General features: G+C 35.0%; 1 protein-coding gene across 4 annotated transcripts; it reads left to right on the plus strand.

The window, feature by feature from the left end:
- The first annotated feature begins 25081 nt into the window (after positions 1 to 25081).
- Positions 25082 to 60431, plus strand: LOC113522428 (peroxiredoxin 1). 4 transcript variants are annotated; one of them, XM_052894143.1, is made up of 6 exons: positions 25082 to 25206; positions 25712 to 25878; positions 50685 to 50825; positions 53991 to 54130; positions 56372 to 56540; positions 60198 to 60431. In XM_052894143.1, the coding sequence occupies exons 2-6, from the start codon at positions 25823 to 25825 to the stop codon at positions 60343 to 60345; spliced, it is 654 nt and encodes a 217-aa protein (XP_052750103.1). In that variant the 5' UTR covers positions 25082 to 25206; positions 25712 to 25822; the 3' UTR covers positions 60346 to 60431. The 4 variants fall into 4 exon arrangements, with proteins under 4 accessions (XP_052750103.1, XP_052750104.1, XP_052750102.1 ...); XM_052894142.1 differs by lacking the exons at positions 25082 to 25206; positions 25712 to 25878 and adding exons at positions 33527 to 33642; positions 36579 to 36671; XM_052894144.1 differs by lacking the exons at positions 25082 to 25206; positions 25712 to 25878 and adding an exon at positions 33485 to 33642.
- The last annotated feature ends 517 nt before the right edge of the window (positions 60432 to 60948 follow it).

Raw genomic sequence — 60948 nt, forward strand, 5'->3', positions numbered from 1 at the left:
TTCTATCAAAATAGTCTGTAAAACGCCATTATGTCTAAGTGTAAAATATGGATGCTAGCAATAAAGACATGATTCACGCGGTGACAACCTTTGTGACGTGAAGATATTACGTCACTATAGATACTAATCCGATATAAATGATGATATAGTCCCGTGTGGTCCCGGCATAGAATAGGCCACCCCTTCCTTTCCCGTGGATATCGTAAGATGTGACTAGATAGATAGATAATTTATTTGCATTACTTACTTACAGCACACAAATTACAACATACATATACAAAAAAGAAAGCGAGATAACATAAATGATAAAAAAAAAATACACAAAGCTAAATACAATTTTCGTTTGTGAGTGTGCCATAGCAATACAAAATGGCCACAACTCAGTTTATTGCTTCACCCTCAAAAGAGAGAAGCACTGATAACTAAGAGAACCTAATGGCCGAGGGATTAGGGGGGAAAGGGATTGTTAGTAATGAAGATTAAAAATCCCATTGCTAGCAATATACCCAACCAAGTCGACCTCCTCGCGGTTCTCCCTGGAAACTATCATAGTTAATTCCTGATAAATTCATCATGACGGACTAACTGGCCTGTTTTCATTGTCATCTATCACCCTTCACTGGTGCTCCGCCAGTGTATCCCGTTAGCGTAGGCGAGGTTACCGTACCATTTTCACCCATCAAAAAAAAAAATGGCCGAGGGATGGCCAGCAGCGTCCCTCTTAAAACATCACCAAAAGCCTAACTACAGTTGCCAACCCGCCTGCTAATCGTGGCAACTACCGGCAATACCCGCATTTATCGTAAGACAATAGTTTATGTGGTTCCTAAGATGACCGGCAAATAATATTTCACATTGGGCGGGTAAAATGTAATCATTAATGTAACCACATTTGACAACAAAATTAAATGCACCAAAAGTAAATTGAACATTGCAAATGAGTGTATTTATGTTTTAGATTGTACCGTCTTATGTTAAGTCAAAGGATGTTTTTAACTAACCACTGAGATACAGGCTCAGCCTAGCTCAGGCTAGTAGATGTAACTAGGTGTGAATTGTTATTCAATAAAGAATTATCATTATCGTTATCATTTATGGGAGAGGCCTATTTTCAGCAGTGGACAGTTAATGACTCATATAATAATAAATTTTCATTTTATCATTGTTAAAGCATTAACAATATGCCAAGAGTATTATTTGCTCCTGCGTATAATGAAGCAGTTTCAGCGGTAAAGCCAATGGACGACTGCTAAGTTATTAATAGACGATCACACACAACATCAACCAGTCACAAGAGCCGCTCATCACGACATCGCGAGAACGCCAATCATAACGCAGTAGAAAATTACATAACCTTTCAAGTTTCAAATTGTAACTAACTTGCAAAACAAACTTCAGCGCATTACATCAAATTTATATTACATCAACGCTTCAAAATTGTTAATTTTTATTTACCCTAGTTATATCGCTTCAAATACTAGGTGTATTTATTCATCATCATCATCATCATCATCATCCGTTCATCATCAAAACGCAAACGCACATCATTAACAATCATAATCAAAGTTACTATTTGTAGACGAAACCATGTTTTTTTTAACTATATAAGTCCTTTTTACATCTAAATACCTGGTTGTTTTGCTCCTTTTGAGTTATTTACCCTACACTGGCACTAAATAAAGTATAAAAAGACCCGGCAATCGGCGCTTTCAACAACTCAGCTTGCAGACCGGTTCACTGGAGCGTAGATTAAAGTTTGAACATTTGTCACAATGCCGAGCGAAGTCTCGAGAAGGTTTACTATTTTTAGTAAGTATTTCTTTTTATGCAATTTGAAATGGCTAACAGGATAGATAGATACTCTTTATTGTTGCCTCCAAAAGATTATTAAATCTTATTATAGATACAAACAATTACAAGAAATAATCACAGTGAGAAAACAATGGGCGACCTTATCGCTGAAAGCGATCTCTTCCAGACAACCTTTGGATGGAGAGGAGTAATTATAAACAGTTTGATCGGAGATACGATGAAAATTCTATTATTTCTAAATATGGAGATGTGATACATGTAATAATGTAAATATACTCATTATTATATATACACACATACATATACATAAATACATATACATAAACACCGTGGCGTGAATTTACAGGGTACAGAGGAATAACACCTGAGTCCTCAGGAATGGCAACGCATGGGGAGTATCATGGTCGAAACAGTATACTCTGTTATGTCCATGGTACTGCTCATGTCTATAGGCGACGGTTACCAATTTCCATCAGGTGGGCCGTCAGCTTGTATGCCATTCTAAGTTGTATAAAAAAAAACCTACACAAATACATAAAAATATATAAATACTACTCACATGTATAAGTAAAACACAAAGTTATATAATTTTTAAATATCTGAAGAAGCCAGCATGGGATTCTTCAAAAAAAGGGGTAAAGAGGTTTCTTCAGAGTCGGCAACGTGCGCGTAATGCCTCTGGTATTGCAGGCGTTCGTAGGCTACGGTAACCGCTTACCATCTAGCGAGTAATATGTTTGTTTACCACCTCAGGGATATAAAAATAAGCTGATAGAAGATGGTAAACGTTGCCTATAGACGTAAAAAGTACTATGGGCTTCACCTAATATACTGTATACGGGGTAGAAGAGATTATTAGTAATACGGACTTCCAGTCTCATTGCTGGCAATATACCCTGTCAGGTCGACTTCCACATGGTCTCCCATGGAAACCATCGTGCTGAATTCCAAGCAAATTCATCACGATGGGCTAACTGACCTGTCTTTTTCATTCTCATTTATCGTCTCTCACTGCCCCGGCAGCGTATACCGTTAACGCAAGTGGGGTTACAATTCCATTTTCACCCATTAAAAAAGATATACTGTATACCATTTCTGAAATTACAGAGTTACGCCTCCGTACTCTGTACTTTTACCGCCATATCGTACCCATAAAACTAACTAACACAACCATGCAAGTACAGCATCCCTATGCCAAAAAAGACGAGTGGGACGCAAGTACCCACGCAAACGACTTTTGTACAAAGTTTCGCTCTATGGGTGTAACGAATAACATAACTTTTGCAATTTAACTTATGTCGCCATGAAACTTAACAAGAAGATGTTAAATGGTAACCCTCGCCTTTATATATATATATATATATATATATATATATATATATATATATATATATATATATATAAAATAGAGAGAGACTTTGTACAAATGTCGTCTGATTGGGTACCTCTGTCCCATTCGTCGTCAGTCGTGAAGCTGCATGGCTATGTTTCGGTTTGAAGGGTGGGATATGGGAATGAAATTACAAAGTACAGAGGAATAACACCTGAGTCCTCAGAAATGGCAACGCATGGGGGTATCATGGGCGAAACAGTATGCTCTGTTATGTCCATGGTACTGCTCACGTCTATAGGCGACGGTTACCACTTTCCATCAAGTGGGCCGTCAGCTTGTTTGCTATTCTAAGTTGCATTTAAAATATATTTTACCTCGATAAGTCATCTAGAAGTAATCGTGTATTACTTCCAAAATCGGAAAAAACTAGTTAAGATATAAACAAAAAACATGATTATAGCTGTACTTCATCAATAATACAAATACTCAGAGGTTATGGAATAGCTGAATCCAGCGGTTCGGTTAATAAAAGAACGGTTATTATTTCCTCGCGGTCACGCAAAATAACTCCACTCGATTGTTATTGCCTGAAGTTTCCTTTCCTGGTTATAAAGGAGCCTTATAAATATATAAATTTCTCCATAGAAGACGACTAGGAGACAGGCGTGACAAATATGTGCATCTTTGTGCCTATTACCACCAGAGGGAGACTTTGTACAAAAGTCGATTGCTTGGGTACCTCTGTCCCATTCGTGTTTCAACCGTGAAGCAGTTGTGTTTGCATGGCTGTGTTTCGGTTTGAAGGGTGGGATATGGCGTGAATTTACTGGGTATAGAGGAATAACACCTGAGTCCTCAGAAATGGCATCGCATGGGGAGTATCATGGGCAAAACATTTGTTTGCCATTCTAGGTTGTATAAAAAAAAATTAAATCCTTGCAGCACGTTTATGATAGTCACTCCATCTTAAGGGTTATTTTTTTTTAATGAATGAAACTGGAATGCTAACTTCGCTTGCGCTATCTGTATACACTGTAACGAAAGGAAAAAAATACTATCAAAATGAACATCCTTCTTTTTGAAGGTCGGTTACAAAATAGCGATCGAAAAATAAAATTAGACTTAAATTCCAACTCTTTCCCCTGTGTGTGGATGGAGCGCTTTGTAAAATGGGAATCCCTGTCGCTTCCGTTTCAATGTCGTTTAAAGACTTCCAACTTGGTGGCAGTTACATTTGGAAAATGGATTTTTCTTGTCAATGAACAATAAATGCCTATGGTGTATAAGCGGGCATTATCACACTTAAATTTGAGTTAAATAAAGACATGCAGATATGTCTATATGTCATATACTATATACATATCTACATATACCAATGTGTCATATACTAAGATAGATAGATAGATAGATAACCTTTATTACCAGTATTAAGAAAATAAAAAATTAAAACAAGAAAAAGAAAAAAAAAACGATTAATGTTGCTGGTAATAGGAGCCGCCTCAGCTGTTGCTATATACATATGTACAGCTCCAGCGAGAAGTACCAATATAGCGCTGATTTTCAGGCGGCCCCTTAACTCCTTTACCTTTAGCATGCGTGCGGGTCGCCAATACCTATTTCTCGGATGGGAGACTCGACACGCTTAACAACAAATACATAAAACATTACAACAAATACATCGTCACCTCTATGGTAAACTTACGAAACTGAAAAAGATACATTTTGCAGGGGAACGTTTTGAAACATTAGAATGCAAATAACTTTTGATAGAAGACTACTGTAAAAGATCATGCTAACATTTTAGTTTTAAAATCCTGTTTTTTATCGAATGCGCTTAATTAATTATTATTATATTACAAGTATCAGAAATAAATGCACATTCGTTACATTGTACCTTCATACATGAGAGTTCCTAGGTATTGAGTTATACAACAGCAAATCTACGAAAGTGGCAGTTTCGTAAGTTGCCAAAGAAAATCATTTATTTTAATATCTGGCAAACTAACGAAAATGCCACTTTCGTAAATATACCAAGGTATATATCACGTGTTTTGGAGAGAATTTCAGTTTAAATAACAACGTTATAGCAATCATTCATGTAAAATAACTAAATTAGGATTGAAAAATTGATAAATTAATTATTGAAATTTTCAAATTAAAGTGTTTATTATAGAAAATACTATAAAAATATGCTAAGTAAGTTTACTTTGGGTGTATCACAAAAATATGGAGATTCGAGCTACTCGATTTCTTTAACCGTTAGAGATAGAAATTTGAAAATAAGCCACAATAAGTAGTATGACGCTAAATGTTGATTTTTTAAAATAATGTCAAATTAGAAAAACTGCAGATTCGTAAATTTGCCATAGAGGTGACGGTATAAAACATTACAACCAAAACTGAAAAGAACAAACTCTGAATAAATTGTCGCACCTCACAATGGCAGCATCATAAAGAAATAAAAAAGGATTCTAACTAAGGAGGTACTACTGTATTCATCATCATCATATCAGACGTTAACCGTCCATTGCTGGACATAAGCCATCCCATAGGGGTGAGGGGGGGTCTACTAGAAATGCTTGGCAGGCGGGATTTTTTTTTTTAATGGATGATAATAGAATAGCAAATCCGCCCGCGCCACTGATTCTAAATAATTGTTATTAATTAGTATTATTGTTAGTAATCTATACTTATAATAAATCTGTAGAGAGGTCAATTCTGTACATGAAATATATTTCCAAAATAACTATCAGCGGGTGATTAGTGATCGATACTGATGCCAAAAATGCAATCAGTAAAATTTTTGTCTGTCTGTCTGTATGTTCGTTATAGAAACAAAAAGTACTCGACGGATTTTAACGAAACTTGGTACAATTATTCTTCATACTACTGGACAGGTTGTAGTGTACTTTTCATCACGCTACGTTCAATAGGAGCAGAGCAGTGAAGGGAAATGTGTCCGTTACATCAAAACCGCTGAACCGTGAGCAAGGACATAGGCTACTTATTTTACGAAAAACGACGGAAACGCGGACGAAGTCGCGGGCAGCAGCTAGATCTACATAAAAACTAAAATCTTCTGCAAATTTATTTTAACTGAAGCAAAACGATATAACAATTTGCCACTTTCTTTCAGATTGGAAATTTAAATAAATAATGATAGAGAAAACAGTTGAATAGTTAAAATACAATTATGAGAGATTTGGCATTTTTACAATTTTTTTTTTTATTAATTTTAAAACTAAATATTAATATACACAGCAGTTTTTTTTTTTATACAACTTAGAATGGCAAACAAGTTGACGGCCCACCTGATGGAAAGTGGTAACCGTCGCCTATAGACATGAGCAGTACCATGGACAAAACAGAGTATACTGTTTCACCCATCATACCTCCCATGGGTTGCCATTCCTGAGGACTCAGATGTTATTCCTCTGTACTCAGTAAATTCACGCCATATCCCACCCTTCAAACCGAAACACAGCCATGCAAACACAGCTGCTTCACGGTTGAAACACGAATGGGACAGAGGTACCCAAGCAATCGACTTATGTACAGTCTCCCTCTGGAAAAAAAAGTAAAAGTAAGTACTTATATACACAGCAGATGCATCCCGAGTAAAGCACTAAAGCATTTATTTGAAATAAAATAACTGTTTTCTCTAACTTAATAAATAAATTAAATTCCATTGGTAGTAAAATATGACCGTTCAAACGAATTCACCTACTCAAAATCTCTAATTATTTTAACAATATTTGAAACTAAATAATTCAGTAAATCCATCTACAAATCAACTTAATTCATTTAAATAATTCATTTAAAAATACACCAGAAGGAGACTTTGTACAAAAGTCGATTGCTAGGGTACCTCTGTCCTATTCGTGTTTCTACCGTGAAGCAGTTGTGTTTGCATGACAGTGTTTCGGTATATGGCGTGAATTTACAGGCTACAGAGGAATAACACCTGAGTCCTCAGGAATGGCAACGCATGGTGGGTATCATGGGCTAAACAGTATACTCTGTACTGTACTGCTTATGTCTATAGGTAACGGTTACCACTTTCCGTCAGGTGGGCCGTCAGCTTGTTTGCCATTTTAAGTTGCATAAAAAAAAAATATTAGCAAAGATATTTTTCATATCCAATTAAATAAGTTCTTCTGAGAACTTCTATAAACGCCTAGTATAAAACAAAATCGCTGATTCTGAATTTAAAGTCTGAGAGTACAATCATCTTCATCATGATCATCACATCAGCCTTTAACTGTCCACTGGTGAACATAAACCACCCCCTTGGAGGGTTTTGTCAGTAATTGTCACAAGAATTGGCAATCGCAGTTAGGCTTTACAGATGCTTCCCTTAGTCTCCTCTTACGACACCCACGTGAAAAGAAGGGGTGGTCTATTCTCTGCACACGACTGGCAAGGGACCCCATTGCTGGCAATATACCCAATCAGGTCGACCTACATTTAGTCTCCCCTGGAAACCATCGTGCTAAACTCTAGGTCTATTCGTCACTACTGGACTAACTGAGCAGCTTTCATCCTCACATATAATGCCTCGCTAGAGTTACCATTCTATTGTCATTAATTAAGAAAAAAAATACCTTTATTTTATTCGCTGGCCATTGTACCAAATCTTTCATTCATTCATAAGCTAAAACATAGTATCCCCATCCATAAGACACTGTATTTTACACTTGTATTTTAGTTCCCTCTATATATTAGTACAGTGATTCTCAACCACTGTGCCGCGGCACTTTTGTGTGCCGCCAAATTTTAAATGTGTGCCGCCAAATTTTGCAAGTATTTAAATTTTTTGTCATAAACTATTTATGCAGTGTATTGTAGTAAGTTAATAATTTTTATATTTTCCTTTGTGTGCCGCCAAATTTTGAAATCGTTAAATATGTGCCGCAACAAAAAAAAAAAAAAAGGTTGAGAATCACTGTATTAGTAGACATTCACAGGAGCAATCGAATGAAAATCGTATTAACGCCAGCGCTCGACTGTAATGTCTTTAATCGATTAATTCCTTTGAGTTTGAGCTCGCGTAGTGAATTCTTTGTGCCGTGACGACGTATCGAATAATCTTCTCCGCTTCCGCCAGGAAATATTTCCACTGTGCATGAGTTCGGAACACTAATTCGTAATGTCTGTTGTTTTGTTGTGCATAAAGCATATGGACGACTATCTGAAAGTATTCAAATAAAAAAATAGTTCCCAAATTTTTTTATGCAACTTAGAATGGCAAACAAACTAACAGCCCAGTTGTTGGAAAATGGTAACCGTCGCCTATAGACATGAGCAGTACTTTGGTTTAACTTAGCAATGCTTAGCTTACATACTGTAACTTGACCGGCAAAACTATTGTGTTGCGGTTTGTAGAAGCTAGAAGCAAGTTAAACTGGGCTGTTTACATAGTATAATGGATACAGAATCTATATTACATATGTAGTATTATGTACTTATACAATTGTATCGTTACATTTATTAATTGTCTTGCTTATTCCCTATATTGTATAATGCAAATAAAGTATACTCATTCATTCATTCTATATTAATATATACAGGTAAACGTTACTTTGCTCCCTACCGCCACCTATCGAGTCTATTTTTCAACCGACTTAAAGAAAGTAGGGTCTCAATTCGTTTGCATTTTTTTTTATCTTTGTTACCTTATAACTCCGTCATTTATAAATAGATTTGAAAAATTCTCTTTCTTTCAAAGATTGACCACCACTATTACTAGCAGAAGTTCCACGACCTTTCATATTAGCCATCAATCTCCGACCGCCATTTTGTTCACGCACGTTTTGCGACACATGTTTCATCTCTAAACGAGGTATTTTAAAACAAATTAGATCGCTGCTCGAAGTCTAGTGTTAACTTAAACTTACTTAACTTTCTTCGTTATTTTACTAATATTTACTATAAATTATCAGGAATGGCAAAAAAAAACTATTTTTTTTGTTATAGGCGACGGATACCACTTTCCATCAGGTGGGCCGTCAGCTTGTTTGCCATTCTAAGTACTATTATTTTTTTTTATTTATGGTTTATAAAGGAATGGTAACCTCGCCTACGCGAACGGTATACCCCGGCAGTGCACCAGTGAGTGATGAGTACACCTGAAATTCAGCACGATAATTTCCAGGATAACCACGTTGAGGTCGACCTGGCAGTGTATATTGTTAACAACCCTTCCCAACCAAAAAAATACTACTATCTCGTAGAACCGTACGGACGTGTGGTCCTGCCATAGAATAGGCAACCCCTACCTTCCCCGTGGATGTCGTAATAGGCGACTAAGGGAGAGCCAGGGATAGGCAGCAGCGTCCCTTTCAAAACATCTCTAAAGCCTGACTACGGTTGCCAATTGCCAATCGGCCTGTCAAACGTGGCAACTACCGGCAAAACTCCCCTTATGAGGAAAGCTTATGGCTTTAAGCAGTGGCTAGTTAACGGCTGAAATAATAATAAAAAAATAAAATCACTAACAATCCCTTTCCTCCCCAAAAAAAAAAAAACTATTATCCCTTAGAATCCACACAATAAATACGGAGAGACAGCGACAATGCCAATTTAGGTATCTCAGCTGACAAGTTCAAAAGTGGGCAGTAAGCGAAACGGTTGGCAGATTTTCACATATTAAGCTTTGTTGTGAACATTCGCCAGACTGTAGTGAACGACAGTATGAGTGGGAAAAATACCAAGTAAGCGCGAATTATTAGCGTGCGCCGACGAGTCTGCACAAAACTACAACAATATACGGGTGTGTGGTGTAAGCGATGAACTCTCACGGCGTTAATCTATTATATTTTTTTTTTATACAACTTATAATGGCAAACGAGCTGACGGCCCTACTGATGGAAAGTGGTAACCGTCGCCTATAAACGTGAGCAGTATCATGGACATAACAGAGTGTACTATTTCGCCCAATGATACCCCCCATGCGTTGCCATTCCTGTGGACTCAGGTGTTATTCCTCTGTACCCAGTAAATTCACGCCATATCCCACCCTTCAAATCGAAACACAGCCATTCAAATACAACTGATTTACGCTTGAAACATGTATAACTAATATATATAATAATTAATAATTAATTAAAAGTATATTATTTATGCATCATTTATATAAGTACGTATCTATATAATACAATTTTATCTTTGGCTGTTACACAGGTTACACTCTGGGTTTGTTGTACGCGTCCGTGTAGCCTAACTTCAGGCTGCAGCCGAAAATCAGTGCTTTGCTTTTAAGCAAAACCATCACTGAGCTGTAGCCTATTTGGGTCACTGCGACACACATGGCGCAATCATATTTTCATATTTTATCTTTTGTTGTATATTTAGAAATGTATAAATAATTTGATTGTATAAACTCATTTGTAAATTTACGTGTGTCATAAATGGCTGAAATAAAAAGTTTATCTATCTATCTATCTATAACAATTAACTTGATAATAAACTTTTGAAATAAACTTAAAGTTACATTGTAAAATTTTTGTAATGAAATATTCATTTTGTTCATATACATATTGTTAATCTTTATAATACGTATCATTTCTTGAAGTTTTCACTTATTCAAATAAATTTTATCATCTTTCGATTTCACAATAGTATAATGGCAAAACTAAACCGCTGTAAGCTTATTACTCGTGCCGGATCCTCGAGAGCGGCTGCTAGAGGCATATGAAGAAAGTTTGTGAACATTCCGAAGTTAGTCCAAAGCGGAGAATGGATCTTTTACACGGGATTCTTTGCTAACATTGTTGTACCTAGCCGATTATGTTGTATCTTATACTACTCGTATCTTGACCTCGAAGAATTCGCCATTGTCGGCGGTTGTAGGGCAAATAATTGGGGCAGGTCTCGTGAATTCGAAATCTGGAATTGACGACGATGTCTATCGCTCATCAGAAGTAGACTAGTAACCCTTAAATACCTGAAATTTCAAATTTGATGCCGGGGTTTGTATTGTTACTTTGTTTAATAAATTTAAATAATTTGATTACCGTAATGCCTAAAGTATCAAAAATAATACCGATATTTTTTTTTTTAAATAAATATATAAAAATATCGTTTTGGTTTTTTTTTTTACTATTTTTCCCTATTAGTAAACACAGTAAAGGGTACACTTATATTTTTTTTTGTTTGATTTAAAACATCAGGATTTTATGGGTTAAAGTTATATGCATGGGTGCTTTCGTCCCACTTGTTTTTGTTTGCATGGCTGTGTTTCGATTTTAAGATTGGGATATGGCAAATTACAGGTTATAGAGAAACATTATTACATTACACTGCGCATGGGGGGAAAGGGATTATTAGTAATGGGGTCTAACAGCTCCATTGATAGCAATATATCCTGTCAGGTCGACCTCCACGCGTTTCAATTGGAAGTAATCGTGATTAATTATTAATGAATTCGTCACAATAAATACTGTGAGCGCAGGCGGAGTTTGCTATTTTAGCTTCACCCACTGAAAAAGGACACTACGCACAATGGGCGACACAGTATACTCGTACTCAGCTATATTCATAGTGCTATTCATATCTATAGGCGACGGTTACCAGTTTCCATTAGAGCTGTCAGCTTGTTACCAATCTAAATTGCATAAAAAAATTACAAAGCCAATGAAATCCGCATTCAAATCCGTCAACTAATTTAGAAGAAATAAACAAAGAAACAGACGGCGGTTTTACTTTAATTTTATTTAAAGATACACACATTAAGAAATAAAAGTATGAGAAGGACACAAATCGAACTAATATATAAGATATCTTGAGAAAACTCCAACAGATCACCGTCCAACCCATTAAACACGCCGCGAACTTCTGTGGCCCTAACAAAATGCGGATAGAGCGCGGAGTTTTTTATGAAAAAAAAAAAAAAAAACACCGTTGATTTTTAAATCCCGTGTACGTGATGTAAGCAAATTGGACTTATCGCAGCTCGCTACATCCCTCATTCCGTAAGACATCCGCATACCTATTAAAAAGGGCCGCGGGCACTCGAGAGTCGAGTGGGGCTCCCAATAACATTTTCGAGACTCGCAAAATGTCGACACTAATTTCGAGACTACAACTGCAACGACCTCTGACGACGGGGATTCGAACTGATGAATTGCGAATGTAGTGTAGTGGCGTTTTATTTGGAATCATATCCTTTGAACATTTATTTGGATAGCTTTTTAAAATCACTAATACTCGCAGAGGTAAATCATCAGAGGGAGACTTTGTACAAAAGTCGATTGCTTGGGTACTTCTGTCCCATTCGTGTTTCTACCGTGAAGCAGTTGTGTTTGCATGGCTGTGTTTCGGTTTGAAGGGTGGGATATGGCGTGAATTTACAGGGTACAAAGGAATAACATCTGAGTCCTCAGGAATGGCAACGCATGGGGAGTATCATGGGCGAAACAGTACACTCTGTTATCTTCATGGTACTGCTCATGTCTATAGGCGACGGTTACTACTTTCCACCAGATGGGCCGTCAGCTTGTTTGTTGCCATTCTAAGTTGTATAAAAAAATAAAAAACTTCGTACAAAAGTCGTCTGCTTGGGTACTTTTTTTTTTCTAATTCGTGTTTCTGATATGAAACACTTGTGTTGCATGGCTGTGTATAAATTTAAAAAGTGGGATATGACAGTGAAATTATAGGGTACAAAAACAACATCTAGTTCTCAAAAATGGCCACGCATGAAGATTATGGACGGCTTATGACTACAGCAATGGATAGGACATTATGGATAGGACCATGCGGTGGGCCGTCAGCTTGTTTGCCATTGTAAGTTCCATAAAAAATATGGTAAACAAAAAAAGCAAAGGAGGCGCGTATAAAAAAAAAAAACCTATTTAGAGATTACCTACAAGAAAGATTTTCCTTTTGAACCCCCAATCCCCGTGTGCGTTGTCTAAAACATCATACATTGGAATTACCTATTCATAACTCCCACACCTACATCAAATCCTTTACAGTATAATAATAATAATAATAATAATTTTTATTTCAGACTTTTTGGTCCATTAAATATTTATTAGTAACAATATTCTTAAAAACTAATGTTAGTAAATTTACATACACAATACACATACACACACATACACACATACAATATATTAAGTAGTATACAGATAATCACCGCTGCACAATTCCATTAAAAATTGCGCAACAGCGATTAACGTACACACAGTCCAGCCTGCTCGCTATCATACTCAAGCTACTAGTATCTGGAATTCCCTCCCAAATAATACCAAAATGGCGCAGACGAAATTGAGACGAAATTAAACGAATCGAGAAGCTTGTTCTTTTTGAAGTCGGTTGATATATAACCTACTTCATTCATATCTTATTCAATGTTAGCTACTTTTTTCATTAGTAGGTATATAAAATATGAATCTTGGACTTTTTTGTAAAATCAGCAACAATTTTATTTCATACTAGCGGCCAGTCCCGGCGTCGCACGGGTAGACATTTTTACATTTTAAAAAATGGCCATTAAGGCTGCACACGCGACGGAAGCTTAAAAATGGAGAAACTTCTCCCGTTTCCCCAACATTTCCTCTGCTCTGCTCCTATTGATCGTAGCGTGATGAAAAGTATACTATAGCCTGTCCAGGAGTATGAAGAATGATTGTACCAAGTTTCGTTATAATCCGTCGAGTACTTATTGTTTCTATAACGAACATACAGACAGACAGACAAAAATTTTACTGATTGCATTTTAGGCATCAATATCGATCACTAATCACCCGCTGATAGTTATTTTGGAAATATATTTCATGTACAGAATTGACCTCTCTACAGATTTATTATAAGTATAGATTTTCATAACACATTTCATATTTATTTAATCGCATTCCTCAATGTGTCTACTGACATAGTATTATTAATTAACGCGCACGTAATTCCGCAAATTGCAGGCGGTCATAGGCTACGGTAACCTACCATCAGGCGGGCCGTATGCTTGATTACCACCTCAGTGGTATAAAAAAAGAAATTTGAGCACTATAGACCCCATTGTGAACAAGTCAAGTAAACTTCTTTCACAGTTCAAAATTATCTGATACCTTAGCTCCGCAAATATTTCCGAGAGCTTTCTTTCAGGATCAAGTCTGAATTGGAGTAAGAACACGTGTCACGTGATAATCAACATGATTTACCGTTCTAATAAAACAGCTTCAATCGAAGAATTGCTGAGCGTGTTTGTAACACTCTGTGTGGGTTAAGGTGGAACATACCTACCCGTTTTTATTAAACTAGACGTCATTTTGCGAAAGTCGATATCACTAATAATAAAATATTAATTAATTTAATCTAGTAGAAGTCTCATTTGAATAGTAAATGAAACGTATAGGTAAGAAAATTTACGCAAAAAAATTGGATAAATCGTCAGTGATGTCCTTAGAATACACAAGTAAAAATTTGGCATTTTACAATTGAGCAAAAAATACTTCATAAAATAATACCTATTTCATTTTTTATTGTAATATTTTTTTCATCTGACTTTAAAAAGAAAGAGATTTTCAATTTGGTTTTTTTTTTTATATTTGTTACATTTATATTTGTTTACAACTCCGTCAGTTCTAAGCTGATTTGGACTTTTTTTTATCTAAAAGAACATACTTACAGATTGATTCCATACAAATTTTATCAAAATCGGTTTAATTGTTTAGTATTTAAATCAAAATAAATGGTTTTATCACAATTAATGTTGGTTTTTTTGTGGGACAAAATCTTCAATTATTTTAATAATAAGCTTTAATACCCTATACCAAAATTTCTTGTTCAAGAAAATTGTTTATAAACGAGATTTCTGATCAGTTCAGGCGATCTGTACTGTTATTAACAATCAAATCAAATCAGAATCGATGAAAACTGCAAGAAAAATACTTTCGCACGGTTATAATTTTACTAACAAGATGAATTGTTTATTTATTCTTAGATAGATAGATAGGTAGATACTCTTTATTGTTTCCTCCAAAAGATTACAATAGTAAACTTATGATAATTATAAACAATTACAACATTCTTTTATTATTTTATTTTTTATTATTTAATTCTTGTAACAATATCTTGAAAATTCAGTAAGTAATTTTTATTTGCATCCACAGTTTTGCAGGTCATTGACCTAATAAGCCCTCCGTGGGCGTACCACCTCGATGCACACAGGACATAACGAACGATACCTATTTGTCGCGGCCTTCAGCCTTCAGATTATTGGCGACGAATAATGTCAGGTACTAACGCTGGCTTTCTCTATCCACTCTTTATTGATGATGGTTTTAACTCAGACGTTACCCACTTTGATACAGATATAACCAAATATAGGCCTTTTGTTTGTTTTTGCTTTCAATTGAAATTAATTCACAATTAGCTTTGGCTCGGGGGAAAAGGAATCGTTAGCAATGGAGATTGACACCCCTATTGTTAGCAATATACCCTATTAGGTCGACCTCCACGTGGTTCCCCCCGGGAAACCATCGTGAACAATTCTTATTGAATTCATCACGATGGGCTAACTGACTTGCTTCATCCTCATCTATCATCCTTCACTGGTACCCCGCCGGTGTATACCGATAGCGCGGGTGGGGCTACCATTCCATTATCACCCATTAAAAAAATATAACTTCGGCTCATTTTGAATTGTACATTTTTATTTGTTGAATCTAAAATGTTATCCTTTTGGCTTTATATCTATCATCATCATCATGTCAGCTGTTCTTTGTCCACTGCTGAACATAGGCTTCCCTTAAAAACTACTGTAAAAACAGTCCTGAGCCGCCTGCATCTATTGACTCCCTGTAATGCATTTGAGGTCGTTACTTCATTTAACACAAAGGGGGGAGGGGGGTTTGTCCTATACTGTATTCCTGTACTATGTGAGTAGTCGATTGCCATTTTAGCTTGCTTATCCTTCGGGCTATAACCGAATACTATCTTAACATAAAATAAGTTTTATATGTGGCTAGACTATGGAGCTCTCTTCCACTGCACATTCGTGAAAGTCAATCGATGAATAATAATAATCTCGACCTGACTCACGAGGTGACCGAAATGTGGGGGGAAGCGTTCACTGAAATCATTCTAATCGTTTTGTCGGTGAACGATCTTATCCCAACCAGTCTGGAACAACATCTCAGACGGTTGGAATTCCGAGGCGGCTCACTCCCGGCAAAGATGCAGAAAGCGGTGCTCTTAGATTCTGCCCGCATTGTAAGCCGGTTTCTCTCTCCGACTGACCCCCGGCCGACTGTGCTTCTGCCGGGGGTTAGTTGCTATCTCCTCTCCTTAAGAGGGGAGATGAGAATTATAGTAAAATTTAAAAAATAATAATATTTTACATATATAATATGTATTATTATATACATGTATTTTGAATATAATTACATAATTTACTTTGTATTTAGGTAAGCATATTTATTATTTCTTAATAGAAACAACCATACTGTTTCCCCCTCTTATTGCACGCACACTGCCCGCTGGTAATTAATGCTCCTTTCCACTCAGGGTTTGTTGCAAGAGAACTCTTACAGAGTTAAGCTCGCCTGTTGTATATCTTCCTTTAATATAAATTATAACATAATAATTTTTTGTGTACAATAAAATATAAATAAATAAATAAATCAAGCGGATTATTATTCGACTAAGTTAAACTCTGCGTACTGTAATAGTATTTCATGAAATCTAATTCCAGCCATTCTATTGACATACCGACACCAATTCTAAACAAATGCTTATCTAATCCTTTCCAAACATGACCCAAAATGTTTACTGTAACTAAGTTGAGTTACGAACTAGCGTTAAGTGAATATATATCCGCTGATATTTGTAACTGAGTTTTACAAAGTTGTAATAGGTACTAACTGTAACAGTAATGCCTAATACCTACATCGGAGGAGCGAAGGAGGGAAGGTATTATTGGTAACAGAGTTTGAAATCCCCATTGTCAGCAATATACTCTTTTTTAAAAAAAAAACACAGGGCGCAAACGAGCATGCAGCTGATTTGATATTAAATGACTACCGCCGCCCATGATCACACACAACACCAGAGGCATTGCAGATATGCTGCCGGCCTTTTAAAAAAGAATGTATTCTGAAATACCGCTGCTGGATTTAATTCCAAAGAGTGGTTGTGCGTGGTAAAAAGTGCCTTGAAAACCGCCACTCATCCAAACGGTTGGGATGGAACTTTTGTTTGTATCGGGTTGTACGTTGGTGGAAATCAACAGCAGGTATCAATCCGAACAATTCTTCAGTCTTCATGATTAACTCTATCAGGTTCACCTCCACGCAGCTCCGTATATGCCGACATACCGTCTCGAAGGAGTCTATATTATTGGATTTCCTACCTCTAAAATCTACACGTATGAACTAGCGAGTAGAAAGCTGGTTGTAAATAGAGTCCAACTTTAAACTCCAATATGTTCTTGCTGAACAAGTGAGTAGAAAGCTAGTTGTAAAAAGAGTCCAACGTTAGACTCTAATGTTTTTGCTGAACTATCGGATAGAAAGAAAGTTGTAAATAAAGTCTAACCTTAGACTCCAACATGTTCATGGTAACCTACAGGGCAAAGGGGGTATTGTTAGTAATGGGTAATACCAGTCCCATTGTTAACAATATACCTTAATAGTCAGGTCGACCTCCACGTGGTCCTCCCTGGAAACCATCGTGCTGAATTCCAGGTGTATTCAACACGATGGGCTAACTGACCTGCCTTTTCATACTCATCTATGACCCCTCACTGGTGATCCGCCAGCGTACACGAATAGCGCAAGCGGAATTACCATTCCATTATCATCCATTAAAAAAAAAACCTACCGGGCAGAAAGCTAGTTGTATATAAAGTTCATCTTAAACTCCAAGATATTTTTGCTGAACTACCGGGTAAAAAAGTGGTTGTAAATAGAGTCCAAACATAGCCTCTAACATGTTCTTGCTGAACAAGCAGGTAGAAAGCTAGGAGCAAAAAGCTAGTTGTAAGTAGAGTCCAACCTTAGGCTCCAACATATTCTTGATATATCAATTTTCCTTAAGAACATCAGACACGTGTTCCAGCACTTGTGCTAACTGGGCCGTAAAGTGGCCTCGGGTAATAGAAACGTGGGACAAGTTTGATAGTTTCATATTTAGTTTGAGTGTTGTTCGCAGCGCATAGTTATGGACTTGAGATTGACATACCTAGTTGGAATTATGTTTTTACTTGTCTTCTACATCTACACTAATATTATAAAGAGGAAAGATTTGTATTTTTGTGTGTATGTTTGTAATGAATAAACTCAAAAACTACTTTGCCGATTATAAAAATTCTTTTACCATTAGAAAGCTACATTCATCCTGAGTAACATAGGCTATATTTTTTGCTAGAAAAGATTAGGGGTCCTTGCTAAAACTTTAGTAACATAACTCAAGGTGTAAAAAAAAGCTATAAAATATCTTTCGTCGCGTGCGCTGCGGAAACTATTGGTGATAGAACAAAAGTATGTTCTACAATATTGAAGAAAATATCAATAACTATAAAAAACTTCTCGATACTATATGCCCAACTATTATCGTTATGTCACAATAACCACTTTTTAAAATGTTGTAAAAATGTCCACCCGTACGAAGTCGTGACGGGCCGCTAGTCATTGATAAGTTAGAACTTGGAAATTTATTGTTTTTTTAATGGGTGAAAATGGAATGGTAACCCCGCCCGCGCTGTCGGCATACACCGACGGAGCACCAGTGAGAGATGATAGATGAGAATGAACTGGCCAGTTGGCCAGCCATGATGAATTCGACGAAAATTAATCATGATGGTTTCCAGGGGGATCGCGTGGAGGTGGACATGAGAGGGTATATTGCTAGCAATGGGGCTATTAGACCTCGTTACTAACAATCCCTTTCCCCCCTCGAAGTTGTGAATGGTTGGTGATAATTACAGTTATCATTACCATCATATCAGCATTTATCCGTATACTTTTTTTAATACAACTTAGAATGGCAAACAAGCTGACGGCCCACCTGATGGAAAGTGGTAACCGTCGCCTATAGACATGAGCAGTACCGTGGACATAACAGAGTATACTGTTTCGCCCATGATACCGCCCATGCGTTGCCATTCCTGAGGACTCAGGTGTTATTCCTCTGTACCCTGTAAATTCACGCCATATCCCACCCTTCAAACCGAAACACAGCCATGCAAACACAGCTGCTTCATGGTAGAAACACGAATGGGACAGTGGTACCTAAGCAATCGACTTTTGTACAAAGTCTCCCTCTGGTAAATAATAATAAATAAATAAATATACCGGCATACCTGGGTACCAGATAAATATTCTCGATTCATAATCGCATTCCTGTACAGTCGGATTGCGTCCCCGTCCTTCGTTTTCCGCATAAACGCCCTCATCCGTTTGAACTGTTTGAAGTGGTTTGAAATCTGCCACCCCTACGCGATTAGGGCTGGTGTATCTTGATTCTTAATTAATATATATATATATATATATATATATATATATATATATATATATATATATATATATATATATATATATATATATATATATATATATATATGTAAGGGATTTCATTTAAACACTGGATTGTTCAATTATAAATGTATTTAAAAAAATTGGTTTCTATATCAAAAAAAGTATAAAGTACGTTGTTAATGCATTTATAAATATTGTGAACAAGAGTGAATTTATCTTTTTTTTTTTTTATACAACTTAGAATGGCAAACAAGCTGACGGCCCACCTGATGGAAAGTGGTAACCGTCGCCTATACACATCTAACAGAGATATTTGCTATTACATTTTTCACCTGTTAAACATCATTGTTAACAACTGATACCTTCCTATAAAACCAGATCAAATATTTTTTTAGACTTTATTGCACCAAATAAAAACAAAAATAACAAATACAGTGAATATTAATGAGAAATGATGCAAAAAGTGGCCTTATCGCTAAGCAATCTCTTCCAGACAACCTTTGACAGTTAGCCCATCGTGACGACTTAAACAAGATCAACCATAGTGGTTGGGGGAAAGGGATTGTTAGTAATGGAGACTGAGAATCCCATTGCTAGCAATATACCCAACCAGGTCGACCTCCACGCGGTTCCCCCTGGAAACTATCATGGTTAATTCCTGATGAATTTATCATGATGGGCTAACTGGCCTGTTTTCACTCTCATCTATGACCCTTCACTGGTGCTCCGCCAGCGTATCCCGTTAGCGCAGGCGGGGTTACCATACCATTTTCACCCATCAAAAAAAAACCATAGTGGTTTCCGGGGAGAACCCCGTGAGGGTTGACCTCATAGGGTGTACTATTAGAAATGACACAGTTAAACCCCACTACTAACAATCTCTTTCCCCCGATAAATATGAATTGTGGCAAAAATTTTCCTATATAAATGATATATATAAATAATAACTAAGAAAGGATTTCCGTGAGATGGGGGGAATAACGGCTTAGCGTTGTCGAGGCTGCGGGAATCATACTACTCATAGTTTCCATAGTATAAATCATACAGTAGTTTAATCCCTTTGATATAGGTGTCACGCCTCTAGGAGTATTATGTAGGGTTGTCACAACACATAGTAAATATTTATTTATTCTTTATTGCACAATAAAATTTTATACAAATGATGAGCTTAATGCCATATGGCATTCTCTACCAGCTAACCATTGGGTGAAAACAGAAAGCGTATGAAGGGCAGATGTGGTGAAAAATATGTGACAATTATAGTAACACATTAAGGCAATACACAATATACATATAATATACACATAAGAAATGCACATATAATACATACAAATATTGTTTTTTTTTTTCTATCATTTAGAATATGACAGTGAAATTATATAATTCCATGAATCGCAAAGCGTCCAGAATTCCAAGGGCGTCACAGTATAATCTGTAGTAACCTTGGATGGTAATGGTGCCGTTCATGTGTACAGATAACGGTCACTGTCAATGAAATATTATAAATTTATTGCTCGCCATTACATTATATTTATTATAAATAAATATAATATAATGGCGAAGTACATTAACATTTTAATTTAGCCATGAACACAGAGTGACAATCATTATGAATATCAAGTTCAGGCTTGGTTTTTACAATCTCGTTATACAGACGCCTTATACGGACGATAGGTGATTCGCGGCCCAAGTTTGTTCCGCAAACTGCATTTTTAAATAGATTGCAAGGATGCCGTGACACGATAGGATATATTGCTAGCAATGTGACTGTTAGTTATTAATCATCCCTTCCCTCGCATCCTGGGGTCGACACTAGACAATTCTGGTGTCTGCCCCCTCCCCTTTAATACGCCTATGTATATAGCTTAGTCAGCAGGGTGATTTCTGCAATCGAATCGTAATCAAATCGACTTATATTTGATTTGATGTAATTCGATATTATTCCGATTTCATTCCAATTCGATTTGGTCATAATTCGCTCTGCAGGATATGCCTTCCTGCTAGATTTTAATTGTCAAAATAATCAATTCCTTACAGAAAATTCAAATTCCTGCCATTCAAATTATTTGACTATTATACTTATATATATACTTAATACTTATTTCTCAAACATGCTTGACAGATACATGCGGGCAGCGGCCGGCAAAGTTGTATGAAAATCCATATCTGTCGTGTTTTGTGGCCAGATAAATTACTATGTAAACTCATATCTGTCCTATAATTTAAAAATGGAATGACTACTAATGGCGAATACTTCGAACTTTACTAAGGAGGTAACTAATAAAAGGTTTCATTTAAATTTCGAACTGGCTTGCAAATAGAAAGCTGTTTATTAAAAAAAAACAAAGGAACATTATGGCGCGTGAAAAATCATTATTGTTCGTTATTCGTCATTGAACTTAAAAAGTAAAATTGTGTGTTTGATTTCCGCGCATTGTTTGAGAAAAGTACTATACAAGCCTTGGCCACAACTAGGCATTGATGGACTCACGTATGTGTGCCTCGTTCACGCCTCGGCCCACATTTGTACGTTCGTCCATCAATGCCTCAGTTGCTGGCCGCTGCAGTAATGTACTAATAATTGTCTTGATTTCCCCCTATATCGTATAATACAAATAAAGTATACTCATTCATTCATACATTCAAATTCTTACTAATATAATAAATGTGGAAGTGAGTTTGTTTGTTGCCTTTTAGCATCTTAATGGCGGTTTCTGACTGAACCAATCACTATGAAATTTGGTATACACGTATTATGTATGATAGAGAAGAAGAAATATATTTTTTATTCGAATCAGTAAACATATCCCGGTCACACAGATGAAATAGCGTGTAAAAACTAGTATTGTACGGGTTTAATTGTTAGACCCAGCTTATCCTATATTGACAAGTGACAACCCTAATAAATTAATACCTACCTATGCTTGATACAACGGTTTGATGGATTCCGATAAGGTTCATTGATCTGAATTGGTTACGAACGATCCAATATAGTTTTAAATAGGCAATGCGTTATGTGGTTAATTTAATTAAGTGCCATAGCTACCTACTGCATCATATCCTATATTATACATAAACATAACTTCTACGTACTACCAGAGGGAGACTTTGTACAAAAGTCGATTGCTTGGGTACCTCTGTCCCATTCGTATTTCAACCGTGAAGCAGTTGTGCTTGCATGGCTGTGTTTCGGTTTGAAGGGTGGGATATAGCGTGATGTTACTGGGTACAGAGGAATAACACCTGAGTCCTCAGGAATGGCAACGCATGGAGGGTATCATGGGCAAAACAGTATACTCTGTTATGTCCATGGTACTGCTCATATCTATAGGCGACGGTTACCACTTTCCGTCAGGTGGGCTGTCAGCATGCTTGCCATTCTAAGTCGTATAAAAAAAATTGTTATTTATATATATATATATATATATATATATATATATATACATTAGCATAGTGATAAGTAATGATTTCTTATTTCCCTAACGGTCTAAATCGCTGAATCAAGATCTAACGAATCAAGGTAGATACGAATATGTATGAAGAGTTCCCAAGAATAATAAGAACTCGATTGAATCGTAAATCGATCGACTGGCCCGGTGGTGCGGTGCCTAGCCCGGCCACGGGCCATTGTCTGCGGAGCGGAAGTGGCGTAATCGCGCGCCCCACAACGGAAGTTGCGCGTTCGTTCTATGCTTTATTGTGCGAGCTGTTTGTTATTGATGCCAGGAACCCGGGACTACGGGATTATTTTTATTGCTACTATTTGAAAATAGAAATTTTAAGCCGACATTTTTTTTTTATACCACTGAGGTGGCAAACAAGCATACGGCCCACTTAATGGTAAGCGGTTACCGTAGCCTATGGAGCATGGTACATGGTACGACATGGTATTTATACGTACATATTTCATTTCAGTCACTATCCGTCCACTACTGGACATAAGCCTCCCCCATAGACTGCTATAAAGAACGGTCCTGAACCACCTGCATTCACTAACTCTCTGCAATGCATTTGAGGTCATCACTCTATCTAGTGGGGGGGTCGCCCTACACTGCGTTTGCTCGTACGCGGTCGCCGCTCAAGAACTTTTCTTCCCCATCGGTTGTCGGTTCATCGAGCTATGTGACCAGCCCATTGCCACTTCAGCTTGTTTAATAGCCTTCCTTAGGAAGATAATAAAAGGGGAATAAAAATACATAGTGATATAATTACCTATATATATCGCAAACAAAACTCTTACCCAGTCAGAAATTCTATCGACTAGCAAAATCAGTCAAAAGTACAACGCGGTTTCATAGATGTTTTCTCCCACGAACACTCAGGTTATGGAATGAGCTCCCTGCCGAGGTTTTCCCAACAGACTACAGCATGGGGTTCTTCAAAAGGGGGGTAAAGAGGTTTCTTCAGGGTCAGCAACGCGCGCGTAATACCTCTGGTATTGCAGGCGTTCATAGGCTACGGTAACCGCTTACCGTCAGGGGGGCGTATGCTTCTTTGCCACCTCAGTGGTATAATATATATATATATATATATATATATATATATATATATATATATATATATATATATATATATATATATATATATATATAGATTATCACGCCTCTATTTCGTCATTGAAATTGTTAATCAACCTCTTGAAAATAAAGACGTGATGATCTGCATGAATATATAGGTACTTACACTATCAGATTGTGACGAATACGCTATTGTGATAAGATATTTGATAAAACAAATTGTACATAATACCTACCTAGTTGTATTGGCTTAGTTATCTGGAGGTCTACCATGAAATTCAATTCCGAATTTTCGGGCACAATTTCGTGTTTACGTTCAAACCGAAATCCGTCCAGCAAATGGTTCGAATAAAGTGCAATGGATCGATATTTTATAATTTTTAATATTTTCCAACAGTATATGTATACATATTATGTAATTGTAACATTAACATTAATCATGGTACAGAGGAATTAACAGGAATAGCAACGCATGGGGGTATCATGGGCGAAACATCTGTTATATCCATGATACTGCTCATGTCTATAGGTGACGGTTACCACTTTCCATCAGGTGAGCCATCAGCTTGCTTGCCATTCTAAGTTGTATAAAAAAAGAAAACAAATTTGTTTTTTTTTACAACATGTGGCAAACGAGCATGCGGCTCACCTGATGGTAAGTGACTACCGCCGCCCGTGGTCACCCACAACACCTACGGCATTGCATGTGTGCTGCCGGCCTTTTAAAAAGGAATATACTCTTTTATTGAAGGTTATGTTGTCGTATCGGTTCGGAAATACTGCTGCTGGAAGTTGATTCCAAAGAGTGGTTGTGCGTGGGAGAAAATGCCTTGAAAAACGCCGTATTCCGTTCGGCCTCGAACTTTCTGAAAATATTTTATGGTAGCGCCTCTGCTTTAGATTCCGGTTATCTGATTGAAATGTGACTTATTCATGTACTAGCGTTAGAGAAGACAAATGTTGCATTACAAGTGTTAGAAATAAATTACTTGACGATTCAAATCATCAATAGTCATTGAGATACACCGAGATTCTCTTTTATTGATTTATTTCGCACTTAATACAAGTAAGTACCTACCGTATGGTCATATCTATGTCCAATACAAAACTGTCCATCCTATTTGAAAGCTGCGCTCTTGTCGGTGGAGCTCTTGCCACTCACTACGATTTTCAGCGAGTCTCTTCACCTGTTGATACGACACGACACCGACTCCTTCCTCGATCTGCCTGATGTAACTATGCCTCGGTCTCCCTCTTCCCCTCCTTCCTTCTATATTACCTTCTATTATATTTTTTTTTATACAATTTAGAATGGCAATCAAGCTGACGGACCACCTGATGGAAAGTGGTAACCGTCGCCTATAGACATGAGCAGTACCATGGACATAACAGAGTATACTGTTTCGTCCATGATATTCCCCATGCGTTGCCATTCCCAAGGACTCAGGTGTTATTCCTCTGTACCCAGTAAAATCAATAACTATATATTACAACACCTAATAAGAGCTAAATAAACAGCTATCTGTTTTAAAACCAGAATGCACAATACAGGAGGTTATTATGCGTTTTAGAAACCACGGACTCCAGTACCTGATTACACAAAGCGACATGACTTGCAGCTGCACCAAGAAGGAATTATAAAAAAGTATTACATTATATATTAAAGTCATCAGTGGAAGGCGATGTACCATATTTTCAAGATTTTTACTAACACCTTGGTGCCCATTTCTGATAACAGGTAAGTATATATTTTGAAAATTTCTATTAAATATTGTTTAAAAAAGCCGGCTTCAATCGTAACACAATCAGTTACTTTGATCTAAAAGCTAAACTATTGAATTGATTTTAAGGAAGTTTTTAATTATTTTTTATTTATTTATTTTTTATTTTATTTATTTTCTCCAGAAATTTTACAGAAAAATACAGTAACATGAAAAAATACAACTATAAATGTATGTATAACTACAATGATCTGTAAAACTTGTGGGAGACTGTACCCTAAACTAGATCAGAGATCTGTATCTCAGGAATCCAGTTTTATGGAACCAATCTGTAAATATAATATATTTTTTCAGATAACAAAAGAATTTTCCAAATCGGTTTAGAACTGATGCAATTATTTATTTATTTTGTGATACATAGGTAACAATGAATAGTAAAACAAGATAAGTCCTCTATGATCAACCCCATCTATCGAGCTATACAAAATCGCAATTGTATAAGGAAAAAACTATATATTGTATAAGAAAATCAATAATGTCACATTTACAAAAGAAAAAAATACAAATATTATGGAAATTTATTGCAAATTATGAGGTAACAAAGATAAAAAATTCTACCGTGAAGCAGTTGTGTTTGCATGGCTGAGTTTCGGTTTGAAGGGTCAGATATGGCAGTGAATTTACAGAGTACAGAGGAATAACACCTGAGTCCTCAGGAATGGCAACGCATGGGGGGGGGGGGTTATCATGGGCAAAACAGTATACTCTGTTATGTCCATGGCACTACTCATGTCTATAGGCGACGGTTACCACTTTCCGTCAGGTGGGCCGTCAGCTTGTTTGCCATTCTAAGTTGTATAACAAAAAATATACAATTGAATTGGAAACCTCCCTTTTTAAAGTCAGTAGACATATCGTAACGTGATACATTGTACCATTTTTTAAATGATCATATAAAATTAATTTTATTATCCAACCCATAACACGATGGCTACTACTTTCCGCATCCCTTTTTCACTGTTCATCAAATTTTCAAAGCTTGACCGTTGTTAAGTTGATAAGGGTGTTGTTTTGGTTATTTGCATTATTAAACGTAATATGAATATGTAGGTACCTTGTACCAACATTGTTAATGAGTTGGTACACTGTGGCTGCACGTAACAACATTTTGGCTTAAAATTTCTAATCACATACGGCTGGCGAAGCACCTACGTACGTACTCACATTACGCACTTTTCTGAGTGGACACATTTTAATTAGTTACCTACTATATGAATATATGATATCATAGTGGAAGGGTACAGTTAATTGGGTTATTTCTACTAAAAATAACGAAATTGTTTGTAGTTAGGTAGAATGGATTGGTAGTTAGGTCTTTTCTAATTGTATAATTGTTAGTTAGTGTACGTTGACGCTTAGCTGTGAGAGCTGTATACACCTTTAATTGATGTGTTCATATGGCGTTAAGCTTGGTAGTGGGGAATAAGATTTTTTTGTTCAAACTTAGATTTAAGCATTTTTTAATAGTAGTTTTTCTCCTTTACTTACTAATAACATTGTATATTGTCTGCTTAATTATTGTGAGCATATTGTTGGTGTGTCTTTTATAAATAAATAAATAAATTGCTAAGTGCTCTTTGTAATATGATTTTCACTGTGACTTGTCCATCAATTCATCATCATTTTCATTAAATCAGCCGTAATCTGAACATTGCTAAACATAGGCCTCTCCTTAAAGCCTTTTCGCCAATAGTTGCCACGTTTGACGACCGTCGTTAGGCTTCGATGATATTTAAGGGACGCTGTTGCCTATCCTTTGACCGTAAGTTCCTTTAGTCCCCTCTTATGGCACACATGGGAAATGGAAGGGTTTTCCATTCTATGCCAGGGCTGCAAGCTCATTTTTATTAGCTCAACGAAAAGCGAAAATGAATTTGTGACGTAGGTATTACTGGCCATTATATTTTTCTATACTTCTTTTGTTTTTGGTATCTACCATTGTCTTTCTGTTTGCTACAGAAGAGATGTGATAAAAGAGAACTACACTATCAATTATTTTATTTATTTACCCGTTTCTGTTAAAGTAATAATAATAATAATTTAATCTTAAGTATTGGTTTTTCAATACAAGCACTGAGCACTCAGATGTTATTCTTCTGTACCCTGTAAATTCATACCATGTCCCACCCTTCAAACCGATGCAAACCTAACTGCTTTACGGTAGAAACACGAATGGGACAAAGGTACACAAGCAAACGACTTTTGTACAAAGTCTCCCTCTGATTAGTTACTTCTGTAACGTTAACTTTAACGTTCTGTAACGTTATTCCAAAACCGTTAAACGTTATTTTTTAAATAAGTATTGTTATTAAACTGGTTGTACCACCATAAACTCTATAGGTACTTCATCGCTAGATAGAACCTAAGTGCATATGCAGGTACAAGACCGAGCATCTATTGTGCGTAATTGCATGCCACTGTTAACACGGCTGAGTATCTCAGAGGACTTTGGGAACACGACTCACTGCTAGGGTTTAAATAAAGTTATTATGTACGTAAACAAAACGAATACTGTTTCGTACAGGACAGGCTCAGCCTAGTGTAGAAATCGATGATAAATTCTGTGCTTATTCTAACATACTTTGTTAAATAAATATATCTTTAGGTATAAATAAGGATTAATCTATTAGTGCAATTATTAACCGACTTCAAAAAAAGAAGGTTCCCGATTCGGTTCCTTTTTTGTTAGTTACCTCATAACTGTAAACCGATTTGAAAAGGGGAGAGAAAGGGGTTGTTAGTAATGGGGTCTAATAGCCCCATTACTGGCAATATACCCTCTCAGGTCGACCTCCACGCGATTCCCCCTGAAAACCATCATGTTTAATTGTTGTCGAATTCATCATGGCGGGCCAACTAACCTGCATTCATTCTCACCTATCATCTTCCACTGGTGCCTCGTCGGTGTATACCAATAGCGCGGGCGGGGTTACCAATCCATTTTCACCCATTAAAAAAAACTGATTTTTTTTTTTATTTGAAAGGATATACTTGCAAATTGGTATAAAGTAAATTTTATCAAAATCCGTTCACTAGTTTAGTTTTTAAACCAAAAGAACTGATTTTTTTATAATAAAAGTTGATTTTTTTGTGGGGCATAAGCATTATTTATTAATCATGCTATTTTTATTCTATTAATCCATATTGAATGGGGGAAATTGAATTGTCAACAATGGAGTTTGACAGCTCTATTGCTAGCAATATGCCTTTTTAGGGTTAACCTCCACGTGGTTCCCTCTGGGAATCATCGTGAACAATTCTTGTGGAATTCGTCACGATTCGAATTAGCCCATAACTGACCTGCTTCATCCTCACCTATCATCCTTCACTGGTGCCCCGCCGGTGTATACCGATAGCGCGGGTGAGGTTACCATTCCATTATCACCCATTAAAAAAAAATCCATATTATATAGTATTATATAATCCATATAATAAAGTATTTAAATAATAAAGTTAAATAACTAATCTATTGCAATTCATAAGTTCATAGGTTAAATTGTATAATAAATTAACCATTGCATTAAAAACTATTAAAGATTGGAGAATTTTGTAAATAAAACTTTATACACTTTTGTTGGAAAGGTGCATCTATCTACTCAATTGATGAATTTTATAATACTCTTTGTAACACCGAAAAGTATATATATTACGCACGCATAGTAAGTACCTACGCCGTGAGACCCATCTAAACGTACAGCGCAGGCGCGACCGACCAATAGGAGCGCGCCTCTCGCGCTTCGAGAAAGTTCGCGACTAACGAACGAGAGAGTAGTTAGGCGATGAGTGTCCTGTGATATCATATAATACTGTTTTGTTGTTAAATATTGTAATATATTGTAATACAATTTTCAATAAATAACGTGTTCACCCGTTACATCTTTTAATATTTTATGCCTTACTAATGACATTTGTAAATTGATTGTAATGTTATTTTTGACAATTATTATTGGTTATTTTGTTTTGCTTCATATTTTTGTTGTTTTGTTATATTTTATGATATCTTCTTGTCACTTGTAAAAATATTCAACACAACGCTGTATTGTAGCGAATAAAAATAAATTGTAATTGAAAATTGAATAAGCAGCCTGTGGAGGAAATTCGTCTTTAAATATTCATCTAATTATATTTAAAGTCGAATATATAACTCAAATACATTTGAAATTATATTAAATTTATTTAATTTGCATAAATGTGGATGAATTTTAAACGATTTAATCAAATTCTGTGAAAGCATATTATAATATTAAATAGTCACTTTCAGTTGAGATAACATGATATGCTTTTAAAAACTTAGCTCCTCGCCGAGAAGGAATTATCTTAGAGCCTAGTTAGTCGTGAACAGTGCGTTTTCAAAAATGTTTCATCCCTCGAACGCGCAACTTATGGAATGAGCTCCCTATCGAGACAAGCATGGGGTTTCCGAAAAAAGAGGTAAAGATGTTTTTTCAAAATCGTTTTGCAGGTTTCAAAATCGTGCCCTAGGTTTTGCAGGAGTTCATAGGCTACGGTAACCTCTTAGCATCAGATGGGCCGTATTCTTGTTTGCAGCTTGTTATGAAACGTATTATATGCTCGCTATATAGTCTATAGCGGTGTTTCCCAACGTGGTGCCCACGCCCCACAGGGGGGCAATTTGATAGTTAAGAGGGGGGGGGGGGGGGGGGAAGGGGCAAATAAAAAATGGACTCGAAGCGATTTTAACCCTCTTGCTCCGAGCCATTTAAATGCAATGCTACGAGTAGATATCGATGCCAAACTTAATAAAAAAAGTAAATAAAAAAAAAGTACTGTAAATATTTATTAGGTATAATTTTGTTTGACGTTATCAAAATATCAACTGGGCGATTAGAGTCGTCAAGTGAACTTTGTCGGGGAAAATTATGTATGGGGGCATAAACATTTTAGAAATGTTCAAGTGGGCATGGCACAAAAAAGGTTGGGAAACACTGATCTATAGCATTTATCTCGTCGTCGTATGTCACGTCGAAATATCCAAGGTCACAGATAATATAATACTATACTAGGCCACAGTAACACAAATTGGTCACAATTCAGTTTATTGCTTTGCCCTCAAAAGAGCAAAACACTGATAAACCTTACAAACTTCAAATTTAAGAATAATAAAAGACTAAGAAACGTTCCAGCCAGTCCGGAATCCAAAATGGGAATTTTAAAGCGAGTCCCTGTTATAGAACTATTTTAATATTATAACAAAATTCCTGGCATCATAAAAAGAGAAAAAAGTATTAAATTAAAAAAAAAATCTAAAATATATTAATAATTAACAAAAGAATTCCTAATAAATAAATAAACTTTTATCTGTGGGGTACTAAAATATAAAAACAAACTGAGGCATCTAGCAATCTCGTACAACCGCTTGAAATCTATATAACTTTATTGTAAATACTTTATAATGGGGGGAAAGGCACTGTTAGTAATAGAGACTGAGAATCCCATTGCTAGCAATATACCCAAACAGGTATCCTCCACGCGATTTACACTGGAAACTATCATGGTTAATTCCAGATGAATTCATCATGATAAGCTAATGGCCTGTTTTCATTCTCGTCGATCACCTTTCACTGGTGCCTCGCCAGCGTATACAGCGTATAGCACAACCGGGGTTACCATTCCATTTTCATCCATAAAAAAAATACTTTATAATTTATTTATTACATCCACTGGGTGAGCCTTACAGTCTTCCAATACGCTCACCCAGGAAAGCATGAGTACAATAACATATAAAAAGGAATATTAAACAAAAATAACAAAAATAATATAAAAAGATTTAACTGAAACAAAAAACGTCTGAACACAAATACTCTGTGGTCACCCGGCGAAACTCCAGCAAGTTGGAGGCAAACACATCCAATTGGGGATACTGGCTCAAAATATCATTGAGTAGCTTCAATGCAAGAGACAGGGGAGCCTGGTTAGCGAACTCTGTTCTTAATAATGGAAACAATTAAAATAGTAACAAACTGTCATCTATCAACATTGCTTCACCTAAAAATTTAGTACCTGTAATATTTTATTAAATAAATAAAAATATATTGAATGTTAATTCGATTTGTTTTAGTTTCATAAAACAGAAATCTTGATAAATTTAAATAATATAACGTAGGTACCCTAATAAAGCGTTCTGGTTCGAATCAGTTAGCGGTCAAGTGGTCACATTAGGCGCAGATTTACGGCGACCTTCCCGCTGGGCTCCGGCAGGAAACTCGCCATTTTTGCTTCAATGATTTCGCCTTTGTTACTTTTCATAGAAATGTTTTTACATCAACATAAAGGAATTTCACTTCCCTGCCTGTAGGAAATAAACTCTTGTCTATACCTATTTTCCAAGATTAGATATCTTATAAAAAATCTATCGAGTTATAAATATTATTCTTTACGCAATACTTTTCGTTTTTTTTTTTTCTTTTTTTTTCTATTACTCTATAATTGTTTTTTTTTTTATTTAGTGTAGCTTATATTACTAAAAGATTCAATAATAGGTATAGGTAGTATTTTTACTAGTCAGTAAAAAAGAATGTTTATTATTCAAAAAGTTAAACAAACTTAAATAAAATTACTTTTAAAAAAAAACTATTAATTCTAGGGTCAATCGCGAGACCGATAACTGTGAAGTTAGCATATTATTAAATATTTAATTATAATTAAATATTATGATCGACTTATAATTAAGATTGTATCAAGTAGAATTTAAGAATAAAATAAAATTAACTGTAACAATAATCAAAAAATCTATTTCCCATTTCTCAGGTTTACACAAAATAATCTCCCTGTTGGTCTGATTATAATTTTTATCATTAAAAGACAAAACAAAGGTTTATGTTACATAATTATTATTATTTACATAAGCATTTTATCTTAATTCAATGGATATATAATTATTTTTTTATTCAGCGAAATAAATATTTAATTACACTTTAAAATCACAAAAAGATGATTATTAAATAAATGTAGGAATTTAATAAATGTAAATTTAATGTATAACGTATAATAAAATTCTAATAAATTAAAAGTAATTAATTAATGAAATCGGATAAACTATTTTTAGTGACGTTCATTTATCCCTGTTACTTATTACTTTTCAGAGCCCTCTATTAGTTTTGATTAGAAACACAAGTTGTTCTAGTTTGCTTGTATCCCTAGCGTCCTGTTGAAGCGTAAGGTTTTAGTACTCAATTTGCTTTTTATTAAAACAAACTAAGCATTAGAATAAATAGTATATCCCACTTATAACAGTTTTTGCTTATTGGAAATAATAATACCCTGATACTTGTATTTTTAACAGATTTAATGCGTAATATTCATTACTTTGTTTTTTTAAACAACAACCAAATTAGATTTTGAACACACTATAATCGGCAGTATTTTACATGCTATGTATTTAGATTAATTAAAATATTAAGTTTATTATTCTTCGTGTGGTAAAATAGAATATGCAATTTAACGTAACGAAATACGTTAAATTGCATACATATATACATACTTAATTGTATTGAAAATTAGACATAGTTTTTAAACGATCATTATTTTGATGTCATTGTCGCTGTCAGCCAACTGCCAGTCAAAGACGATCGCCATATTGCCGCGTTCACGTACCATGCCCGGCCGGCTTGTCAAATAAAACGAAAACGTCATTTTTACATTATCCTTTGCGGTGTGTAATTGTTTTCCGTTTTCGAATATTCTGTAAATTGCATTTTTAAGTAAGTACTTAATTCATTATACTTTATATTTACTTATTAAGTTTCTTTTACGATTTTTAAATATGAACCGATGTTTTATTTATGTTTAAACAAATTATTGCACGTTTAGACTCGTCTAGAAAACTTCCTACGTAATAACCGCAAAGCCGTGATGTGATACGCGTTTTACGTTCTAGATGTTCTCACCGTTACCAGATGTTCTCACCGTTACCAGATGTTCTCTCAAGTGGTTTTTTTTTTTTTTATAAAGGAAATATACTAACTAGAAAATAGAAATATATATTTTTTTTAAAGCCTATAGGAAACTCAATAAGTCTACCTTCCGACAAAAATAAAAAATAACCTAACTGGGTTACTCGGCTTCAACAGTTTAATATTTCTTTGAATTTAAGAGTTTATAATTCATGAAGTATCGACACATTTATTTGTTTTAACTATTTCTAAATGCCGAAAACTCATATTACGTATGTATTTAATAATACATATCTCTATGTTGAGCATAAGACTAGGAAATCTAGATGAGGGTATTATGCGAACGCCGGTGAACATTGCAAAATGCCTTTTGAATAATACTTGAAAACATATTTTAAGATTAAATTTCTTATCTTTTTGATGTTATTAAAATAGATTCTCAAATAATGTAGCATTTCTAAGGGTGTTAATGTTCAAACTTTAACAAAATTTGCCACCAAATAAGTAGTTTTTAATGGATGACAATGGAATAGTAACCCTGCCAGCGCTAACGATATACACTGGTAGGGTACCAGTGAATTATGATAGGTGAAAATGAAAAGGCAGGTCAGTGAGCCCATTGTGATGAATACTCCCGGAATTCAGCACAATGGTTTCCAGGGGGGACCATGTGGAGGTCGACCTGACAGGGTATATTGCTAGCAATGGGATTGTTAGTTCACATTACTAAGAATGCTTTCCCTGCTACCAAATAAGTAGTACTTTCATGGTGCAATGAAGAATATATCCGACCCTGATCACAGGGATAACCATTGATCATAGGAAAGTATCAGGTCAAATTCATATAAGTATTAGTATATTTTTATAGTATATTTATATAATAGTGCACCACCTACCCTTTGTCTTTTTCTCAATGTCCTCTACTCAAAGGTTGTCTGGCAGAGATTGCTTAGCGATAAGGCCGCCTTTTGTATCACTTCTCATTAATATTTACTGTATTTGTTATTTCTCTTTTTACTCTGTGCAATAAAGTGTAAAATAAATATTTTGGTAGTGATTATAGTATAGGTTCCGAACAGTAGCCCTAATTGAGTGAAGTGTAGGTATTGTTGAATGTTGCAGTTGCGGTAAACATTCTTGTATTATTTAAAATAATTTAAAAATGTATATAGAATATAGACTATTATAATAAATTATTCAGTTAAGGGACTAAATTAATTTGATACTTTTCTGATTATAAATTAATTTATCTACCTACTCTGTATCCATTTGTTAGTTCCATAGTACTTTGACTACCTTCTATGTTAATTGATTTAGTAATAGGAGGTAGTTATGTATAAAATTAACTGTGTATAACTACCCTCCTATTACTGTAACCTATCTATAAAAGATGGCCATCTGTATTTAGCTTGATTTAGATATTTGTATTTGTATTTAGATTTGTATCTGTATTTAGATATTTGAATTTTTAATAATCTTTTGAAAAATAGACAATTTACTTATTTATTAATATATATATATATATATATATATATATATATATATATATATATATATATATATATATATATATATATATATATATATATATATATATATATATATATAGCAATATATTTCTTTTAAAAAATTACTTTATTATTTAATTTTATTTTAAATTGAAATAAATGAAATTTTTCAAGTTGTTAGACAATATGAACCTATGGTTCGGATTCCAATTTGAATGTTTCTTTTTTTATTAAATATTTTTTTTATTATCTACTTTTATTTTTATACTAGCTTTGCACGGGGTTGATACTAAATAGAGCTGCCGGCCCGTAGAAGCTTTTAAAATTATCAACATCTCTACTATATTATGCATATGCATGTATTATATATATGTTTTATATGTATTCCTCTTGAATCACACTATCTATTAAAGAAAAAAACTGCATTAAAATCTGTTGTGTAGTTTTTAAGATCTAAGCATACATAGGAATAGACGGATGGGAAGTGACTTTGTTTTATGTAGTGATTGGTATGTTATTGCATAACTTAATAACTTTAGTATGTAGGTAATGCTAATTTTATATTATATATACATAGTGTAGGTAGATAATAGAATATTACAAAACGAGGATATCAAAGACAATCTAATCATAGGTCAAAAGGCGTAATTAATATAATAATGTTATTATCTATTTACTAATAAGATTTTTAAACAAAACTTAAATTGGCAAAATGTTTATTTACCTTTATTTTTATATTAAATACCTAATCAGAAGTTTGCTATATGAAATATTTTAATTGTTACAAAACTATTATTTAACAAATATCAGAGTAGAAAATAGAAAAATCCCTTTCATTTTTAGTTATAAATTGTATCTTATATAGATTTATTACACAATAATTATCTGCCTTGATAATAATATTACCTTTTCATGTATCTGTCTTTGTCTTATATATGATGTTTTAGAAACAATGACTGTTTAAAAAAAAAAAAAAATTGCATCTTATAATACTAAATTCCTGCTAGCTTAGTCCAGAAATCATTGTTAAAATATGAATAAAAACTGTCAGTTTTCTCATATTGGGTTTACTGGAATCTCTATCGGAGATAAGCTCGCCTTTGTGCACAATTATGTTTGTTTTTACATTTCAACAACCTTTTGTATACAATAAAGAATCAAATATATCTCTTAAGCAAGTAGGTAACAGTATTTAAATAAATAAATTTGATTGTAATAAGTTTCTTATTACCATAGATAGATGATGCCGGTGACAAATGATAGGAAAAGGCTCCGTGAGTCAGATGGAGAGATCAATGGGAATGTACCAAAGAGACTTCTTATGGAGAGGTATTAATTACAAAATACTCTTGCTATGACTGCACGGCAGCTTATCTATGGTACAGGGTTCTGCATGCGATAAAGATATAAAAAAAATATGTATAAGTACTTATTTATACTTGCTTGAATATATTTAAAAAAAAAAATTAAGTACTCATTAATATTTATGTCTATTGTTGTTAAGTGTTACCTATTATTAAAAGAGTAAACTAATCAATTTATTTAAGTTTTAAATAGTGCTTAGAATCTATTTTTTTTTTTTTTTTGCTTTTACACTAGTTATGTAGTTGTTTGTTTTTTTTTTTTTTTGTTAATTTCATTTTATTATATTTCTATTTGTATATTGTAACATTTCCAATTACAGTCTTATGGGATTCACATTATGACCTTCTTTCAGATTTGTCTAGATTAATACTGTTTTTTTTTTTTTTATTATTATTTTTGTCTACCAATTTAAAAAAAAAGTTGGAGGTTCTCCATTCCCTGGAATTTCTTACCTCATAACTGAGTCAGTTGTATAACGATTAGGAGAATTAATTCTTTTCTGAAAAGGCGTACTTACAGATTGGTCTCGTAGAAATTTTATCAAAATCAGTTTAATAGTTTAGTTTTTTAATAGAAATAATTAGATGTTTTAATTAAAAATAATTGATTGTGCTACAATTGAACTAAATTGTTTTTTGTGAAACATTCTTATTCGATTTTTAATTTATTAATATATATTTTTTTATTTGTTTATATATTAATATAATTACCCAAACCCAACATGAGTTATATCTGACGAAAATATCGCGACTTTTTTATTTATACATTTTTTTTAAATATAATACGGACTATAATATGCACTAATTTAGTACAAATAAATATATAAATAATAAAATCAATGCTCATATTTTCCCTTTCTATTTATTATAACAAAATTCGGCGTGCCTCCTGGCATAGGCCTCCTCCAGCTCTCTCCACTGAACTCTATCCTCCGCCACTTTACTCCAGTAAGGCCCTAAGGTTAGACGGATGTCGTCTATCCATCTTGTTTTCGGGCGCCCCTTTCTTCTAGTTTCTTCTCTTGGATACCATAAAGTTACTTATTTACTCCATTTTGCAACGTAGCATATGTCCTGTCCAACCCCATTTTAATATGGTATAATTAAATAGTACATATTAATCTACCAAACAATTATCTATCTACATAATAACGTACATCCATACGTTGCATTCTTTGAATGATTGCAAAAAAGGCCATGTGCATGATTTCTTAATCAATAGTCGTAGAAAATTGATTGCAATTATGCAAGTAACCTTTATAGTTCAGTGGTGGTACTGCAAACTACTTATAGGTGTTCCTATATACGCCTTTATAATTTTACTAGCTTTTTACTCACGACTTTGTCTGCGTGACTGGAATGTTCTTACTGATCGGGATGAAATAGTATATCTCTTATTATATCAAAAAATTAAAGTAAAAATGTATGATTAGGGTACTAAAATTGTAAACGGGTGGTAACCGCAGTTAGACTTTTAAAGATGTTTTTAAAAAAGAGACGTTACTGCTTATCCCTCTACGACTAAGTTCTCTTAGTCGCCTCTTACGACATCCACGGGAAAGGAAGGGGTGGCCTACTCTATGCCGGGACCACATATTTATTTATTTATTCTTTATTACACAAGAAAACTTTGTACAAGTAGCGAACTTAATGCCTTCTCTACCAGTCTAATCAGTGGGGGAAGAGATTGTTAGTAACGCAGACTACCAGTTCTATTGCTAGCAATAAACCTTGTCAGGTCGACCTCCACGTGGTCCCCTCTGGAAACTATCGTACTGAATTCCAGGTGTATCCATTACGATGGGCTAACTGACCTGTCTTTTCTTTCCCACCTATCATATCTATATATGTACTATTTGTCAGATCCGTCAGTATTCTACGACTATGACGATATGTCGCTGGTGCCCCGCCAGCGTATACCGTTAGCGCGGGTGGGATTACCGTTCCATTATCATCTTAAAAACGATCACATGACCATTTTTTTTATACAACTTAGAATGGCAAACAAGCTGGCAGCCCACCTGATGGAAAGTGGTAACCGTCGCCTATAGACATGAGCAGTACCATGGACATAACAGAGTATACTGTTTCGCCCATGATACCCCCATACATTGCCATTCCTAAGGACTCAGGTGTTGTTCTTCTGTACCCAGTAAATTCACGCCATATCCCACCTTTCAAACCGAAACACAGCCATGCAAACACAACTGCTTCACGGTTGAAACACGAATGGGACAGAGGTACCCAAGCAATCGACTTTTTTGTAGTCTCCCATTAGATAGAAACAGTATTCTCGTAAAGTTATATCAAGTGGTTGTTTATATTTCATTGTTGATAGGCAAACCAAATTCCGATGTATGCCTAACGACATCCGCCTCATACATACAGCACGCATAATGTGTTGTTTTACCATATTGTTATTTTTAAATTGTTATTCACTTATAAAAATTAAAACACGAATAATGACTTCTAAAAGTTTGTCAATTCGCGTACTTTTTTTATTATATGAACAAATGTACAAATTTTAATAATTCTTGTTTCATTGATTTAATCAATTGAAATACAATCGAAAGTTTATATAATATATTAGTATTCCGTGTCGGTCAATTTTTTTTTTGTTTTATGCGTGAAAATAGCATACACTGGTATACACTAGCGGGGTACCAGTGAGCGGTGTTAGGTGAGGATGAAAAGGTAGGTCAGTTAGCCGACTGTGACGAATTCAATGATCAATTGGTCACGATAGTTTCCAGAGGGAACCGCGTGCAGGTCGACCTGATAGGGTATATTGATAGCAATGGGGACTCCTCCCCATTACTAACAATCCTTTCCCCCCAAAGTCTACTATTTTGTTATGGTTGAAATTTTTTTAACAGACATCAAGAAGAAGTAGGTTTTTAATTCTATTATAGTTTCTTTTTTTTTTTTTTTGTTTCCTCGTAAATCTATTAATATAGAGGATATACGTATAGTTTGGCCACATAGAAATTTTATCAAAATCCGTTCAGCTGTTTAGTTTGAAAACAAAATAATTAGTTTTGCCACAATTGTTGATCTTAATTTGTAGAACCACAGTCTTAATTTGTTAAGAAAAGTCCAAAAAAAAAGACTTGTAACAAGTTACATCACTTCCTTCTATAGCTAAAATAGGTTAATAAATTTTCAGACGTTTTTATGAGTAAGGAAATAAAATAATCTTTCGACGTATTAACCTCGTCACAATGACATCATACTTTTTTAATAAACCGAACGTAGTAAAAGTATATCCTTAAATCAATATGTTTAGGTTTACATTGATAAAGCGATTCAAACAAAATCCATTTTTTTTATGCAACTTTGAATGGCAAACAGGCTGACGGCCCACCTGATGGAAAACATAGCCATGCAAACAACTGCTTCACGGTAGAAACACGAATGGGATAGAGGTGCCCAAGCAAACGACTTTTGTACAATATCTGCCATTGGTAAACCTTTGCGATTCATTTGCGCAAATCAGAAATTAGACTCGTCTGAATGTGTACAGACGTGAATTTAATTTATTTGTGAATTTTATTTATTCAATTATTTACCACCTTGTACGATGCTTCTTGCTTCCCATTTAGCGTGATTTACTATTGTGCAATCGATATTGACTTGTTGACGTCATCAGTCTGGAGTATATTTCCAATTGTTAGCTTAGTGTGTAGGTAAGGTAATAAGTAAACGGAATGTGAATCATTAAAAAAAGCCGGTCAAGTGCGAGCCGGACTCGCGCAACAAGTGTTCCGTACAAAATCACCATTTTTTTTTGTAATATAACTACAAATTTACGGGTTTGGGAGTTTTTTCTTTATTTATTCTACATGACATTACTTCTTGCCAAATTTCATGGTTCTAGGTCAATGAAAAGTACCCTAGTAGTTTTGATTCCCTTTGCGAATGTCAAAATATGCTATATAAATAGAACATAAACGGCCGTAATATTTTGATTGCGTCGATTTAGAAGCTTGACTTTTTCACTGCTTTAAGAGATTGCAGATTGCTGAGTATACTATCATGGTTAATTCCTGATGAATTCATCATGATGGGCTAACTGGCCTGTTTTCATTCTCATCTATCACCCTTCACTGGTGCTACGCCAGCGTATCCCGTTAGCGCAGGCGGGGTTACCATACCCATTTCACCCAAAAAAAAAACCTGTACTAATAACGCAAGCGGAATTACCATTCCATTATCACCCTTTAAAAACTCTTCTAAAAGAAAGTATTGGTTCTCTTTTATTATGATTCTTATTAATTTTGTAATCACAGCCTTCAAATTGCCAAGTGTCAGCTACAATAATGACGATGGAGCACAAGTGTTACTGTCGAGGCGATGAAGTCTCGAACTTGGATCTAGACAAGCCTGAACATCTGTTGCCTATGATGAGACCCTTCTCAATGAGGTTTCCTCTCAGTTTGACTTAATAGATTTACCAATAGAAGTTATAGATTTTGATTCATTTAGTAATGCTATATTAATTAGATCATGTAACCAAACAGACGGTAATACGAACATATTTATAAATGGATGAGCTTTACAATCTCCCAATACGCTCACCTTGGAAAGCATCAGTACAATAACACGTGTTTTACAATTAAATGTAACAATATTAATATGATTTAACAATAATAGAAGTAATATTAGATTTTAAATCTCTGAACACAAACACTCTGTGGTCATCCAACGAAACTTCAGCAAGTTGGAGGCAAATACGTCTAATTGCGGATGTCGGCTCAAAATATCATTGAGTAGTTTCAAGAGATAGGAGAGCTTGCTTGGCCAACTCTCTTCTTTACGGAACATCAAATAAGTGTCGTCTACGTGCTCGCACGTAGTTACTAGGTAAAGTCAGAAGTAGTATAAAGGGGATTGTAAGGCTTGCAGAATTGGTGATTCTGATTAGATCCTTTTACCTGTTCACGCCATTATTTGTGTAGCGATATTTTATGTTTTGACTTGGAAATGAGACGTAGCAGTAAAACGTAACTGTAATACCGACCTAGATACTTATCATTCTTTAAAGAATGTATTTTCATATAGAAATTTTAATCTTTAAATCTGATACTAGATGCCGCTGTTAATAATGTACAAGTCGCTATTAAGATTTTCTTGTATTTGATGACCCGCCTGCCCTATGAGACTATTTATTAAGCTTCCATACCATTCATACTTTAGTGGTTGTTAGATTTTAACTCACGGTACCTATTTGTTCAATCATAGTACAGAAAGCTCGTAATAGAGTCTAGTAACTTTAGGAAAGTCAATGTATATTAGTTTCTTTAGTAATTTAGAAACCATCACCTAAAGAAAAAATACGAGGATCATTGGAAGTATAAAACACCTGAGTCCTCAGGAATGGCAACGCATGGGGGGTATCATGGGCGAAACAGTATACTCTGTTATGTCCATGGTACTCTGCTCATGTCTATAGGCGACGGTTACCACTTTCCATCAGCTTGTTTACCATTCTAAGTTGTATAAAAAAAAAGTATTAATTTATTAAGTAGTTTTTTGGCACAAATATATTTACTAATTCTAAATTCAATTAAGGTGTCACATAAGAATCACTTATTCTACAAACTTACAGAATTTCATCCGGTTTGAACAGTTTAAACATGCGACATTCCCTCTTGTGTATAATTTTGATTAATATAAAAATTCAATAGAACTAGCGAACCGTGTTATCTCCCATTCAATTTATTCGCTGTCAAATCACCGCACAAATTGTCAGATAAGCAACGGATTGCTGTCGAATTTACGTAATAACTCGATCAGACAGTGTATACCTATTTGTTCTTCGTAAATACGTGTAGATAATTTTGGCTCCAGTTTACAACTATAGATTAATAACTTACTATTTTAAATTAAATAATATTATATTGGTAGTAATAATAGTAACCTGTAACATACATATGTATATATTGCGTATTTATTTCGATAGTATGTATTTTTTTTTAGTAACTCATTTTTTTATACAATTTAGAATGGCAAACAAGCTGACGGCCCACCCGATGGAAAGTGGTAACCGTCGCCTATAGACATGAGCAGTACCATGTACATAACAGAGTATACTGTTTCGCCCATGATACCCCCCATGCGTTGCCATTCCTGAGGACTCAAATGTTATTCCTCTGTATCCAGTAAATTCACGCCATATCCCACCCTTCAAACCGAAACACAACTGCTTCACGGTTGTAACACGAATGGGACTGAGGTACCCAAGCAATCCACTTTTGTACAAAGTCTCCCTCTGGTAACTCATATAGTGCTAGTTCTCATTTTGAACAGATTAAAAAAAAAAGAGCTTTTAAATTTTTTGTATTTTTTTTTTTATATTTATTACCTCATAACTCCAGTTATAAACCGATTTGGACTTTTTTTTACCTGAAAGGAATTTTATCAAAACACATGCAAGATTCACTAGTTTAGTTTTTAAAGCAAAATAACTGATTCTGTTACAATTAAAGTCGGTTTTTTTTTTTTTTTTGTAGAACGCAAATTATTAAGACTGACCATTTTTACCCATCAAAAAAAAAACACTGAATTACAATTGATTTACCTGCACGACATTTTTTTTTATACTATATTACAATAATTATAATCTTTAATGGTGATTTATCAAGATGGATCAATAAATAAGAATCCATAAGTGTGAATTTATGGGATTTTTTATTCTTATCGGATACTAGATCTTTTATCTATACTATATCTTTAACGGACCGGTTTTTTTTTAATGGATGATAGTGGAATGGTGACTCCGCAAGCGTTAACGGTATACGCTGGCGGAACACCAGTGAGAGATGACAGATGAGAATGAAAAGGCAGGTCAGTTAATTCGTCGTGATGAGTACACCTGGAATTCAGCACAATGGTTACCAGAGGGGGCCACGTGGAGGTCTACCTGACAGGGTATATTGTAATGGGACTCATATTACTAACAATCCCTTCTCCCCCCCCCCCCCCTCCCTCCCTTAGCTTATATATATATATATATAGTAATTATATATAGTATAGTATAGTAATTATGAGTCATATTTTTTTGTATATAACTTAGAATGGCAAACAAGCTGACGGCCCACCTGATGGAAAGTGGTAACCGTCGCCTATAGACATGAGCAGTTACCATGGACATAACAGTATACATACATACCGTTTCGTCCATGACACCCCTCATGCGTTGCCATTCCTGAGGACTCAGGTGTTATTCCTCTGTACCCAGTAAATTCACGCCATATCCCACCCTTCAAACCGAAACACAGCCATGCAAACAACTGCTTCACGGTAGAAACACGAATGGGACAGAGGTACCCAAGTAATCGACTTTTGTACAAAGTCTCCCTCTGGTAACATCTCTGCTAATTGTCAAATTTCAAAGGACATCTGCAACATATACTATTAATTTAAATATAAAATAAAGGTTATTTCGTATTGATTTCCGATACCTACATTAAAATTATTGATCCAACTTCTTATCGGATAACATGAATTAATATGATAATACAATAGAATGTAATTAAGTGATTGAATTAATTTATCAGAAAATCTGAACGTACTCACTCACGGCCCACCTGGTAGAAAGTCCGTCTTTGAATTTGTACTACGTAGTAAAGATTAAATACACCTGGATATGAACAGTACTACATTATTTATTTATTTATTACATTACATTACATTACTGTCATATGAACTCATATTACATCTATATATAAAAAAAATAATGCCACTTTTCGTTGTAATTTTATAACTCAAGAACGGGCTCACCTATTCAAACCAAATATTGAGGCTTTGTTCGGACTATTTAGTAGATGGTTTATGTGAAGCTTGCACAAAATCGGTCGAGCGGTACTTCATTTATCACATTTTTTGTAACAAATGAATTCAATAAATGGCGGATCATTTTGTTAATGGGGATTGTACTGTCAAATTGAAACTTTTTTCAGTGTTGACCGTACAAGCGTGTTGTTATGTCATTCATGCGGTCATTTCATTTTGGCCGTGCTTCGATTAAAGCAAATTGTCAGCGATGATTATTACTTTGTGTTTATGTTTTTAAACATATTGTTGAGTGCATTCATACAAACGGTGAATTTTGAATTGTTCAAATGTATACTATGTATATGTGTGCGTATAGTTTTCTCAGTTTTTAATGACTCGTCGGTGTTTCATATCGTTTACGGACTATTTGAAAAATATTTTGTTGTTTGAATAAATTAATTTGATGTTTTTTTATTATTTCACTTTTTACGTAGCGAAGCACGTACCGGGCCGCTAGTATAACATACAACGGATTGACACATGTACCTTTTAGGAATTGTAATAGGAGCGAATGAGACAGATATTAAAATGAATGAGACAGTAGTAAAGGTTCTAGGGGGTATTTCAAAATGCAGTGATGTTTCCACTTTTTGTAAAAAATAACTATTATAATCTAATGAAATTGCTATCATGATAAGAGTGTCTGTTATCCATTATTTTGTCTACAATATATACTAACAATGAAGTAATAATTTTTAATATAATTACGGTTCAATTATTATATTTATTGATAAGATTGGTATGTTACCTAAAGCTAAAAGTAACTAATACAAGCTAATTAAAGAAAACTATATTATATAGAGCCCGGTATAACTAGAATAGGCCGCTCCTTTCTTTCCCGTGGTACACCCACGATGACCCAGAGACAACTAAGGGAGTTTGATGGTCGAGATATGGGGTTTTTTTTTAATGGATGATAATGGAATGGTTACCCTGTCTGCGCTAACGGCCTTCATTGGCATGGACACCAGTGAGGTTTGTTCAAAATGAACCTTTTTGGATACATTAATAATTGGATTTTTTTTGTTATAAAAAATTTTAAAATAAATGAGTTATAACAAATTCTATATTACATCAAGTCAACAGACGGCATTTTTATTTACAATTAATAAATAATAATATATAATAACAAGTACCCGCATATTTTATAAACATATGTATATAACAGATAATCGGTACACTGACTTAACCTTTCCAACAGCGATTGATAAAGTATTGTCTCTCGGTAACTTTCTTGAGATATTTTAACTTTCACATTTATGTATATAGCCATATTATTTTCACAAAACAAACGGCTATCTACCAAGTAATGAGCTATACAACATGGGATCTCACGAGTTTAATAAACTGTTTGTTTCTTTGTAATAAATTTCCCAGCTCTTTACAGTTTCAAGTCAAGGTTGTTACTGAATTAATTAACTCTAAGGAAAATTAATTGACCTTGTAATGTATATTGCTAGCAATGGAGAGCTGTTAGTCCCCATTATTAGCAATCCCATTTCCCAATTTCCCTCGCAACAATGTTAAATGCTGTTATCATGCGTCAATTAAAAAAAATTGTAGGAATTAGCATTTATAACATTGCAGCATTTATTTAATGTTTTTAAGTGTTTTTTGGCGGAATTTAACACCAGGAAAAAAACTAATATAATAAATACTATTTTATTTTTCCATATGATAGTACAAAATTCACATAATATTAATTCAAATTATCTTTATTTAAATATATTTGTTTACTTAACACTTTTAAAACATCATTTTTTTATAAATTCAGGCTTCAAAAATTGAGTGTCGAGAAGAGCCCAAAAGAAACTCAACAGTTACTCTTTTAAATCTCTGCTAACATTAAATAATAAATGTACTATGTCTAAAGTTACATGGTCATTAAAAGCTCGTGCATGGTCGACTAACACCATGCACATTTATCATTCAAGTGATCATTTTGGCGGGAATAATTTGTGACAAGACTTATTTAATATTACAACGACAAGTAATCCAAAATATATTTAATTACCTGTTACTAAGAAACCTGTTGGTCCCTCAAACGCATTGTAATACATTCCCAGGGTCAACAACCTCGAAGTGATACTGACCAATATGCTAACATGCAACATACTCTCCGACCATTTGTTCCATGGCAATGGTAAACTATTAGTCCGGTTATGGAGAACTACTGAAAGATTATCACATTCTGTCCACATTTTGGCCTCGAGACATTTGCCCGGATGCCTTCAGGTGGATAGGTCTGATTGTAGTTAGCAAAGTCTATTATTAGCTAGTTCTGATTGTAGTTAGCTAGGTCTGATTGTAATTAGCAAAGTCTCAAATTGTAGTTAGAAAAGTCTGATTGTAGTTAGCTAAGTCTGATCATTGTTAGCTGGGTCTGATTGTTAGCCACGGGACGATTGCTCGCGCACACCCACGTCTCGAAGAAAGCGCTGAAAAGTAGCACCGGGGGGGTTTTAGCCGGTAAGAGTCCGGCAGTACCCACATATCTCCTCCGGGGTATGCGGGTTTGGATGAGCATTTCATCTCGACAAAAAAAGGTCCGATTGTTAGCTAGTTCTAATTGTAGTTAGCAAAGTCTGATCGTTGTTAGCTAGGTCTGATCCTTAGCTAGTTCTGATTGTAGTTAGCTAGGTCTGTGGAGTTACTCTTGAAATAAATTCCAGTATTTACTCGAATTGCAATACTAGCTGATAGATGCATTGTAATTTGTCAATGGAAATTATTGTAAACTGATCCCAATTATAATCTAATTCCTAATTGTTGTTTCATGAATGCAGTATAAAATTATCATTGGCAATAGAATTGATTGGTAATTATATGATTATATTGGATTCAAGAGTAGACCTGATAACTCTTTTTAGCTATGTCTGATTGTAATTAGCTAGGTCTAATTGTTATTAGTTGAGTCTGATTGTATTTAGCTATTTACCATTGATTATAATATTTAAATAATAGTACTTTTAATCTACTGTATAAATTTTAATTTATAAATAATATACATATGTTTCCGTCTATTATTGTACGCACACTGCCCGCTAATAATTAATGCTCCTTTCCACTCAGGGTTTGCTGGAAGAGAATTCTTACAGAGTTAAGCTCGCCTGTTGTACATCTTTATTTTATATATATATATATATATATATATATATATATATATATATATATATATATATTATAATTTTTTCTGTGTAAAATAAAGAGTAAATAAATAAATAAAAATATATTCTTGTAACAAGTAAAACAGTGCGAAGTCAAAATAACTGATTTATCTGCAATTAAAGTTTTTTTTTTTTTTAACACAATCTTAAACTCTATAAGATTATGTACAATGCCATCCACGTACAATGATAAAATTGATATACGACAACTTTATCACTCCATATGATTGTAATCTGGACGAGGTCATACGTTAGTATCATACCTGCCAATGTGTACCAATATCTTTGCTGCATTTCACAATGATTAGAATTTTAGGGGTTATTTACAGCTTATAAAAATTTACCAGAGGGAGACTTTATACAAAAGTCGTTCAAATTCAAATTCAAAAATCATTTATTCATGTAGGACATTTTAGCCGCTTATGAACGTCAAATTTTTACATTATAATTTTATTTTTTTCCCTACCGTCCAGTTCGGTATATAGATCCAATTGAGAAGAACTGGCAAGAAACTCAATTGAATTACTTTTTTTTTTTTAAAGCCAGTTTATTTACAATGTATATTTATATAGGTGTCTATGTCTAACATTAAATGAAAATTCAGTGCATGAACAACTATTGCCATGCACACTCGTCATTCAAGTAATCGTTTAGTGGGTAATAGGCTTTGCTCAGTAAATATGATTTAACAGATGTTTTGAATTTATTTAAGGGTAATTCCAACATATCCTTTGGTATCTTATTGTAAATTTTTATACCTATTCCCATAAAAGACCTATTAACTTTTTCTAAACGATACTTGGGGACAGCAAGTTTGTCTTTAAATCTAGTATTAATATTATGAATATTGCTGTTTTTTGGAAATAAGTCAAGATTTTTATGAACATATAGGATATTTGAATATATAAATTGAGAAGCAACGGTGAGAATATTTGCCTCTTTGAATTTCTCTCCTAATGAGTCACGACTCTTCATACAGTAGATCGCTCGAACGGCACGTTTTTGTAATATGAATATATTCTTAATATCTGCCGCTTTTCCCCATAGTAATATTCCATAAGAGAGTAAACTATGAAAATAACTAAAATAGACTAATCTAGCAGTATCAGTATCAGTGTACTGTCTAACCTTACGCACGGCACGTTTGCTTTGACACCCCTGTCTCATTCGTGTTTCTACCGTGAAGCAGTTGTGTTTGCATGACTGTCTTTCGGTTTGGAGGGTGGGATATAGCGTGAATTTACTGAATGAATAACACCTGAGTTCTCAGGAATGGCAACGCATGGAGGTATCATGGACGAAATAGTATACTCTGTTATATCCATGCTATTGCTCATGTCTATAAGCGATGGTTACCACTTTCCAAAAGGTGGACCGTCAGCTTGTTTGCCATTCTAAGTTGTATAAAATAAAAATTATAAAAATTAAAACCTGTAAACTTATATTAACTATTACACTGTTTTGGCACTTTCTTACAAACTGAGAATTTAGTACAAAAGAAAGAGATAAAAAATAAAATTTATGAGATGTATATGACGTTTTAATGAATAAGGGGATAATCTTTGTTTTTTTTTTTTTCAATTATTTATTATTTCATTTTACCATGCGAGTTGTCAATTTCATTAAAATGAACATGTTCCAAAATTGTATAGAGGCTGAAGCAAATCAATTTAAAGCTAATTCAAAACAAATTTAAATTTACCCAATCTTTTCGTACAGTTTATTTTGTTTTCTGGCACAAAATAAATTCGAAATTGTGAATCTAAACTCTGAATGACGTTGTTTGAGGTAAATATGATTATTTTTTAATAATCGTTAAACATTTCCGATTGAAATATTTCAATTTGAAATCAATATTATTTTAAATAAATTTCCCTTTCTTTTTGCAATTTCAATGATAAATAAAAATTACTTTCACTGTTTATTTATTTAAAAAATAACTTTATTGACCAGAAGAAAAAAAAAATTGTACAAAAGGCGTATTATTAAGTTTTGCTTTGATACCGTTTTTTAATGTATGATATGTAACGCAAATGCAGTAACAACCGTAAAAAAAATCCAAAAATAATAACTTACTAAGTATTATGTGGCAATAAACTACTTTGTTAATATTTATTATTTTTTTCCATAATTCTCATAATTTGTTTTTTTTTTTTATTTTTTTATTTACATAACTGGTCTTTATATGAAACATTCTATTATCCCATATTAGTTTTGACACATTTGAGTTACGTTACTCAAACAATTAAGTAATTAATTCACCATTTTGCGTAAATAATCGATTATCCGGAACTTTCTGGAACAGTTTCCGTATTTCGATCGATCAGAAATAAAGTGGAGCAATGTAATAAGTGATTCGCAGATAATCTCCGATTGTAATACTGCACATACGGCCGCGTGTTATCATCAAATTATCATTGTCATTCAATTCCCGACGTGCCTGATCTTTGATAACGTCAATTAGCACTCCGGTCTTTTGTATCGTCAGTCAGTTGTGACTGAAACGCGCCACGGACGGACGTGTTGTGTAGTGTTATTTAGTGAATATATAATTAGGTAATTTAAATTTTTAAATTATTTTCAATATACATTTATTTGTCGTAGTGTAGTCTTATTAGTTTTTAATTTTGTTTGTAGTTTGTGCTGTTTTTCCATTTTCTATTAGCACGTCCTTTTTTTATTTTTCCCAGTAATGAAAAAAAACTACTACTGTGTTTAAAACTAAGTTTACTTGAATAAAATTATTTCTTTCTTACTTTCCCAATCAAATTGTTCATTTTTAATTTTTTTTTTTATTTTACAATTAATGATAAGCATCGTCATCGTTTAATTGTGTTATTTAAGTGTTCTAAATTTAATCTTCACAATTTAGACAAAGTGAAGTAACGTTTCTAACGGTTCCTCTTACTTTACAAGTGTCATTGTTATACCAATTTGAACCCTACTTCCGTATTGATAAAGTGTATTTTTTGCAGCTTCAACAGAATGCCGCTGCAGTTGACCAAGCCCGCGCCACAGTTCAAGACCACCGCTGTCGTGAACGGCGAATTCAAAGATGTCTCGCTCTCAGACTACAAGGGCAAATATGTGGTTTTGTTCTTCTATCCGCTTGATTTGTGAGTATTGTTCATATTTCTATTGTTAACTAGAAATTAAGAATGCAAACACTGATTTTAGATATAAGAAATGGAAAATCTTATCTTAATGTACTTTTTTTATATTTTCTTCATAATTAAAATTGTGTTTAAAAAAGCGGCTTCTATTGTGACAAAACCAGTTATTTTCATTTAAAAAGTAAATTACCGATTTTGATAAAATTTCTATAGAGCCCAATATGTAAGTACATATATTCTTTCAGATCAAAAAGAATTTTCTAAATCGGTTTACAACTGAAAACCCCTTTTTTTGGAGTCGGTTGGAAAGCAATGTTTGATATTCAATGTCAAATGTATGATATATAAACATATAAGATTTGATTAATTTGCATTGATTTGATTTAAGTATGTAGAATTTGTAAGTAAATTTTATTTCCTACAAAGTTGCGGTGCTTCACAATTACTTACTAGTTTTTATCCTGTGTTAACAACTATAAAGACTCTACAAGTAATAGAAAAATCTTGCATTACGTTATTTTTTTTCTTTGCGAACGTGTTATCTATTAACCTTTAACTGTTATAATACAAACAAGGTCGCTCCCAAACACATACGTATCTGTTACGCTTATTTCCCATTAGTGTATGCAGAAACACTGGAATTCCAAGTACTTCTATTCAAATAGGCCTCTTTCCCCAAATACCGAAAAAAAGACATTAAAAATACAGTAGAATTTCGATTATCCGAACATTCGATTATACGGACTTATTCTTCACGGTTCTAATTACCGATTTAGAAATGGTATTATTATTAATTGGATAAATAGGTACTATGTAATCCATTATCATTATCTATACTTATAATAAATCTATCCGAAATAACTATCAGGCGGTGATTAGTGATTGATACTGATGCCAAAAATGCAATCAGTAAAATTTTTGTCTATCTGTCTGTATGTTCGTTATAGAAACAAAAACTACTTGATGGATTTTAAGGAAACTTGGCATTGGTACAATTATTCTTTATACTCCTGGACAGGTTATAGAATACTTTTCATCACGCTACGACCAATAGGAGCAGAGCAGTGAAGGGAAATGTTGGGAAAACGGGAGAAGTTACTCCATTTTTAAGCTTCCGTCGCGTGTGCAGCCTTAATGGTCACTTTTTAAAATGTAAAAATGTCCACCTCATAGTAACTCATTCTAGTAACTCATAATTTTTAATATCATATTGTCTAAATGACATGTATGTAAAACCCTTTACATAAATTTTGAAATCGATTATACGGAATACACCTGGTTTTATTTGATTCGGTAAATCGAGATTCCACTGTACTCTTACCCCGATAGCGTGCTTTCGATTTTTTTTTTTTGTATGAGAATAAAGATTTATTACAAATACAGGTTTGCACTATTACAAGTATTTTACAATAATATCGCTCCATTCTGATACTAAAAACTTATTGGATATTCACCGCTTTTGTACCTATGTTAATATGTTTCACCTTCGATCTTTAACTCTGTCGGAAATGTGTAAAACCGTAGTTTCCACGGCTCAATACAACACGTGTGTTTCCTTAGGCGTGTAAATAATTAATTTGTCATAGAGTTTTGTACTATACTAAGCGAGCGTCCCTCGTTATTTGTCATCTCATCATCATCACATCAGCCTTAACTGTCCACTGATGAACATAAGCCTTCCGCCTATCGAGGGGTGTTGCCAGTTATTACCGCCCTTGGTAAGCGGATTGGCAATTGCAGTTACACTTTGAAGATGTTTTAAGTCGTGAATTTACAGGCTACGGAGGAATAATATTTGAGTCCTCAGGAATGGCAACGCATGGGGGGTATCGTGGGCGAAACAGTATACTCTGTTATGTCCATGGTACTGCTCATGTCTATAGGCGACGGTTACAATTTTCTAGAACTAGAACTGTCTAGAAGCGTCAATATTCACACAAATTATATGAAGTAACACCTACCCTCATTTTCATAACAAAAAAAAAATTGTCACTTTCTTAAAAATTGAGACATTGACATAATAGAAATAAACAGAACACTTCAATAGCTAAAATAGGTTTACTACAGGTTTACGGTTTTCGTAAATAAGGGTTTACACATAAAAATTACTGCGGGAACAACAGATGAGTTTCATAGGCGAAGCTACAGTTCGGGAATAGAACCAATGGAATAAATCAGTTTTAGGTGGTGTATCAAGATAAAATGTACACCGAATTTTAAGTTAGACCTTTAGGAACTAAATTGTGAAAACCGCATCCAATTTGGTGCAGTAGTTTTTGCGTAATGCCGAAACAAAAGTACAGACAAATTTCTAAAATTAGTTTGATCTCTATTGGTCTTAAGACTTCTCATATTAATTTTTAAATATCTCTTTTGTACAGATATCGTCTAATTACAGATTTTTTTAGTTAAATTGATCACTATTGAGTAACAGTTATGTGCCTTTACGTACATTACATTTGGAACCGGAGGTCGAGAAGCACTTATCACGTTCAAAGTCAAGATTGATAACAACTATATTAAAATAGAATTGATTGTTCTAGAAAAATTAACTGAACGGTTCGTTTTTTAACTGTAAATATTTATTTAACTGTTGTAATAAATCGGTTTAAAAGCATAAAAATGAGAAGGTGCTTGCTGATTTAGGTGTGTGTGTGTGTTTTTTTTATATAACTTAGAATGGCAAACAAGCTGACGACCCACCTGATGGAAAGTGGTAACCGTCGCCTATAGATACGAGCATTACCATGGACATAACAGAGTATGCTGTTTCGCCCATGATACCCCCCATGCGTTGCCATTCCTGAGGACTCAGGTGTTATTCCTCTGTACCCAGTAAATTCACGCCATATCCCACCCTTCAAACCGAAACGCTATGGGGAAAGGGTTTGATAGTAATGGAGACTAAGAATCCCATTGCTAGCAATATACCCAACCAGGTCGACCTTCACGCGGTTCCCCTGGAAACTATCATGGTTAATTCCTGATGGATTAATCATGATCGACTAACTGGCCTGTTTCCATTCTCATCGATCACCCTTCACTGGTGCTCCGCCAGCGTATCCCGTTAGCGCAGGCTGGGTTACCATACCATTATCACACATCACATACGCTATGGAATAATCTCTCACTATGGTGAAAACAGTAACCATGTCATTCTGTCCACAGCACCTTCGTATGCCCTACTGAGATCATCGCATTCTCCGAGCGCGCGGACGACTTCCGCAAGATCGGATGCGAGGTGATCGCCGCCTCTACTGACTCCCACTTCACACATTTAGCCTGGATCAACACGCCACGCAAACAGGGTATGTACCCATGACTGTTGATAACTTTTGAGTCGTTCACACGTATTTTAATTTTAAATTCACCATGGGAATCTTAACGTGACTCGATCGCAGGTAAATCAGTGTTTCCCAACCTTTTTTGTGCCATGCCCCACTTGAACATTTCAAAAATTTTTATGCCCCCATACATAATTTTTCCCGACAAAGTTTACCTTAACGACTCTAATCGCCCAGTTGATATTTTGGTAACGTCAAACGAAATTATACCTAATAAATATTTACAGTATTTTTTTTTTTTAATTTACTTTTTTTGTTACATTTGGCATCGATATCTACTCGTAGCATTGCATTTAAATGGCCCGGAGCAAGAGGGTTAAAATTGCTTCGAGTCCATTTATTAATTGCCCCCTTAACTATCAAATTTTCCCCCTGTGGGGCGTGGGCCCCACGTTGGGAAATACCGAGGTAAATAGTACCTACATACCTACCATCATCATTATGTCAGCCTTTGATTGTCCACTGCTGAACATAAGTCTCGTATCCATCCTCATACCTTAGAACCTTAAAATAGTCATCCACAGTACAGGTTTTTTTATGGGTGATAATGGAATGGCATTCCCGATGACTGACCTGCCTTCATCCTCATCTATTACCATTCCATTTTCACCTAATAAAACTCCGTTTACTATCAGATGGGCCGTATGCTTGTTTGCCACCAAAGTAGTGTAAAAAGCATGCTATTCTTCAATGTTAAAGCTCTTCTTAACCTTGCAGTTTTGTAATAACGTTTATATATATATATATATATATAAAGTATATAAAATCTACACTAATATTATAAAGAGGAAAGATTTGTATTTGTGTGTGTGTGTGTATGTTTGTAATGAATAAACTCAAAAACTACTTTGCTGATTACAAAAATTCTTTCACCATTAGAAAGCTACATTCGCCCTGAGTAGCATAGGCTATATTTATTTCTAGAAAAGATTAGGGATCCTTACTAAAACGTTAGTAACATAATTCAAGGTGTAAAAAATGCTATAAAATATCTTTCGTCGCGTGCGCTGCGGAAACTATTGGTGATAGAACAAAAGTATGTTCTATAATATTGAAGAAAATATCAATAACTACAAAAAACTTCTCGATACTATATGTCTAACTATTATCGTTATGTCAAAATAAACACCTTTTTAAAATGTTGTAAAAATGTCCACCCGTCTAGTAAATAAATAATTAAGACACGGAGAAACGATACGATCAGTTCATATAAGCACCTATCAGATAAACAGAGCATTTTAAATCTATACGTTCTTATATCTGTCCCACATTTTTTATCTTTGTATCATACAGTCAAGCTTGTACAAAGTCCATAAGTCCATTCGAATCTTTATTTTCATGTATAAAGAAGTGAAATTAGAATAAAAATTTGATTTATTTGTATGTGCACAAATAATAATAATAATAATGAAGTAGCCACCCATCATACACAAGCATAACCTTCCATACAAAACATACATACTGCACTTACTTTTTTTTTTGATGGGTGATAATGGAATGGTAACCCCGCCTGCGCTAACGGGATACGCTGGCGGAGCACCAGTGAAGGGTGATAGATGAGAATGAAAACAGGCCAGTTAGCCTATCATGATGAATTCATCAGGAATTAACCATCCGGTTTCCAGGGGGAACCGCGAGGAGGTCGACCTGTTTGGGTATATTGCTAGCAATGGGATTCTCAGTCTCCATTACTAACAATCCCTTTCCCCCCTACTGCACTTACTTGGTCACGTAGCTGCAAGGCCTATGTCCAGCAGTGGACCAATAATGGCTAAGATAATGATATTTAATACTAGTATTCTGACACGGTTTCGCACGAGTAGACAACATTTTCGAAAAAATTGGCCTACTTTAGTCACTCATAATGCACCACCTTTTTTACGCAGTTTAGAATGGCAAACAGGCTGACGGTCCACCTGATAGAAAATGGTAACTGTCGCCTATAGACATGAGCAGTACCATGGACATAACAGAGTATACTGTTTCGTCCATGATACCCCCCATGCGTTGCCATTCCTGAGGTCTCAGGTGTTATTCCTCTGTACCCAGTAAATTCACGCCATATCCCACCCTTCACACCGAAACACAGCCATGCAAACAATTGCTTCACGATAGAAACACGAATGGGACAGAGGTACCCAAGCAATCGACTTTTATACAAAGTCTCCCTCTAAGCTTACGTCTTTTTCTTACAACAATTTCCAGGCGGTCTCGGCCCCATGAACATTCCAATCATCAGCGACAAATCCCACAAGATCGCCCGTGACTACGGCGTGCTCAACGAGGAGACCGGCATCCCGTTCCGTGGCCTGTTCATCATCGACGAGAAGCAGAATCTGAGGCAGATCACAATCAACGACTTGCCAGTCGGACGGTGAGTTGTTTTTTTTTAATGGATGATAATGGAATGGTAACCCCGCCTGCGCTATCGGTACACGCAGAGCGATGAAAATAGATTAAATAGCTCGTCGCGTCTAATTGATGTCGAGTTAACCAAGATGGTTTCCAGGGGGCACCACGTGGAGGTAGATCTGATAGGGTATATTGCTAAAAATAGGGTAGTTTTTTTTTAATGGATGATAATGGAATGGTAACTCCGCCTGCGCTAACGGTATACGCTGGCGGGGCACCAGCGAGGGATGATAGGTGAGGATAAAAAGGCAGGTCAGTTAGCCCATTTCTGCCATCGGAGATGTGGTGAGTGCGAAAGCGGACCCATGTCTCCGACATACCATGACACCTCGAGGGTATATCGTCTGGTTTTTGGAGGGTACACTCCCACCTTACGGGGAGATTTCCACAGTACCCATTCACCCCCCACAAGGTGTATGGCTCTGCATAAAGCATTTTCCAGACAATAAAAAAAAGGGTCAGTTGGCCCATTGTGATGAATACACCTGGGATTCAGCACCATGGTTTCCAGAGGGGACCATCTGGAGGTCAACTTGACATAGTATATTGCTAACAATGGGATAGTTAGACCCCATTACTAACAATTATACTAAAAAAATCGCCATAAACTAAAGTACCATCCCAACCGACTGGATGAGTGGGTGACCTTCCACCCTGTATTTTTTCCATGCTTCAGAGTCGATTCTCAGCAGTATTTCCGAACCGATACGATATCGTAACCTTCAAGAAAAGAGCATATTCCTTTTTAAAAGGTCGGCAGCACACTTGCAATGCTTTTGCTGTTGCGAGTGCTCATGAACAGCGGTAGTCACTTACCATCAGGCGAGCTCCATGTTCGTTTGCCCAGTAACAAATCAAAATAATTAGCTTAAATAAATAATTATTTTGTACTGCTATTTGTCATCAACAGACTGTCTCTTATAATCGATTCGATCATTCGTTTGTTTACATTTTTATTAAATCCAATTGAAACAAATTGTTACTATACTTCCACAAATAGTGGAAGATGTGAGGACGAAATAAAAAGGAGATGTATTATCACAAAAGCAGCTTTATGTAAACTGCATAAAATCTGGAAGAACCGCAATATTACAAAGAACACCAAAATGCATATAATGAGGAGTTTGGTCTTTCCAATTTTTCTGTATAGTGCAGAAACTTGGACGATCAGGCAACAAGTACGCCGAAAAATTGATGCTCTAGAGATGTGGTGCTGGCGACGACTGCTGCATATACCTTGGACTGCCTTCCGAACTAACGTTTCCATTCTGAACGAACTGAAAATCAGAGAGAGATTGTCGTCAACTGTTCGTATACGAATTCTCAAGTACTTCGGCCATATCATCCGGAATGAAGATTGTATGGAACGTCTAATTGTCCAAGGAGCGGTACAAGGCAAACGTTCTCGGGGTAGATCGCCAACGCGATGGACTGACCTTATCAAAACGGCCACACAGCAGTCTATTGTGGAATGCTCTCGCTCGGCGGCGAACAGAAGTAGATGGAGACATATTACGAGGACCTCAATCACGAAGGAGGGCCTCATCGACGATCCACTGTCATTGTAAAAACCACGACCACTCTGTCAAGAGTGTACGACTGAAGAAAGATATACTTCCATTACGTATATATGATTTTTTTTTATGGGTGAAAATGGTATGGTAACCCCGCCTGCGCTAACGGGATACGCTGGCGGAGCACCAGTGAAGGGTGATAGATGAGAATGAAAACAGGCCAGTTAGCCCATCATGATGAATTCATCCGGAATTAATTATGATAGTTTCCAGGGGGAACAGGAGGTCGACGTGGTTGGGTATATTGCTAGCAATGGGATTCTCAGTCTCCATTACTAACAATCCCCTTCCCCCATATATATGATTGTACCATGGTAATATACACGTGTATTTGTATCGACGGTTATCTATTACTATTCCGTGTTGTCCAATATATTGTATTATTATGATAATAATCTAATGTACTGGTCTACTTACGGAATTGATAACATTATTTGGCATTATTGATTGATTATACATCCGTTTATTCGTCGATTAGAGATAGCACCCGAAATAATCAGCGCTTACGTATTGTCACCCTGTGTAGGCTTGGAATATTTCGCACGAAACAAGTGAAATATCATAATCTATGTGAAATCATACGTCACACCTGCTACTTTGCGTTATTTAGACTGTTACAAATCACAGTTAATGAAATCGCGGTCGTCGCAGCGTTCGGGTTTGTTCGTTAGTGATCGGCTACGCTCGGTTAGCAGTGAAGTGAAATCGCACGTGGCCAGCTGCGGCGTACAGAGCGAGCGAATTAAGACTTTAACACACTGCGTTAAATTCTAATACTTGTATTAAAAATCATATTCCACTTTTAATAGTAAGTAGGACACCATAGCACCATACTCTAGATATTTACGCACTTTTAAAACCATCGTGGTTAATTCTTGTAGGACTCATTACTATTAGCTAAATGACTTGCTTTCATACCCTTTTTTTATGCAACTTAGAATGGTAAACAAGCTGACAGTCCGCCTGATGGGGGGGGGGGGGAAGGGATTGTTAGTAATGGGGTCAAATAGCCTTATTACTAGCAATGTACCCTGTCAGGTCGACCTCCACGTGGTTCCCCCTGGAAACCATCGTGACTAATTCTAGTTTAATTCGTCAGGATGGGCTAACTGACCTAATTTCATCTTCATCTGTCATCCCTCACTGGTGCCCCGCCAGTGTATACCGATAGCGCAGGCGGAGTTACCATATCATAATCACTCATTAAAAAAAAAGTCCACCTGATGGAAAGTGGTTAAATAAAAAAATAAATCATTGCTTATAAAATAAACCTAAAATAAATTCCTATAAACCCATCACTCACTGGTCCCCCACCAGCGTATACCAATAACGCAGGCGTGGTTACCGTTCCATTTTTAACTATAAAAAAATAGCAAATAGTAGTGAGTGCGTAATTCGTTACGAGTGAAAATCACAGTTATCGTTAGTCACATGTGATATGATTGTGAATTAAAATAACAATTTCACTGATCGATAATAAATTGAATGTATCAATTAATTTCATACCTACTCCTAAGGACTTAAATATTAGCCTCTCGGTCTGTAATTGGCTTACTGATAATTTAGTTCCTACTTCCTTATATTTATTAATTCTATATTTGAAAGTGTGTTTGTTTGTTACCTGTACTTATTTAATCAATCGTATTATGTCACCAGAGGAAGACTTTGTACAAGTCGTTTGCTTGGGTACCTCTGTCCCATTCGTATTTCAACTGTAAAGCAGTTGTGTTTGCATGGCTGTGTTTCAGTTTGAAGGGTGGGATATGGTGTGAATTTACAGGGTACAGAGGAATAATATCTGAGTCCTCAAGAATGGCAACGGAATAATATCTGAGTCCTCAGGAATGGCAACGCATGGGGGGGTATCATGGACGAAACAGTATACTCTGTTATGTCCATGGTACTGCTCATGTCTATAGGCGACGGTTACCACTTTCTATTAGTTGGGCCGTCAGCTTGTTCGCCATTCTAAGTTGTCATAAAAAATACAGACATAGTCACATATAAAAATTGGTTTATTAACAAGCATTTTTTTATATTTACAGATCTGTAGAGGAGACCCTCCGCTTGGTACAAGCATTCCAATACACAGACAAATACGGTGAGGTGTGCCCGGCCAACTGGAAGCCCGGCTCCAAGACCATCAAGCCGGACACGAAGGCGGCCCAGGAATACTTCGTCGACGCTAACTAAGCGCTCGCACTCACTCAATTAGATGTTGGAACCACAAAACGTTAATTTTATATTCTTAAAAATAAAATAAAACATTTAAAAACTCACATGCCTTGTGTTCGAATATTTACACCTAAATTCTAGTTAATTGTGAATTTATTCACAACATCCACGTATCAAACTAGAATACTAAATAGTTTTACTTTATCATAATAAAATAACACAACTATGCAATTAAATTAGTACCTAGTGCATGAATAAAAAATAGAAAAAAAAAACAATCTGTCACATTGACTTTTTACCGCCATTTTTATGTTCCCACCAAAATGGCGTTTGAAAATAGAATCAGGTTTACGCACTCGTGTAATTTAAATTGTATTCATGTAACGCATACTCCGTGTATATTAGATTTAAACATCCTTACATCTAATTGTTTAGAAAAGTTTTTTTTTTTCATTCCGTTGATCGGAACGCATTTGCTTTAACAATTTTATTAGTTGTTCTTTATATTGACGGTACACTGAGTGGTTGGATTGTTCAAGAAAAACTGCTTATATACAATAACTGATAAATCAGTAATTCTAGTTGTAAATCATGGTAAAAAATAACCATAAAATGTTGCTT

This window comes from Galleria mellonella, unplaced genomic scaffold, assembly GCF_026898425.1.
Source record: "Galleria mellonella isolate WM207_F2 unplaced genomic scaffold, CSIRO_AGI_GalMel_v1 utg1917, whole genome shotgun sequence".
Lineage (NCBI taxonomy): Eukaryota > Metazoa > Arthropoda > Insecta > Lepidoptera > Pyralidae > Galleria > Galleria mellonella.

Bases quoted from the DNA above. Each gene is read 5' to 3' on its own strand.
- LOC113522428 (XM_052894142.1), top strand. From the start codon at position 36,583: ATGATGCCGGTGACAAATGATAGGAAAAGGCTCCGTGAGTCAGATGGA. The intron at 36,672-50,684 runs GTATTAATTACA...TATTTTTTGCAG, and splicing joins AAGAGACTTCTTATGGAGAG to CTTCAACAGAATGCCGCTGC. The intron at 50,826-53,990 runs GTGAGTATTGTT...TTCTGTCCACAG, and splicing joins TTCTTCTATCCGCTTGATTT to CACCTTCGTATGCCCTACTG.